General features: G+C 44.0%; 3 protein-coding genes across 3 annotated transcripts; 2 read left to right on the top strand and 1 right to left on the bottom strand.

The window, feature by feature from the left end:
* Positions 1-25,181: 25,181 nt before the first annotated feature.
* Positions 25,182-31,385, top strand: LOC123456480 (basic salivary proline-rich protein 3-like). The gene is made up of 4 exons (XM_045139790.1): positions 25,182-25,228; positions 26,781-26,902; positions 27,750-28,556; positions 31,251-31,385. The coding sequence occupies exons 1-3, from the start codon at positions 25,182-25,184 to the stop codon at positions 28,550-28,552; spliced, it is 972 nt and encodes a 323-aa protein (XP_044995725.1). The 3' UTR covers positions 28,553-28,556; positions 31,251-31,385.
* Positions 31,386-37,564: 6,179 nt separating this feature from the next.
* Positions 37,565-41,702, bottom strand: LOC123456479. The gene is made up of 4 exons (XM_045139789.1): positions 41,639-41,702; positions 40,697-40,794; positions 38,948-39,963; positions 37,565-37,784 (listed from the first exon to the last, which is right to left on the bottom strand). Exons 1-4 carry the CDS (start codon positions 41,700-41,702, stop codon positions 37,565-37,567), a joined length of 1,398 nt encoding a protein of 465 aa, XP_044995724.1.
* A 7,447-nt stretch (positions 41,703-49,149) lies between these two features.
* On the top strand, positions 49,150-53,225 carry LOC123456478. The gene is made up of 3 exons (XM_045139788.1): positions 49,150-49,283; positions 50,307-51,722; positions 53,091-53,225. Exons 2-3 carry the CDS (start codon positions 50,382-50,384, stop codon positions 53,223-53,225), a joined length of 1,476 nt encoding a protein of 491 aa, XP_044995723.1. The 5' UTR covers positions 49,150-49,283; positions 50,307-50,381.
* Positions 53,226-61,727: the final 8,502 nt, after the last annotated feature.

Here is a 61,727-nt window from a genome sequence, read left to right as displayed (position 1 = left end):
CTCGTGGCCAACGAGAGACCCTGCCTCAAAAAGAGGTTGTCCTCTGGCCTCCATGTGCTGTGCACCCAAGTGCACGTGCACTCACAACAAGATACGTGCCCCCCACATATACACTAGGCATAAGCACCTGCATGTACACCACACCCATATACACATGCAAAACAACGCATATAACAGATTATTCACCATGAGTGACATGGCTTTCTGTCAGAGATGCTGAGGTGATTCATATATATAAAACAAGACTGCGTCATTATAATTATACTCAAGGACAAATATCACATTATCCTCTCAACAGATGCAGAAAGAATTTAAGACAAAAATCTAACGCCCATTTATAATAAAGTCCTGAGAAAACTAAGAATACAGAGAACATATTTTATCATAATAAAGTCTGTGTACAATAAGCCCACAGTCAATATTATACTAAATGAGAAAAGACAGCATTTGCTCTAAGATCAGGAACAAAACAAGGGTGTCATTTTCTCCATTGCTTCATTATCTTGCATAGAAAGATTACTATTGAATCCAGGTATATGGTCCTACTCACACTAAGAAATACTGAGCACCATGTCTTCAGACACCCCTTTCCTTATGCAAGACTGTCTGAGCCAAAGGAAGAAATCAGGCAGGACAGGACTGGAGTGACCAGATGAGTGTCATCTGAAGGACAGTAACTCTCTCACATGTAAAATGGGAGCTGAACATTGTTATGTGTAACGTAAGTGTTATGTGCCGGAACCTGCTGGCTGAAAGGTTCGAGCCTGATGGGCAGTGAGGATTAAAGAAAGACAGGAGAAATAATGAAAGCAAGGACTCCAGTCCAGGACTGAAGCACTGTTTATTTCTCAACAGTCCTTTTAAATATCTTCTTGCAAACAGTTTGCCCATGGACAAAAATTCCATGACCTTCACACAAGTTTCTATCAAAACAACTTTCTGTTACAGAGTTATGCACCTCAACCACTTCTCAGTGCAAAAGATGATTCCTGGGTGAGAGAGAAACAAACCCTCTGTTCCCAGCATGACAAGCATAAATGTTCAAAGAACGATCAGCTCTTGCCAGTAACAATGAATGTATATAATCTTGCTTACTTCCAGGCGCAAAAGTCTTGTTACCAAACAGCCCAATGCTACAGATTCAAGGCCAGCCCAATGACCTCCAAAAGCTCCCCATTTTAAAAAATTTTTTATGAACCAGGCCCTTCTGGACCTTGGTGCAGAAAGACTGTGCCTGACTTAGGTCGTCCTCTATGATATTTAGGCCTTACCTGTCCTTGGTACATGAATTCCATCATTCATGCCCTATCTTAGGTTGACCTAACTCGAGAGAATCTTGTCCGTCTTTGACTACCAGCCTCTGCAGGGGCTTTAAGATAATGCCTCGGGAAGTCGGGGTCGGTCTGTAGCTGTATCCCATGTATTTCTGCATGGATGTCCATAAGGGATCTCAAAAGGCATTTAACAAGTGTGGGCAGCAGACACAGAATGAGCAAAAGACAAACACCTGTAGCAGCAAAGTTTCCTATCCAAGAAGTGAGAGAATTCCATCCAGGCAAGGCAGACTTAAAAGCAGATATTAAGTCATCAGCAGCTTTAGCTGCATCAAATGTAAGATGATTATTTTGCAAAGTCAAAATCTCTGAATGCAACTGAATCGGATCTAACGAAATATTATCATCATGCCAAATACCTCTTAAATGCAATTTTATCTTTTCCCAATGCTGTTGACTGTCATTATATTTTTTAGAAGTAACACAAATCCATTGAAAATCTGCATGACATTCCAAACGAGTTCTAACTTTCAGCCCTAGTACCTCTTCACCCAAATACATAACCACATCATACAAAGCATCTATTTTTTTGTTCCAATTTTCTATTTATATCTACTTGAGTTCCTAGAGAAATAGAAACATTTTTGGATAAATCATTAACAAAATGTGCAGTTCGAACTTCTTGTGACAAAGCAGCAGCTGCAGTGGTAGCAGTAGCTAACAATGTAATGAAAGCTAGGATGCCTGCGATTACTAATCCTGTCACTCTGTTTGGTCTACTTAAAGCATTCTTTACTTCCTGTAACACCTGTATTCCCTTGTCAGAATACCAAGGCCTCACTACATTAACAGGAATCATAACAAATGCTGGTTGCTTAAAAACCATAACTCGACTATCAGAGAACAATTCTGAAACACAATTAGATCAAGTTCAATTATTATATAACATTGAACATTTCCTCAGTCCATGTAATATTTATGTCTCCCATTAGCATAGCATAGGGTGGAGTAACACAAGCCATGACCCTCCCCTTTGGGATGGAAGAACTGTCATTCCTAGGGGAGGTGACGCTCACTCCTTCCATGGCCACAAAAACTTTCCATAGGTAAATCTGTTGGAAGCCCTCACCAGACCACCAAAGTCTAGCCAAGAGTCCACCAGTCCAGTCATTGTTCCATTTACCACTCCCTTCTGCTCCAGAATTTCCTGACCAGTCCTTAACATGCCATTCAGCTCCAGAGATGTTACACATGATCTAAGCAGTCCCAACATACCAAGACTATAATTTCTCTACTTTCCCAAGTTGCTGGGTGTAAGATGGGTGGGTCAGAAACATAAGCCCAATACAGCTCACTGTGGATCATGGGAGTTGAATCCACATCAGCAGCAGCAGAGGCATCATTCTTCTGATGTTCAATCCCCATGAAATGGACCAGCCTCTCTGGAAGCCACCTGGCATTGTCAGCGTCCTGTGGGAAAACACAAATATGCCCTTGTTCCCATATTAATACCAGGTCAGGGCCATGCCATTGTCCATCAATGGGGTCCTTCCATCTAACCTGATCATAAGTGTCCAGTGTTCTAGGATGCCATAATCTGTCTGCGGCAGAAGGACCAGATGCATCCACATTTTAAAAATTTAAAATAAAGAGCACATGGCTTAAAGTATTCTGTGGTGACCAAGGATATAACTCCCCCTTTTTTATTTTTTGTATTTGGTTTTTTAAAGCTCCATGAACATGTTCAACAATTCCTTGTATGCCTGTTTTATGAACAATTGATAATTGAGCACAAAAGTGCTGAAAAGATTGACTAGTGTAACCTGTACCATTATCTGTCTTTATAATTAATGGTATACCTGCTACAGCAAAACATTTGATGCAATGTGCTATGACATGTTTAGTAGCTTCCCCAGTCTGTGCTGCAGCCATCAGAAATTCTGAGTAAGTATCAGTGGATACATGAACATATTTTAATTTTCTAAATTCAGGAATATGAGTTACATCCATCTGCCCCAGATGATTTGGTTTCAATCTTCTAGGGTTTACTCCATACTGAGGAATTGAGTGATATTCAGGACAGGAATTACACTGTCACACAATTTGTCTGGAAACTTCTCTAATAATTTGAAACTGTTTTCTTAAACTTTGGCTATTTTGATGACGTAAATTATGAGATCCTTGAGCTAATTCCAACTGAGATATGCCTATGATCTGTGTGGCTTTATCTGCCATATCATTTCCCAATGCTAAAGAACCTGGCGACAGACACACAGAAAGAGACAGATAGAGAGTGAGAGAGAATGGGCGCACCAGAGCCTCCAGCCACTGCAAATGAACTCCAGACCCCATGTGCCCCCTTGTGTATCTGGCTAATGTGGATCCTGGAGAATCGAGCCTCGAACCAGGGTCCTTAGGCTTCACAGGCCAGCGCTTAACCACTAAGCCATCTCTCCAGGTCCATTGTTTTACAAGTAGAAGCCCTGATTCTGAATCTCCCAGCAATCTGCTAGCAGCTTCTAATAATCTGCCCACAACAATTTGATATAACTCATCAGGTCCTTGTCTAATTTTTGACAAATCTTCAGTCCTTCTCCCGGTAGACAGAAGTTCATATCAAGCCCTCCTTGCTGCGGCATTAACTTGAGCACAAATGGCGATCAAAGTCTAGTTGCTGCCTCGTTTCTTGATATTGTGCCTGTCCTGCCAGAGTGGCTTGCAGGGGGAGACAGAAGGCCGAATCAAAGCTAGAGGATGCAGCTCACACCCAGGTTTCAACACTACCGCCATGACGGGAGCTTTCATTACAGCAGGAGGACCGGGAGTGACTGGATTTCCTGGAGCACACTTTCCCTGAAATTGCTGCGCTTGTAAAGACAGTGATTCAACCACGTTTTGCAAACGTTGCACCTCCTCTGAATATTTTTCTTTCTCTTCACTCTCTGATTTTGTAAAGACTATAAAAAATGGAAAGCCCTCCTCTTGCTGATCTTTTGCCACCTCCTCCTCTAATTCTGCTTCCTCATCTGAATCTCTAAATGATCAAGACAACATTCTTCTTCTCTAAATAAAAGCTGAAATCTGGACTCCAGCTCCTCAGGGGGAGTGGAAGGCTTACTTTCATGTGCCGAGAAGCAGTCCTTTTGGCTTTAACTGTGTTTGATTGAACCTTATCTCTTTCATGTCTAGGATCTAAACTATCTCTAACTAAAGCCCATAAGCTAAAAGTTTCTATTAGCACTTTACCCGGCCCATGGGCATCAGAATAATCTTGAAGCTTAGTCCCTAGCCTTTGCCAGGCTTGTAAATGGATAGTTCCTCCTTCTGGGAACCAAGGACAGATTTTTTTCTATAAATTCAAAGAAATTACTAAGTTGCTGTTGACGAACTTTGGCTCCCTGAGCACGCAACATAGTTTTCAGCATATGCACAAAAAGCAGACGACCATTACCTTGTCCCGTTTCTCCTTATATTACTCACCACTCCGTTCTTCCTTTCCTGAGCGCTCCTTTCCAATCCAGTGGTGTCCTTCACTTTGGATCCCCATCTTCAGGCCCCACATTTGGGCACCACTTGCCAGAACCTGCCTGGCAAGAGAAGGTTCGAGCCTGAGGGGAAGGGAGGATTAAAGAAAGACAGGAGAAATAATGAAAGCAAGGACACCTGTCAAGGACTGAAGCACCGTTTATTTCTCAGCAGTCCTTTTTAATACCTTCTTGCAAACAGTTTGCCCATGGACAAAAATTCCATGACCTTTACTGAAGTTTCTATCAAAACAACTTCTTTCTGTTACAGAGTTACGCACCTCGACCCCTTCTCAGTACAAAAGATTATTCCAAGGTTGGGAGAGACACAAACCCTCTGTCCCCAGCAATACAAGCATAAAGGCTCAAGGAATGATCAGCTCTTGCTGGTAACACTGAATGGACATAATCGTGCTCACTTGCAGGTGCAAAAGTCTTGTTGCCAAACAGCCCAATGCTATGGATTCAAGGTCTGCCCAATGGCCCCTGGCAGTTATGTGTAAACAATGAGAGCTGGCATTTCTCTGGGCAGGCCAAGCCAGCTACTGTTGGAGTGCTGTCACGCAAAGTGACGTAGTTACCTGTGCATTGGTGGGGCAAAACATCCAGTCGAAAACAGTTGACGTGAGGATAGAGGATTGCAGCTCACTGCATGAACAGGGACTTCCATCATGGTGGGGAAGGGGCGATAGGGCAGAAGTTGGGCCTCAGGAATTTGCACAGCAAGTGGAAGATAGCAACACGCCTCTTCTATCGAGGCTCCGTCTCCTAAACTGGGGACAAAGCATTCAGAACACATGAGGCTATGGGGAGGCATCTGATTACAATCACCACACGAGGGAACATGGCAAAATAACTTATGTCATTTTATCGGAACACCATCTTCTCATGAGACTGAGCTCAGAGCACTACCCATCTAACCCCTAGGTCATCTCCTCTGCATCCCAATATTTTCACCAACCACTTGGAACCCTTCTCTCTTGGCCTAGTACTATAAGGCTGTGGGAAGAACACCGAAACTGGGGACAATGGTGTCTCTCTCTTCATAGTCTCTTATGCATGGGGGGGATTTTTCTGGAAGAAACATGTGCAACATCTCTAGATTTTCTTTTCATTTTGCATAGGTATGTTGTGTGTGGGGGTGTGCATGGCTTCTGTGTTTGTACATGAGTGTATATGTGAGGGGGTGAACACGTGTGCAAGTACACTTGTACAGGCCAGAAGATGAGTGTCTTTATCAGACACACCCCAACATATGTATAGGTGCATGTATATGTATGTGTGCCTGAAGATGCACTCACACAGGGTCCACATGTGTGGAGGCCAGCGGAGAACACAGCGTGTCCTTGTCTGTTGCTCATTAGCATATTTCTTTGAGGGCAAGTCTCCCTCTGAACCAGGACCTCTGTTTTGTGTGAACTCCAGTTAGCCTCTGGACTCTGCTTCCCCATGGACTGGGGTTACCAGCATGTCAAGCTGTTTATGTAGGTACTGGGGGATTGCTAAGAAAGTCTTGGGTCCTCTAAAGCCCTCACGCTTGCATAGGAAGTATGCTTACCTACTAAGCCATCTCCCAGGCCCTCGTCAGCCAGTTAGGTCTGTGCCTCTCCACAGACTTGCAAGATTGTGTGTGCCAAGGACATTACCCACTGAGCCAAAAAAGAATTTTTTTTTTTTTTTTGGCTTTTTGAGGTAGGGTCTTACTCTTGCCAAGGCTGACCTGGAATTCACTCTGTAGTCTCTCAGGGCGGCCTTGAACTCATGGCAACCCTCCTACCTCTGCCTCCTGAATGCTGGGATTAAAGGCGTGCACCACCACTCCCGGCATAAAAAGAATTTCTTTTTAAAATATTTATTGCCTTAGAGTATGGGCTTAACAGGTATGCTTGCCAGTGCAACTTCAGATACATGTGCCACTTTATGCATCTGACTTTACATGGATGCTGGGGAATTGAACCTGGGCCAGCTGGTTCTGCAAACAAGTACCTTTAACCACTAAGCCATCTCCCTAGCCAAAACATGGAATGGTTGTCCTCCTTGTTAGGGAATCAAACCAGTTGCCCCTCCTGACAGGCAGGGATATTCAACAGGATGCTCATAAGAAGCGGCTCATAGTCTCTTGACCAGCATTTTCTTATGCTCTGTCCTTGTGCACAAATTTCAATTATAACCACACCCAGGAAGAGAGAGGGCAAAGGCAAATTGAATGTGATTTATTATATTGCTACACTGCAGATACAGACGACATTGTTCTTTAGCACACCTTCCTAAAGGCTCTTATCTCTGGTGCAGCTTCTGAAACAAAGAAAACAGACGACAGGGGTGAGGATGTGAACTACATTTTCAGTGTTTTGGGAGATGGTCGCCCAACACCTTAGATTTCTAGACACGGGAGAAGCAATGCCTTTCCAAGGAAGCAAACTTAAATCAGACCAGCAAGAGGATTCCAGAGCACTGGGACATTTTTAAGTTGGACAGGTGGTAGTGGTCTATTTCCTTGCAAAGTTGATGATGATCATCAGGGACTATCAGAATGACATGGGGAGCATACTTCTGATTACCTTGGGGTCACACCAGTTGGTTACCAGAATGAACTCCCAAGGCGATTTTGCTGCTGCGGGCCTCCCTGCTGGGGTGGGCCTTGCTGGTTTCCAGGACGAAGGGGTTGGGGTCCCTGCTGCTGGCCTCCCTGCTGGGGTGGGCCTTGTTGGTTTCCTGGGCGAGGGGGTCGGGGTCCCTGCTGCGGGCCTCCCTGCTGGGGTGGGCCTTGGTGGTTTCCTGGGCGAGGGGGTCGGGGTCCCTGCTGCGGGCCTCCCTGCTGGGGTGGGCCTTGGTGGTTTCCTGGGCGAGGGGGTCGGGGTCCCTGCTGCGGGCCTCCCTGGTGGGGTGGGCCTTGGTGGTTTCCAGGACGAGGGGGTCGCGGTGCCTGCTGCGGGCCTCCGTGCTGGGGTGGGCCTTGCTGGTTTCCAGGACGAAGGGGTCGAGGTCCCTGCTGCGGGCCTCCCTGCTGCGGTGGGCCTTGAGGATGCTGGTTGCCTCCTTGCTGTGGTGGTCTCTCATGGGAATTTTCATCACCCTCATCATCATCATCATCTTCATCAGAAGCAGATTGTCTGGGGGGGAGTCCTCCAGGAGGGGGTCGCTGAGGATGATGACCCGGCCTGTGGTTCGGTTCCTCAGCTTGTGTGTGGGTACAGACCAGAACAAATGAGTTCATGTTTTTCTCCTCCCAGAACACTCCCTCTGCATTGCTACCTCACTTTAAGGCCACTGATCGCTCCTAAGATAATTCACTTACCACATGCGCTCATCAACTATCTTATACCAAGCATCTGCTCTAGTGGTTTTTATTAAATTTGGAGACTGGTGGTACCCAGAATTCCTTATCATTCCAAGTTAATGATTCCAACGACACTTATTTTCTCCATCCCCATAATATTGCCTGTTAGAAAGTCCATTTGGCTCTACTTTCAAGACATATTCCAAACAGAAAAGGAAAAGTCCTTTTCATATCAGTTATGATTCCTTTATTTTGCACAATTATGTCCTATTTATAGATTTTGCTCAGGGCCGTAGGTCAATGTTGGGAACAAGAAAGAAATGGAATTGGGAGAAAGACCAGTGACTCACTAAGGGTTCGTCTGACACTTTTGGAAATAATTATCAGCTGCATATACACAGCTCAGTCAGACAAGCAAGATAATGGCAACAGGTAATAATTCCATGCACTTCACATAGAGCCATATAGATCTGTAAGTGGTCTCTGGGGATGGAGGGATGTTCTTGACAGCTCAACGCGCCACAAAGAGTCACCATGAGGACACAAGCAGCATCTGAAGCCAAGGGAAAGAGAAACTGGCCCTGTGTCCCAGACGCATGGCCTGCCTGCTGTGGTAGAAGGCAGTCCAACCAAGGACCACAGGTCAATTTGGAGGAAGATTTCTATATTTCTGTATTATGTAAATTCCATAAGATAAAAAAAAATACCATGATGACAATGAGAATTTACAAAACTGAACAAAGAAATCCCAAGACAAGGAATAAGAGAAGGCTCATGTGGGATGGACCTGGATTTACCTAGCAGCTGCCAGGGAGGGTCTTCATAGGTAATATCTGCGAAGTGAAGCAGAAAATGGAAGGCAAAGTAAGTTTTAGAATTTTCAGGCCACACACGTTGATCACAGGAAAGAGAAACTCCCAACCAGAACCCGAACATCTAAGTAGATTTGGCTGTGGGCTCCTGCTGAAAATGTAGTGATACTGAAGTACATGTAACCACAGCACTTGTTCAGTGAAAAATTCCATTCTCTTCCTGCCTAGAATTCATCAGACCTCCCTGCTCATATTTGTTGAGTATTCTGTGAACTCCAATGCCACATGTTAGTATCCTCTTACTCTCTTTTGGAATTCCTTTGTTTATATTCCAAGTCTTTCCAGAGAGAAAGCCGGATATGAACATTGATTTGTATATCATTCAAAATCCCATTAAATATTAAATATGTATTATTAAAAATGAATCTCAGGGCTGGAGAGTTAGCTTAGCAGTTCAAGGCTTGATTCACCAGGACCCACATGAGCCAGGGGCACAAGATGACGCATGCATCTGGGGTTCATTTGCAGTAGCTGGGGGCCCTGGCCCGCCCATTCTCTATCTATCTATCTATCTATCTATCTATCTATCTATCTATCTATCTAATCTGCCTCTTTCTCTCCCTGTCACTCTCAAATAAATAAATAAAAATAAACAAAAAATGGTTCTCAAATGGTTTTAGCTCACTAATAACATACAGATTCAAATGCATTGTCTTATTCTATTTCTCTGAGCTCTCACTGGTCTGTCCTATACTCGTTGTAGGCCCAGGCTGGCATGACTCACTGTCTGTCCTGCTTAGGGTCTTGTCTTTACAACTGGGCTTCCCTCTGTCACGTTTGCCTCTTTCCCACGTACCATCTCAGGCATGGGCAGATCCTTCTCAAAATGAACACTTATTACTTTACTGCAAATTATTTTACCATGTTCTCATTGCACTACAATTGAATTCTAAATCATTGAGATAAATGAGCACCTAACTGCTTTTATATTCATCATAATCTTTTCTTAGATCAGTCCTTTTGCTCATCTTCCATCCCTCCCAGTACTGGTTTTCAGCCGTTCACCTATGCCCCAAGAGTCACAGTGTCTCCTCCTCTCACGTTCTATACCTTCACGTGGGCTCCAGGCGGAGCTCAGGGCCAGCAAGGCCGCTGCAAGCAGGACCACCAGCATCTTGGCGGAGGCTCTGGAGTCTCTCCCAAGTCTGTGCCGGGGAAAGCAAGGCCGCTGCCTTTATAAGGAGGAGCAGAAGAATGGCGCCTTTGAGCTCCTTAATGGTCGACCTCACGCCTGACACATCAGGATGCCCTGCTTCCCTGACTCTTCTTTGGGACATTAGCCCAGCAGGGTGGAGTCAGGAGGAGAGAGTCACTGTGTCATTTCTAAAGGGCAGAACCTGTAATTTTGGCAGGAATACTGAAGGAACACTGTTGAAGTAATTATCTTAATAATTATTTGAGCTTTATTGGGTGAAGAAACGATGATCTGAACCTGTGTGCTGCGTTGAGAGAAGTTCTACGCGTGTGTTCATTTTTATGTCAGCATGTTTGCTATCTCTGAGAATAAAGATGGCAGTATCTGTGCTCGTACGACCCAAACTTCTACTGTCATGGTGAGTGTGACACCAGGGAGATCAAGCAACCTTCACTGAACCAACCTTTAATTAAGGGAAAGCGGTGTGCTATAGAGCTAGAATGCCTCCAACAATCTGTTCCACTTCCTGTCCTTATGTGCAAGGCACGAAAACGCGGCCTCATGGAGCCCATGTTAAGTCAGGGCAATATTAGTACATACAGGAGCCGCAAAATGACACGTTCATCGGAGCACGTGGCTGTGGTCCCACAGTACTCCACCACACTTGTCATTTCCATGGGATTACTGGGAAAGGAACTCAGGCCTCCTTTCCTGTGCAGCCAGCATTTGACCAACCGAGCTATCTCTCCAATCCCACGGGAAGAATCTCAGTCACAAACACGGATGGCAGATTGGTCGGAAACACGCATGAGGCGAGCGATATCACAGCAAGGTCTCGTGCTCCGACACTCAGGCATGTTTTCTGGGCATTCACAGACTTGAAGAGAGTGAGTTTTGTAAGCACAGTGTTCCCGCAGGCATCTCCTCTGTTCTCCTAAACCTGAGCGGTTGATGCTCGTATACCCATCCCAATGCTCATCTTCCTGCACATTCCGTTTGCACTTTGGAGCATCCCCTTTGGCTTAACTTTCAACAAATACGGATTTTATCCTTTCACTTTGTTTATGACAGATCCTCAGTATGTTGCCAGCCTTGGCCTCAAACTTCTCGTCATCTCCCATGTGTTGAGATGAAAGATGTGACGTGCCACACCCACCTCTCTTCAGTTCATCACTGTTGTGTTTTACTTATTTAAGTCCATCTTTGGTATCAAGGTATTGTGTTTGCAGCAGGTCTTCATGAATAAGTGTAGACTGTCTTTTCAGGCCTGACCATGTGTACTTGCTCAAATATCCTGTAGGACTGGTGGAAATGTGAGGATCGTTTGGATAGGGGTTAAACATGTGACTGTAAATCCTAAGATAGACTCCATTATCAATGGGGACAACATGCCCTATGCTATATACACACATGTAGTCATATTACGCTGTGAGAAAGGCTAAAGAAGATTACAGGATATCACTTAATCAATAGGTTCTGCTAACGTGAACATCACACGCTCTCTTATAAGGCAGCCCATAGCTTTTTCTCAGGAGATCAAGGGTATATTCCGAAGGGGAAGTGTGTTAGTACTTGGGAAGCCTTCTTTGGTTGTGTGAATATCAGAACAATTCTCTTGTGACTCAAGGCTTCATCAAGACAAAGACAGATTTTAATTTTTGGTCCTGGCAGGTCCAGCTATCCATTGTCATGATGGTTTCTGTAAAATGCAGGCACTCTATTGGAAGGGAACCTAGAAGAGAGCAGTGCCCAATAGGTGGCTTTTGGTAGACTTTAGGTGGAAATGGAAAATCAGAGAGGATAAGCAGAGCAGAGAGACAGGTGGACTTATCTATCTATGGGAGGCTGAGGAAGCCATGGTGATATGTCAGCCTTGTCCTACACGTGGTGGGTCCCGGAAGAGAGCGACACGTCTTCCAAATATCATACCTTGTCCCTTTTCTTTGACCTTCTCCAAGTGTCTTCGATGTGTGAAAGAGATTATTGTGTGATGGAAGAAAAATGTCACCCAGGAACTTAACAGACAAAAGTCAAAACACGTTATGGAACATGTGCCTGGTCAGTCTGCCTGCATTAGTGGGGTTAAGGAATGAGCAGCCCACAGCAGGGTTTTAGGGGCCATCAGGGTTTGATGCCCTTAGGTAACCTGCATGCTTGGAATATCCAGTTTACTTAGTAGACCCCATGGGGTTCATGACTTCCACATTCTATTTCTTTCTTTCTTCATATTAGTTTTCTATAACTTTCATAGAAAAAACAGCAAGAAAAGCCATAGATGTTTGGAATGGGAATAAACAACAGAAATGTATTTTCATATAGAATTGATTGTATAATTTTAAGATTTATGTGATGTCGGGGTACTTCCTTCAGAGGACTCTCCTTGGCTTCCTGAAGGTGGTGAGCTCCCATAACACTGCCTGTTAGCAAATCTATTTGACACCACCTTCAAAACATATCTCAAACATAACCACTTGCATAGTCTCCGTTTTAAGGCCCTGACCAGTATATGTTCCTCCATTTCTTGTACACTGGTCAAGGCAGAATATAATAAGAAACATATATGCAGAATGTTGCAGTCAGGTTCACATTGGTGACAGAAATCAACTGACCAAAAACAGCTTTTGGGAAGAAAAAAAGGGTTTATTTTGGCTTACAGGCTTGAGGGGAAGCTCTATGATGACAGGGGGAAACAATGGCATGAGCAATCACCCCCTGGCCAACATAAGATGGACAAAGCAACAGGAGACTATGCAAACACTGACAAGGGGACACTGGCTATAACACCCACAAGCCCACCCCCAACAATACACTACCTCAGGGAGGCGTTAATTTCCAAATCTCCATCAGCTGGGTACCTAGCATTCAGAACACCTAAGTTTATGGGGGACACCTGACTCAAACCACCACATTCTGCCCCTAGCCTCCATAAGCTGATATCCATACATGATATAAAATAAAATGCTTTCAGTCCAACTTTAGAAGTCCCCATAGATTTTATCAATGATGTTCAAACATCCACATAATACAAGGTCTTTTAACTGAGCCATAATACCAAAATAAATAAATAAATAAATAATAGGACAGAATAAACAATCACACTGCAAAAGATAGCATTGAGCATAACAAAGAAATATTCAACCAATATAAGATTTAAACAGGACAGATATTAATCTCTGCAGCTACAAGACCAACAACTCTAATCAGTAACAAGTGTCCAAGTCCAGTAACTCTAACCAGCAACAACTCTCCTCAGTTCCAATTCTGCCCCTCCAGCTAGGCTCATCTCAGTCCTGCAACATTTCATTAGGGGCAGCAGCTCTCCTTAGCCATCTTGCCATCTCATGGTCATGGCATCTCCACTGGGTTTCCACTGCAACCCACAGTTCGTCTAATGAGCCTCTCTTTCTTGCATTTCTCATACTCCATAATGCCAGTTAGGATGCCAACTTTTTAATCCAGGGGGCAATAAACCAGACTTTGACTCTCCTTGAACATTCAGACCCCTTCAAAAGAGTCTACATTCTTCCTGTTGTCCCAGTGCAGGTCAGCTGGCCCAATCTCAAAGGCTGTAATCTCTCATATAGTTGCAGCTGAAAGGGAGAAGTTTCAGCTCAAAGATTTCATTTCTGTGCCATATTCCTCTGCCCACACCACTCCATTTCTATGCAATGCAGCCCTACCCAATGTCTCAGGACACAGGCATATCAGCAAGCCTCTCTCACAAACTTCTTCTGGCCCAGACAGGTTCACATTGCTGGCATAAATCACCCGACCAAGAGCAGATTTGGGGGAAAAAATGGTTTATTTTGGCTTACAGATTCAAGGGGAAGCTCCATGGTGGCAGGGGAAAAGGATGGCATAATCAGAGAGTAGACATCAGTCCCTGGCCAACATGAAGTGGACAATACAAACAAGAGGATGTTCCAAACACTGGCAAGGGGAAACTGGCTATAACACTCATAAGCCCACCCCCAACAACACACTGCCTCCAAAAGGTTGTCAATTCCCAAATCTGCATCAGCTGGGAGCCTGGCATTCAGAACACCTAAGTTTATGGGGGACACCTGACTCAAACCACCACAGAGAATTTATTACATGTCATTTCATCCTCATAATCCTGTAGGGCCTTTGTCATTGCTGCTTTCTTCCTTGGCACAGACCACGACTGAGGCTCGTGCAGAGAAAACAGGTGGAGAACTGGGTGGCAAGCCCCTGCTGCTGAAGACACTATAGGATCCAGTTGAAGGACTCTGACAAACCAATGGGAACCGAGATGGGAACCTCTTCCTTGTGCTTCTTGAGCCTCTGGGACTGAAAAGTCGACATTTGTACCTACGGTAGACCCAACAAGCTATACAGCCAACAAGTCAGGCAAGTCCTTTCCATTGGTGCAAAGCGATGTGGCAGTTACAGGGGCAATAACTGCTCTCTGGTTGAAATTGGAAACTGGCCCATGGGGGAGGGGAATTCACATCTGGTATTGAAAGTCTAGTCACTAGCCTATGGCGTCCTTCACTTCCTAGGAAGCAAGCTCTTACTTTTGTTTGGCTAAATTAATATGTTGTGCCTATCAAATTTCCCATTAACCATTTATGTTCATGCCATAGCTTAGAGAAGCTGTGCTTTGCGAATTGGTGGTGACTACTCGGAAGAAACAAAACTTATGAAAGTGCTGAGAATAAGTGACTACCAAGTGCTCAACACAAAATAAGACATCTCTACCACCCACTCCAAGGCTCAGGGCACATTGAAGAAGACGGAATAGAAAGAATGTAAGAGACACAGGGAACGAGTGTTTCATGTTTTCCAGTCATGAAGCAGCCATTGTGTTCATGACCTCGCAGGGACCGTAGTTGTCTACCCAAGACCTACCAAGTACTGGACCACACAACCTGTCATTATGGATGGTGACAGGGAGGAGCAAGTTGAAGAGGAGCCATGTGAAAAGAAGAAGGGCTCAGCACTAGGGGGAAGAAGAGAGAGGATCAGAGAGGTTCATGTGAAGTAAGTATGACGACAATGTCTGCATGTATGGAAATTGGCAGTAAAAAGTTAAGTTGGGTTGGAGTGGTAGTACACACCTTTAATTCCAGCACTCAGGAAGCAGAGGTAGGAGGCTCATGATCCTGCGCCATTATTATTTTAACCTTTTTCTTTCTTTTTCTTCCTCCCTACCTGCTTCTCCCCCCTCATCCTCTCTCCTTCACTCCCACCTTTCTGGCTGACTCTCTTGTGTGTGAGTTGTATGCATGCATGTTCATATAGGTATGAACACATGTTTGTTGGGATACTTAAGCATGTGTGTGCACACACATGTAGAGGTCATCGGTTAACATTAAATGTCCTCCTCAGTCGCTCTGCACCTCATTATTTGACATATGGTTTTTCATTGAGCCTAGAGCTCACCTGTTCAGGTTACACTAGCTTATCAGCAGGCTCTATTTGGTCCACATTGCCAACCCTGGCATTACAGGTAGGTACCACCATGCCTAGAATTTTAGATGGGTGTTAGCTTGCATGACTATCATTGTACAGACAGCTATCTTGCCAGCCCCTTCTCTATCTTCTAATCACTTTCACTTCATCCTGTGTTTTTCTTCACCTCTGTCTTTTTTATTTTCCTCCAGGTTTGAACATTTGTGTTGCCACTGGGCCTCTTTTCTGCACATTCCTCTCATGGGGGCTCCCTTTTCCCACATCTCCTGACCAATTTTTATTTCTTTCTCTCATACTCTGTTCTAGTCATGAGTAGCATAATTGGTTTCATCAAGATTTCTATGTAAGGAAGGGATACATTGTCCTTTCTAAGTCAGTGATCTTCCTTGTTCACAGACATCTCTATAGTTATAATATGACAAGTAAATTCTTCCTAATAATTCTGAGGCATTTTCATATGTTTTCTGTTGGCTAACTTAAATTGTGTTTAGATTTCTCTGCTCCCATGCCATTGTTTCATCCCTCCAGGAGGCACATTTAAAAAAAAATTCATAGAATATTTTTATTTATTTGCAAGCACACACACACACACACACACACACACACACACACACAGAGTGAGCAAGAGAGAGAGAATGAATGAATGAACCAGGGCCTCTTGCCACTGCAAACGACTTCAGAAGCTTGTGCCACTTTGTGCACCTGGTTTTCCATGGGTACTAGTGAATCAAATCTGGGCTATCAGGCTTTGCAAGCAAGTGCCATTCAACCACTGAGGCATCTCAACAGTCCAAGAAGGTACGGCCTTTAACGAACCAGTGACGCCATCACTCCCCTCATCAGTTTGCTCTAGTCCACTAGGCTATACTAATGAAAAAGACCCATAGGACTGCGAGTTCCAGTGGGATTTATTTGGTATTGATGCCTCACCTCCTCACTGCATTTGTTTAGCACTGCTTATCTCTGGTACATAGTTACAAGGATACTTAAAACCACTTGACCACCTACCCAAGTGGGATAGTGGTTAGAACAAATAGGGATACATTAATTCTAGCCACATATGAAATATTAGACTTTTACTCCAATAAGTATCACCCATTGTTGATTGTAGTTATTTTAGCCCAGACAACGATCTATTTTTTTTTTTTTTTTTTTTTGGTAGGGGCTACGGTTCCAAAATATAGCCAGGTATATCATGAAGAAAGGGTGTGTCTACTGATCAAGCCAATGTCTTGGTTGCTAAGCTATGCTTTTTTAAAATTTTTTATTTATTTGTTTGAGAGAAACAGAAAGAGAGAGAGAGAGAGAGAATGGGCGAGCCAGGGCCTTCAGTCACTGCAAATGAACTCCAGATGCATGCGCCGCTTGTGCATCTGGTTTATGTGGGTCCTGGGGAATCGAGCCTTGAACCGGGGTCCTTAGGCAAGCGCTTAACCACTAAGCCATCTCTCCATCCCACTAAGCTATTCTTGTTTGTCTCATCTCTGTATGTGACCCAACATCCCAGTGGCAAGAACTCTGGTACCAAAAGAACCAAAAAAACTTACCTTAGGTAACCCCCCCTATAAACCAATGAAATATCTCAAATTTTCTTTCAAAAGGCACCCAATCAGGTTATGATAATTAGTCAGGATACCCTGAGGTATACTCTGTTCTTGGCTGTATTTCTTTTAGACATACTCCTTATACTCGATTTATTCATGAAAACTTACTTCTTTCCTGGAATTTCTTTGTATGACAAGACTTACCTTATGTGAGCCTTCCCCTGCCATTTAATGTCATCGGGACCCTAAAAATTCACCAAGGAGATGCAGGGAGGGAAAATAAAGCATTACTGTAATAAAGGAGGGGATGAGAAGTGTAGACTCCAAAATGAGGACCAAGATAAAGATTTTGCAGCCTGTGAAAGTTCTTTACATATATTCTGCATTCCTTCTTTATGATTGTAAGAACAGTCTTAAGTATTCTGGGGAAAAAAAAAAAACTTAAAGAATGTGTTTGTTGATTGAACCAAAGTGCTTGATCCTCGGGAAAGATCCAAGGGCGTTAGAGAAGGAAAACCCTGTCCACGAGAAAGCTCTTTGCATCTGCAAGCCCCTGGCCACGTGGGGGGACAACGTCTGCAGTTCTGGGCGGGATGCCTGGATGTCGCCTAGCTGCAGCGTCCCGACTCCTTCACATGCGATGTGGGAACTGAGCTCGCGAGCAGGACTTGCAGCGTAAGAGCCTGTGCTTCTCGGTGTACACCAAGCCAGCCATTTCCTGAAATGCACGGCCTACGGGGAACAGGACAAGCTGACAGCCTTACGATTACATCGGGGAGGAAGCCACGCTCCCACAGTGGCTCCCACAGTGGCCGCGCGTGAAGCACTCCTGCCCCGAGCTACCAGCGGGTCCATGTCTGGTAGGCTGCCTCTCGGCATTTTCATCTGTCTCACAACAACCATGACTGTCCTCGCGCATCAAGACCGTATAGAGCACCAGGTAGGACTGTACCCCGTGAGATTCTCTCTCTTGACAGCTGGCTTGTGCATAAAAGGGGTGTATAGGGGACCTTTTTATCATGTTGTGTCCAGTTCCCTCAAGTTCCAGCCTTTTCCCTCCCCCCGACACAGAAGCAAACAGCAATTGCATGTAGGTTGTTTTATTGGCATACTGAAGGCTCAGATGTGAGGGCGTTGTTTTGATGCCACAACTTCTTGAACGCTCTATCTTCTCGTTCATTCTCTGAAACAAACAAATGACGGAGTCCCAGGGAGGATGCGACATGTAGTTCTAACAGGTAGAAATATATTTTGACAATTTGGACTTCTACAAGTGTCAGCAGCAATGCCATTTCCTGCAGAGTGAACTTAAACCATTCATGTCCACCCTGTCCAGAATTCTGGAGTTTAGGAGTACATTCAGGGGCCTATTTCCTTAGGGAGATGCTGGTGCTCGCTGGAGGCTTACAGGAATATGTTGCAGAGTATGTTTCTGATGATGGTGTCATTGAGATTGCCTTTCTTTGTTACCAGGATGAAGTTCACAACCAACTGTGCTATTGCGGGCCTCCCTGCTGGGGTGGACCTTGCTGGTTTCCAGGACGAGGAGGTTGGGGTCCCTGCTGCGGGCCCCCCTGCTGGGGTGGACCTTGCTGGTTTCCAGGGCGAGGGCCTTGGGGTCCCTGCTGTGGGCCTCCCTGCTGGGGTGGACCTTGCTGGTTTCCAGGACGAGGAGGTTGGGGTCCCTGCTGCGGGCCTCCCTGCTGGGGTGGGCCTTGCTGGTTTCCAGGGCGAGGGCCTTGGGGTCCCTGCTGTGGGCCTCCCTGCTGGGGTGGGCCTTGCTGGTTTCCAGGACGAGGAGGTTGGGGTCCCTGCTGCGGGCCTCCCTGCTGGGGTGGGCCTTGCTGGTTTCCAGGGCGAGGGCCTTGGGGTCCCTGCTGCGGGCCTCCCTGCTGGGGTGGGCCTTGCTGGTTTCCAGGGCGAGGGCCTTGGGGTCCCTGCTGCGGGCCTCCCTGCTGGGGTGGGCCTTGCTGGTTTCCAGGGCGAGGGCCTTGGGGTCCCTGCTGCGGGCCTCCCTGCTGGGGTGGGCCTTGCTGGTTTCCAGGACGAGGAGGTCGAGGTCCCTGCTGCGGGCCTCCCTGCTGGGGTGGGCCTTGCTGGTTTCCAGGACGAGGAGGTTGGGGTCCCTGCTGAGGGCCTCCCTGCTGGGGTGGACCTTGCTGGTTTCCAGGACGCGGAGGTTGGGGTCCCAGCTGCGGTGGGCGTTGAGGATGCTGGTTGCCTCCTTGCTGTGGTGGTCTCTCATGGGAATTTTCATCACCCTCGTCAGCATCATCATCATCTTCATCAGAAGCAGATTGTCTGGGGGGGAGTCCTTCAGGAGGGGGTCGCTGAGGATGATGACCTGGCCTGTGGTTCTGTTCCTCAGCTTTTGTGTGGGTACAGAATGGAACAAATGAGTTCATATTCTTCTCCCAGAACCTCCCTTTCAATTGCCAACACACTGTCACCCCACTGATTCCCCACGAAGCACTGTGTTTAACTCATGCACTCATCCTATTGACTATTTTATATCAAGGTTTTGGGAATTGGTATCTGTCATTCAATTTGATCAATAAGTTGGTCTTGTGTAGACACTATCATTCCCAGTAGATAATTCCCAAAACAAAAGGAAAGGAAAGAAAAATATTTACTTGCAAAGTGCAACTTTAAGTTATCACATAGACCTAGGGCCAGTGACCCATATACAGAACATGCAGGAGGCAGGGAGAGAGAAAATGTGATCCATACTGCGATTTTCTAACGTCTGTGCCAATTGTAACTGTGCACACAAAGCTGGAACAGGAAGCAGAAGCAAACGTGGTCAAAACTAACTCCTCTATATATTTCTTATGGTCATATACTTCTAAAACAAAGGGCTGGGAACGAATCATTCTTTGTGAAATTCACAGTGCCATAGAAAGTCAACACATGTTGACTCATGTTCACAACCTCCACAGATGTGTCACCAGCATCTGCCAATTCTACCTGTGGGAGGAGAAAATAGTTCTGCTTCCATAGAGCCCAGGCTTCCTGCTGTCCTAGAGTGTAGCTCTTCCCATGCCCCCTGAAATCAGTTTAGCTGAAGATTCCTACACATCTGTAGTTGAACAACCCACTCCCTAATTCCATGAAACCGAAACTGATGATGATGAGATATTAAAGAACTGAAAAATTCTTGAGGTAATGAAAGTGGGGAAGGCCCAAACAAGATGAATCTAGCCTTACCTAATAAGTGCCAGGTATGATCTTCATTGATGAACCCTGAGAAATAAAGCACAGGATGGGTGGAATGTGCAGTTAGTGATGGCATTTTCAAGTTACACGTGTTCTACAGGAAGCTGTGACCTCCAAGTACACCTTGTACATCCACTATGGTGACATTGCCGTCTGTGGTTAAGCTGCTGTAAATGCAGTCAGGTGGTGGCTTAGTTGTAGCAACTGCTCAAAATAACGACACTGTTTTGATCCTGCCTAACTTTCTCCTAATATGTGCAAAGGGTTCTGGTCCTTTCAATGTCACAGGCTACTATTCTTTCACCCTTGCTACATGAAAACTTTTGTTTATTTTCCTAGCCTACCTTAAAGGGAAAACTGAATATTTACACCATGTCACATAGTGGTCAGAATACATTAGATATTGGGTGTATATCATTCAAATGAGAAATTGCTCTGGCATATATATATATACATATATATATATATATATATACACACACACACATATATATATATATATATATATATATGTATATATACATACACACACACACACACACACACACATATATATATTTCATTGACTCATTCTATTTCTCTGAGGTATTGCCAACGTTCATTTATCTTTCATTTGTCCAGTATCTATTGTATCCCACAGCTGATATCAACCCCTTTGATAAGGATAGTGTCTTAACAATTGAGCTTCCTTCTGCCAGACTTTCTATTTCCCCATACTTTAACTCTAGTAGCAAAGATCTTTCTAAAAGTGAACAGTAGCTTTTCCACTGTAATAATTATTTGCAGCGTTCTAAGTGTACTGTAAGTCAACTCTAAGACCTTCATGTACAACAAGGACATGCATGTTCTTACACCTGTCCCAGACTTTAGTGTTTCCCAGGAGCCCCTAATAATTATTCCATCTCCTCCCTGATTTAATACCTTCACGTGGGCTCCAGGCGGAGCTCAGGGCCAGCAAGGCCGCTGCGAGCAGGACCACCAGCATCTTGGCGGAGGCTCTGGAGTCGCTCCCGAGTCTGTGCTGGGGAAAGCAAGGCCGCTGCCTTTATAAGGAGGAACAGAAGAATGGCGCCTTTGAGCTCCTTAATGGTCGACCTCATCCCGACACACCAGGATGCCCTGCTTCCCTGACTCTTCTCTGGGAAGTTAGCCCAACAGGGAGGTTGTCACTGTGTCATTTCTAAATGGTACAGCATCTACCTTGTATGTCACTGTGAAGGAACACGGTCTGTGTCCTAGTGATGAGCCTATATAATGTAGTTGATGTTCCATCCTTATTTGAGCTTGCAGCTGGTTAACACTATGATGATCTGACCATGTTTAGGGAGGTCTTGTTACCACACACACATGCATATTGTGTCAGCAATTTTCTTATTACCAAGAATAAAGATAGCCACTCCCTGTGCTATTGTGTCCCAGACTCCATCAAACATGTCACCTTGTGTGTAACATTCACCTGAATGTGTTGCTCAATTCTATAATGAGAAAGAACAGCTCACTTGGATGCATAATAAATAACAATGAAGCTTGGCCTGCTCAGCCCAGAAAGGTTGTGTAGAATTCATGTGATCTCACTCTAACTAGCAAAACTGTGCTACTAAAACATCCTTTCCTTGGGCTGGAGAGTTGGCTCAGTGGTTAAGGCACTTGCCTGCAAAACTGAATGATTCAAGTTAGATTCCCCAGGACCCACATACCAGAAGCACAAAGTGGTAAATGTATCTAGAGTTTGCAGTGGCTGGAGGCCCTTGCACGCCCATTCTGCCTCTCTCTCTCTCTCTCTCTCTCTCTCTCTCTCTCTCTCTGCTTGCAAACAAATAAAAACTTACTTATAAAATCTTTTCTTATCCCTGTCCTCTTGTGTTATTAAGCAAAATCTGCTCTAGTAAGTCCCTGTGTTAATTTAATCACACCAGAATGAAGGCTAGATTCTTTTTTAAAAAAATATTTTTTGTTCATTATTTATTTATTTATTTGAGAGTGACAAACACAGAGAGAAAGACAGATAGAGGGAGAGAGAGAGAAGGGGCACGCCAGGGACTCTGGCCACTGCAAACAAACTCCAGACATGTGCACCCCCTTGTGCATCTGGCTAACGTGGGACCTGGGGAACCGAGCCTCGAACCGGGGTCCTTAGGCTTCACAGGCAAGAGCTTAACTGCTAAGCCATCTCTCCAGCCCTGAAGGCTAGATTCTTAAACGAACCATAGAATGCTGGGCTTTTAAGAGTAATCCTGGATTTACCACTTGACTGGAGCATTAAATTAGACTGTGTTTGGGAACAATTTCTTCTCGGAATCATTTTCAACCCCTCATGCATGGTTGATTGGCTGCAGACATGCAGAAGGGTGGGGTGCCTTCACCTTTGATGTCTCAGATATTCTGCCTTCATGGTGTGACTCACGTGCACATTCCATGTAGATTTCATCTTCAACAAAGTGCACATGGCAGCATTCTCATGGGTCATCTCCCCAGCCCACACGCTCATTGTCATTCTGTGCCCTAAACCAAGTCCCCCCGGGCTTCCTTATCATCCTAAATCTGCCCCTTTCAGTTTCCTCTATGTTTTCAAGCAGGGTCCTCTTTATGTAGACATGCCTAACTGAATTTGTGATCCTCTCGCCTCATTTCCTCATTGTGATTACAGTACTGAGCCACAACACACAACTCTGTTCTTCCCTGTCATTGTTTAATTCTTATATTGAAATTTTGTAGCGAGGTCCTGTCTTCTCAACAGTCTTCCTGTGGTAAGTGTACTGCCTGCTTTCTGTTCTCTTGCTCTTTATTCTGGTGCATATAGGAGTTAACTAATCCATCATCCCGCGGGAAGCCTAAACAAGCACGCTGGAGCCACTGTCTTCCTTCTAGAACTGTGTGGGGCTCTGTGATCTCTCAGTTTGTATGAGGCTTGGGAAATTCGAGGAGAATTTGGATAGAGGTAAAGGAGGGAGTGTCACGTGATTGTGAATCTTAAGATCAAGCCTTGTTCGGTGTGGTCCTGTCTGCATGATCACGAAGACTATTACAGCCAAGTCTCCTCACAGTGAGCTTTGCCACAGTTTCTCTGACAGGGCGGGATGACCAGGCCGATGGTGTATGCCCGGGAGGCCACGGGTATATTCCGAAGGGGGAATACGTTAGCGCTTTGCTATTCTTCCCTGTTCAACTAACAAACAGAGTCGTTGTCTCTGTGCTTATTGTCCTTAATGGTACTTGGTCCTAGTGTTACGGAAAAGGGAGGCTCAGAGAACTGACACCAGAGACTGCATGCAGAAATAAGATGAAAGTGTATCTTCACATCATAATAGGCCCCAGGAACTCTCTTCCAAAGCTTGGACCCTGATTCTGAGGGGTGCATAGCTTATAGACCTTATCTTGGATTACCCTCAATATTGTGAAGTCTCAGAGTCCTGCCCTCATGCCCACGACTCTGAATACGAGATAGGCAAGTTTTACAAAAATGGGAAAACGGTCAGTTAGCGGACAGGTGCCTGCAGCTGTGCTATGGAGATAAAAAGAAGCACAAGATTTACAGCACAGTGCAGGATACAAAATGCAACACAAACCATGACCATAAAATAATTAAAGAAATGGAATTGGACATAACCAACACAAACGACTGTACAGTACTGAGCAAGACCAGCACAAAAGTCCATTCAGTGCAGAACAGAACTCTGCAACGGTGGCTCCTAAGTCTCCTTACCCCAATTTCCGTCTCACCAGCAGGTTTGCTCTGTTTATTATTATGGCTATTTTTGACTTCTAGAGACACTGTGTAGTAACGAAACTGGGAATGGGTGCTCCCAGGTGCTTGTGGTAGACTTTCAGAGGGAAAATGAAAGTCACGGATAAAGAGCAGAGGGGGGAACCCAGACATTATGTGGAGTCTGAGAAAGCTGCAGACCACAAGGAAATTAGACTTGTCCTTGGCACTTTATGGGTTCCAGAACAGATTCTGCCAAGTCTCTCATGCCTTGATTCTTTCCTTGACCTTCTCCATGTGCAATGTGTGGGAAAGAAATTTATTTTCATAAAGGGGAGCAGAAGAATGCACCTTTGAGCTCCTTGATGGTTGATCTCACTCCTGACACACCAGGATCCCCTGCATCCCTTGTTCCTCTTTGGGATGCTAGCCCAGTACGATGGGATGGGGAGGAGGTTGTCACTGTGCAATTTATAAGTGTTACATCATGTAACTTGTACATCAGCATGAAGGAACATGGTACAGTACAGATCATGCCTGGAAACAATTTTTAAAAATCTACAGTATTAGATATAGCCAGCACAAGCAACTGTACAGTACAGGGCATGAACAATACAAAAGTCTATTCCATATAGGACAGAAATTTGGGACAATAGCTTCTAAATCTCCTTATCTCAATTTCCATCTCACCAGCGGGTTCCTCCTGTTTATAATTATGGATATTTTTGATTTCTGAAGATGCTACATAGTAAGGAAACTGGAAATGTGTGCTGCCCAGGTAGCTTGTGGTAGACTTTCAGAGGGAAAATGAAAGTCATGGATGAGGTTCAGAGGGGGGAGACAGACACTGTAAGGTCACCGTAAAGCTGCACAGCACAAGGAAGGCAGCCCTGTCCTTTGCTTGGTGGGTTCCAGAAGAGATCCTGCCAAATCTTTCGTGTCTTGAATCTTTCCTTGACCTTCTCCCTCATCAACAAAGCATGAAAAAGAAAATTTCACCTAGGAACCCACAACACAATCACGAGTTAAGAAAGAGCTGATAAGGAAGTGTGTCATGGAGGGAGGCATTAAGCAAGGAAAAGCCGGGAGCAAGCAGCCCAGGTTTCCATGGTGAAGGCAGCCCTCAGGACACTTGCCCATTGCTGGTAGCAGGGCAGGAGTTTAGGCTACTCAGACGTGGGCTTTTTAAGTGTCGCAATGGGACAGAATTCCTGGCTTGTAAAACTTCGAAAGCTTCTTGATTTGTGAGGAGAGATGGTTCAGTAAAGTGCTTGCCATTCATGTATGAATAGCTGAGTTTGGATTCCAAAATCTGCTGTTAATATCTGATGCTGCGGTGCTTGTGTCTGTGATCCCAGTGCAGCTAGGGTGGGATGGGAACCAGACCCTGGAGAACGGCCAGGAGGCTTGTGAGCCAGCAAGCCTAACAAACACAGCCATGAGCAGCAAGAGACCCCGCCTCACCCAAGTCACACACAAGCAAATCTAACACACACACACATCACATACACACACATCCAAGTCACATGCACACACACCCAAATTGCACACACACCCAAATTGCACACACACACACACAAATCATATCCCCTAAATCTCTCTCTCCCTCTCTCTCTCTCTCTTTCTTTCTTACACACACACACATATCCTTCACATTAAAACAAAGCTTCTTGATTTTTTAATCCTCAGCATATTAGCTAAATTGATGGAAGTCTAGTGGTTTATAAGTAAGTAGCAAATCACATACACTCTCTCCAAATCTAAGCACATCAGAAGTAACAGTTTCTGCTTAAAAGATGGAGGAAGAATTAGCCCAAGCCCTTGACTTAATAAGCAACAGGCCTGCCTCTGTGAAAGCCTCTTGCTGATCAGTCCTCAACCCAGTGCCTTCCATGTGAGCTGCTGGAATCGCCTTAGTGAGGTGGTTCAGAGGCATCTGCCACCACTCCTCACCACGTTGGGAAGCAAAGTTGGCATGAAGACTCTCTCTCTGACTAGAAAATGAGGTACAAATGTCCAGGACTTTTCATTAGAGTTCAAGGTCAGGCCCCACTTTGGTAAGAGAATTAGTAGTGACAAATCTCATTTAGGAGAACAAAAGAAAATAACTCCTTTCCCATGTGAAGGGCCTGGGAAAAAAAAAATCAAAACTATTGAAAGAAAAAGAGAAAAGAAAGTTCAAGAAGCTTCTGCCATGTGGGTAGTGGAGGAGATAAAGGAACCCAGAGGAAATTAAGGTCTAGCGGGCCCTCCCACCTGGGCTTGGGCCTTGGCCAACCCAGCCCAGGCCTAGTCAAGGGAAAAACTCACTCACAGCTGGAAATTCCAAGTGGTCAGAGAGCCTGCCCTCCCCTTGCAAAGGTATTTCAGGAAGAGGCTAGCCCTGGACCCACCACATTCCTGGGGCTGAACCTGATGGACCACAATGTTTCCTGTGACAGACCTCCCTCCCAGGTGGACATCTGTTTGTGGTGAAATAGGTCTAGGGAACTAGGCAAGAGATAAGAAGTCAGATGATCTTTCACTTCTAGCAAGTGCAAACTTCCCTGCCTTTGTTACCTTCAGAAGTCCAATCACCCTGAATGTGTCCCCCAACAGCAATTTCTTAACGTTATTCCTTGAACACTGCTGAACAAGGCACACATTTCACCCCTTACAAATCACGCAGTGACAACCAGCCTGTCTTGCTGGGCTAAGTACCAAGAGAAATAAAGGATGCAAGGTATCCCTTTGGCCAGAGGTGACACCATCCAGCAGGAGCTCAATGGCACCATTGTTAAGCTCCTCTTTAAAAAGGGAGCTGCTTCCTATCCTCGATCCCAGTCTTGAGAGCAACTCCGGAGCCTCCTGCAAGATGCTGGTGGTCCTGCTGGCAGCGGCCTTGCTGGCCGTGAGCTCAGCTCACTACTCAGGCAATGGTATAAACCAAGCCTGGGGATGGGGAGAGGGCTGGTGCTTGGAGCCTAGGGGACCATAGTGCAGAGCAGCGTGGGAGAAGGGAGGGAATGGGATGAGAAGAAAGGTAAAGTTTCAGAGTTATGAGGACAAAGATAGGTCCTTGAAGAACTGCACAGCTCTGAGGGAAGACTTGGCCTCTTAGGCAGCATGTCATTACTTTGTCCCACTCTGCGTCTCTTCTGTCCTTTTAATTTATGTATTTGAAAGAGAGTGTGTGAGAAAGAAAACAGCAGATAGAGAGAATGCGTGTGCCAGAGCCTCTAGCCACTGCAAACAAACTTCGGATTCATGTACCACCTTGTGCATCTGGTTTTACATGGGTACTGGAGAACTGAACTTGGGTCCTTTGGCTTTGCAGGCAAGCACCTTAACTGCTGAGCCATCTTTCCAGCTCCTTTCCATCTGTTTTTATTGAGAAATTTAGTATACGAACATATTTTGTGATTTGATCATATTTCCATTTCATTATCCTCTTTTCTTCCTCTCTTCCCCTGCTCTCCTTCTTTTGAGAACCTTCCTTTTCAATAGCCCTTCGTCTGCCTTTAAAGGCAGACATTCTTTGGAAACTGTAAGTCATCTAAGCTCTCCTTTATTGACAAACTAAAGGAACAACACTCATTCCAAGAGCTTAAAGAGGAGGAATTCCACATCATCCGTATAGAGTAAGAGTTTCCCATGAACAGAAGGTGGGCATGCCTGAGGCCAGCAGCTGAAAGGTAGTTCTGAGAGAAGAGGAATACGGTAAGGTCAGAGAGGTGAAAAGGGAAAAGCCCAGGGTGCTCACGTCTTCTATGCCGTACTCAACAGAGGCTGAGGATTCCAGTGAAACCTTCATTCAGCAATTTCAGAGACCACCTCTTGGGGGACACCCACCCAGACCCCCTTTGGGTAATGAAACTGAAGAGGGTTTTCCTACAAGACCACCACAAGCAGAAAACAACCAGACACAGTCTCGTCCTCCTCGCCCTGACCACCAGCAAAGACCACCACATCATGGAGGCAACCAGACACAGTCTCGTCCTCCTCGCCCCGACCACCAGCAAAGACCACCACATCAAGGAGGCAACCAGACACAGTCTCGTCCTCCTCGCCCCGACCACCAGCAAAGACCACCACATCAAGGAGGCAACCAGACACAGTCTCGTCCTCCTCGCCCCGACCACCAGCAAAGACCACCACATCAAGGAGGCAACCAGACACAGTCTCGTCCTCCTCGCCCCGACCACCAGCAAAGACCACCACATCATGGAGGGAACCAGACACAGTCTCGTCCTCCTCGCCCCGACCACCAGCAAAGACCACCACATCATGGAGGGAACCAGACACAGTCTCGTCCTCCTCGCCCCGACCACCAGCAAAGACCACCACATCAAGGAGGCAACCAGACACAGTCTCGTCCTCCTCGCCCCGACCACCAGCAAAGACCACCACATCAAGGAGGGAACCAGACACAGTCTCGTCCTCCTCACCCCGACCACCAGCAAAGACCACCACATCAAGGAGGGAACCAGACACAGTCTCGTCCTCCTCACCCCGACCACCAGCAAAGACCACCACATCAAGGAGGCAACCAGACACAGTCTCGTCCTCCTCGCCCCAAACCCCAATAAAGAGGTAATGAGACACAAGCTTTCTAATTCCATGCTGTGTGGTCCCTGGGACCCCTTCCATTTTCGTAAGGGGTATACCATAAAAGCCTCTACAAGGCCAAATTTCCCAGTAAATTCAATTCAGGGACAAGTAGGGTTAGGGTTCACATTTTAGCACAAGTTCTTTTCCTGCTTCTTTTTTGTTGTTGTTGTTTTTCGAATTAGGGTCTTGCTCTAGCTCAGGCTAATGTGGAATTCACTATGTAATCTCAGGGTGGCCTCGAGCACATGGCAATCATCCTTCCTCTGCCTCCTGAGTTCTGGGATAAAAGGTGTGCACCACCACATCTGGTTTGCATAAGTTCTAATTCTTATACTTACCTAAAGTTTAAAGTGCCCAAAACTGAACTATGTACAATGTCACGGAATGCATTTCTAAGCACTTTATTCATCTGTTATGGGGTTGGAAATAAGAAACTTTTTTTTCTTTTCTTTTTTTTCTCTAGGTAGGGTTTAGTCTAGCCCAGGCTGACCTGGAATTTACTATATAATCTCAGGGTGGCCTCTAGCTCATGGTGATCCTCCTTCCTCTGCCTCCCTAGTGCTGGGATTAAAGGTGTGTGCCACCACACCTGACAAGACACTTTAAGAAGCTTTCCAAGGTAGTCTCTCTTTTAATGTGATGTCATTATCTTTTTCTCCAATTATGAAGGTCTTGTGTAGTTATTGCTAGGCACTGTGAGGTCTTGGATATCGAGGCCAAATTCTGTCTGGACAGTTGTATGTAAGGAGTGATACCCTTCCTTTGGCTCTGACATTCTTTCTGCCACCGCTTCTGCAATGGACCCTGAGCCTTGGAGGGTGTGAGATGCTTCAGGGCTGGACACTCCTCCATCCCTTCTTCCAGCTCTGTGTTGCCTTTTGGGTCACCCCAGTGGTCATCAGCATCTGAAAAGAGAAGCTTCTCTAACCAGAAGTGAGAGTAGCATTAATAGATGAGTATGAACATTAAGTGAAGTGCTTTCAGAGCCATTTGGTGAGAGTAATATATATGCATTTATCCAGAAAAGAGCAGGCTTTATACCCTTAAGACTCATGACTTCCCCTGACATAGGCTTTTGATTATGTTTTCAGTGCCAGGCATGTATTCCCTTCCATAGAGTGGGCCTCCAGTCCAATTAGAGAGTAGTTGGTTTCCCCCAGAGCAGACATGTCACTGTTGCACTTGTTCAGTCATGTATCCACACCCACTGTTCCGAGGTGTGCTTTCAGAGGACTGTGTTTCCGTGTCTCACTTGCACTGGCCTGTGGGACCTGTGCCTCTCTGTGTCCTCGGCATCCTTGATCAGACTGAGTGACTCCCCACTTCACAATCTCCCTCACTGCTCTCAGGCCAGTTTTGTCCTACACTCCGGCTCAATGTCCTTGCTAAATGATCTTCCTGTCTGACATTCATCTAGCTTTGTGAAATACATACTTGCTCAAATTAACAAATGATCTGGCAGAAAAGAATGATGTGAGGCTAAATCAGAAAGGCGTATTTCATCACCCCTCCATAGTCTCTGAAACCCCTGTTGGGATGACTCAGCATCATCTTGGAAACATTGCCAACATCATCATTTTTATCATATTGCATTGATACAATGATTTACATGAGCACCTTTTGTTCTTATTTTTAAGTAACATTTTTTTATAAACTTATTTATTTATTTATTTATTTGACAGAGAAAGAGGGGTAGAGAGAGAGAAAGAGAAAGAGAGAGAGAATGGGTACCCCAGGGCCTCCAGCCACTGCAAACGAACTCCAGATGTGTGTGCCCCCTTGTGCATCTGGCTAATGTGGATCCTGGTGAATTGAACCTGGGTCCTTAGGCTTTGCAGGCAAACACCTTAACCACTAAGCCATCCCTTCAGCCCTCATGTACCTTTTTTTTTTTAGAAAATTTCTACCTAAGCTCAGAAAGATTTAAAGTTCTTGCCTGGGAATTTTATCTTCTTTTCTTCCTTCTTCTATCTATGATTTCCTAATTTTTCTGCCTGATTATTCATTACCACTGATTTCTCCATTTGTTGTATTCTTCTTTTTCTTGTATAAAACTTTGCAATCAGACACGCTACCACTGCAACAGGAGGTCCAATAGACACCGTGTAGTGTTCTGTCAAGGAAACGTTCCGTAATTTCTATAATCAACTCCTGGTGTCATTAGTATACTTTGCAATGACCTTTATTTTTTGTTTTGTTTTTTTTGTTTTTTGCTTTTTTTTTTTTTTTTTTTTTTTTTTGAGGTAGAGTTTCACTCTGGTTCAGGCTGACCTGGAATTCACTATGTAGTCTGAGGGTGGCCTCAAACTCACGGCAGTCCTCCTACCTCTGCCTCCTGAGTGCTGGGATTAAAGGCATGCACCACCATGCCCAGCCTGAAATGACCTCTTTTGGAATTATTGTGCAATGATCTTTATCAATTTCAATAGCAACTAAAATATCAACCACCTAAAAACAATCATTTCCTCTTAATACATATCATAGTTTGGAGCATATGCTATGCAGGTGCCTAACAGGAGTGAACAGAGCAACTTTAGGAAGGAAGATGGGCTCAAGAGAAGAAGTTGGCAGCCAAGTTGGGCCCTCACGCGACTCATGTTAGTGATACAGCAGGGAGGTTGAGAAACCTTCTACCACTCACCTCTATAACGTTCCTTGCTTTTTTGTCTTGGACAGAAAATGTGAAGGCAGTATCCTTCAGAAGAGCCTGTCGTTGGATCTGGCATGATGGTGATTCTCTGTGATGTCAGCCCTTGAGAGGCTGCGGCAGAAGGCTCACGAATGCGGTGTACCTGAGGCTGCCTAATGAACCCCTGCCTCAAAATATGGATCAAAGGGTATTATCCTATTGCAACAATGCAGTCAGAACAGTATGCTCGGCATCACAATAAAGCATGCAGCTGCAGTTTCTTACTGTTGTCTTCTTTGTTGGTGGTCAGGGGAGAATTTGAGGGCCACAGGCACAACATAAAAACATCCAAGACACTACACACAAATGCTTTTAGCAAGCTTCATCCCCTCTTCACACACAACCCAGCCATCATATGAAAGACTTATTTCCATTTTTTCTGAGTTTTACAGAGTAAAGGAGATTAATGCAATTAATTTATAAATATTTAATTTTTTTAATTTTTAGAGATATAAGGACTATATGCATGCAAAGAAATGATCCTTAAAATTTCTAAAGCAATTAGCCCTCTTCCTGAGGTATGAATTTCACTACCTGTAGCTTCTCCTATGAACCTGGGTCCTTTGGCTTTTCAGGAAAACACCTTTACCTCTAGGCCATCTATCCAGCCCTAATCCTGTTTTGTTCTTGGTTTGTCGTGTGAAGAAATCCACTCAAAGTCCTTCCACAAAGGAAAAATGAAAAGCCTTTTGGCCGCGGCTATGTGCCAGCTCAGACTCATCAAAATAAACAGCAGGGAGTGTACTCGGAATAAGAATCAGCTTCCTAACTGATAAGACAGCAGCACTGGAAACGTGGAAATGTGTCTTCTCTAGTGCAAAAACAAAAGTTCCTGATAGTTGGCACAGTGAGAAATAATCTCCTGACAGGCAATGGTACAGACAGATGGGCCTCAGTGGGCTATTGGAAGTGTCAGCATGGGTTTGGGCCACGTGGCTGCTTCTTTTTTTTATGATTACATTTTAAACTTTTTATTGACAACTTCCATAAATATAAGCAATACACCATTATCACAATCAGCTCCCACCACCTTCCCTTATGCCTTCCTAAATCCTTCTTCCACTGAATCCCTTTTTCTTTCCAACCATATATATATATATATATGTATATATATATATATATATACATATATAATACATATATATGTATATATGTATATATGTGTATATATATGTATATACTATATATATACATATATAATACATATATGTGTGTGCATATATATGTACACATATATAATACATATATATATATATATATATATATATATATATATATATATATACACACACATATATATAATTTGAGACCGAGAGAGAGAGAGGAAGAGAGATAAAGAGAGAGGGGGAGGGAGGGAGGGAGAGAGAGAGAATAGGTTTGCCAGGGCCTGCAGCCACTGCAAATGAAATCCAGCTCATGTGCCACCTTGTACATCTGGCTTTCATGGGACCTGGAGAATCAAACCTGGGTCCTTAGGCTTCACAAGCAAGTGCCTTAGTCGCTAAGCCATCTCTCCATGGCTGCTTCCTGAATTTATCACATATTATGAAAATTTAATAAATTCTCTTCTATACCTAGACATGCATTCTACTGATGTGTCCCTCTAAAGAACCCTCATTCAAACACCTCCATCCACTTAGAATAGAACTGAAATACAGTTTCTTATTATCTATAAATGTAAGGTGTAGATTACTTGGAAAATTGTTTTGTAAGTAAAGGTTAGGATTCAGTTTAAGCATATATTCTAGAAAATTCTCAAAACAAGTTTACTTGTGGGGCACAAGATATGGAAATCTTATGATCTCATGAACAAGCAAAATACACAAAATGAGAAGAGTTTCCAATCTCTGAGCGGAAACAAGGGTTACTATGACAGTTATTCATGGAGTGTCTAAAGTCCTCTTCCTTCTCAGTCTATGCCATTTCTCTGAAAGATCTTAGGACAAGATGGACCTTGCAACCTAAGCTTAAGTAATTTCACAGAAAATTCAAGACAATAAGTAGTGGAATTAGTCGATAGCAGCATCTTTGTATGAAGGGCAGGCAAAAAATGATACCAGGAGCCTTTGTATGGGAAATAGAAACTTTGTATGGACACATCACGTGTTAGTACAATCGTTTCCCTCCTCTCTGCCCTCTTTCCACTGTGGGCCATCCTCAGTGGGGTGGCTGGTACTCCCCCTAGGGTTGTGGTTTATGAGATATGAGAGTATAAGCCAGTCATTGTAAAGTGTATGGGGGAGGGCAGTGTCTCTGGACATTTCCTTCCACTCTGTGGCTCTTACAATCTTTGCACCACCTCTTCAGGAGTCTCCATATTGATTTCTGTAGTGTCTGTACAAGTTTGCACTCTCACCCACAGTGAAAAGGATCCTCCTTCTCTATATCCTGGCCAACATTTATTCACATTTGATTTTTTAATAATTTCCAACCTGAGTGGAGTAAAGTGGAATGTCATAGTTCTTTAATCTGCATTTCCAGGCTGGAGAGACGGTTTAGTAGTTAAGGCATTTGCCTGTGAAGCCAAAGGATCCAGGTTCACCTCCCCAGGACCTTTGTAGCCCAGATGCACAAGGTGGCACATGCATCTGGAGTTCATTTGCAGTGTCTACAGGCCCTGGCGTGCCCCTTCTCTCTTTTCTCTTTCTCTCTCTTTGCAAATTAATGAATAAAATAATAATATAAAAACAAATCTGCATTTCCCTGATGGTTAAGTACGTTGAACATTTCCTTAAGTGATTATTAAGCATTTGTATTTCTTCCATTGAGAATTCCCTATTCAGTTCTAGGTACCATTTTAGAGTTGAATGTTTGATTTTTTTTTTTAATTGTTTAGTTTCCAGAGCTCTTTGTAGATTTTACATATTAGGCCTTTGTCAGGGATATACCTGGTGAAGATTTTCTCCCATTCTGTTGACTCTGTTTATTGTAGGCTTGTCTTTTCAAAAGCTTTTAAGCTTCATGAGATCCCTCAGGTTGAGTGATTGTGTACTTTTTGGGGCGCTGAGTGTGTGTTTCTTAGTATACACAGTCCTAGCCAGTATGTGTTTGTATAATATTAATAATTCAAGAGAAAGAGAGAGATAGAAATAGATAGAGAGAGAGAGAAACATGTCCTGCCTCAGGCTCTAGGATAGAGATCAGGAATATGGTCATATCTAAGATATATTTTTCACGATTGACCCAGATGGACTCGCTAGTGGGCTGTGCTTATGGGAGTTAGAAAACAAACTTGCTACTTTTATGTTTTGAACAATGGCATGAAATGACTATCATTAACCAAGTATTGGGAGATGCTAGGAGCTGTATATTGTCCTCAACTTCTGAGTTTTATATCTTGAAGTCCTAGCCCACATTAGCTCAGAATATGTCTTTAGTGACTGGATCCTGAGGAAGATTTTTAAGATAAAATGGCAGGAGCAATTGAGTCTGCCTGTGGTCGTCACAGGGAGAGATCTTTGTGTCACAGAGTAACATGGGGACTCAAGTGAACCGAGGACTCTGGCAGGGGCTCACACTCTGTAAGCCAGGGAGACAGGCTTTCTAGGAAGTTCTTCCTTCTGCCACCTGCATCTGCATAAAATACATTTTGCTAGCAACTTTACCCTTCTGTGAACTTATTTTGCCATTTCTAGTAGACTAAGGAATAGTGAACAGGAAGTGGAATGTGGAATTCATGAAATGTATCCATGGAATTAAATGCAAGGTCCACATTCCAGGAGTTAAATGACTATAGAGAGGAGGGGAAGAGAGGGAAGGAGAGGCACCTACTGGTGCCCAAGGGCCTGCTTCAGTCTGAGTAATTGTGCCATCTTGCCCTTTGTCGCTGGTGATCATCGGGTCTTTCAGTTCTTCCACACCCTGTTTGGGTGGCGTCCTGTAAGTTCACAGGCGACCTCTTTGCTTTCAGGATGCACTAATCTCTTTCACACGTTGCTGACACCAGAGAAGGTCACAGAAAGAGCATTACTTAAGTGATATTTAGCGGATCATGTACTCTGTTTCAGGACCCACCAAGCCAAATATGAGGCTGACTTCCACCTGGACTGTCGTATGGGTCTATACAATGTCACCAAGTCTTTCTGATTCTCTCCTCTGCTCCTTCACTATGACCTTTCTTTACCACCTGAGGGTCTCTACCATGACAAGCCACCTAGCCAGGACTACACATTCCCAGGTCCCCTTTTCCAGAATGCCATGGCAGTAAACAGAGGGATCTGGGGGGAAATGCACCTACCATCTGCCTCCTACGAAGACTATAAACCCACGGAGAACTGTGCCATTTTTATATTGCTAGTTAATGATGGCCTAGTGCTTATACATTCCCTTTTCATAATATATCTGTAATTATGGCATGGGAAAAACCACCAGGCTAGTCATCCTTTAAAGTGCACACAATCTGTAACATTACTTAGCAGACCGTCCTACAATATTCTCTGCACCTCTTCTGGAAAGAGTAGGGACAACACTCATGTGCAAAGCATAGGTCCCCATCATCCACTGTCGACAACGAGACTATCTTTAGGATTTTAGGTCACATGACCCTCCCTGCCACACACCAATGTACTTTTAAATTTTTATTTATATTTATTTATTTATCAGAGTGAGAGAAAGAGATAGAGGGAGAGATTAAGAGAGAATGAATGGAAGAGCCAGGGCCTCTAGCCACTGCAAATGAATTCCAGATGCATGCACCACTTTGTGCATCTGGCATACATATGAACTATGGAGTTGAACCCAGGGCCTTAGACTTCACAGACAATTTCCTTAACCACAAAGCCATCTCTCCAGCACTGAAATTTCTTTTATAAATTGTCGCAAAACCTACACTGCAAAGAGTAACCACACAAGCCCTCTATGGGGCTTGAAATGATAAGAAAGGGAGAGCTCAGATGGCTAACCTTACACATTTCAATCTTCCATTAAAGGAAGGAGCAGATGAGTCCTATGTATAACAACATAAATCATAGAAAGAAAGCACTTCAGGTATCCTATGGAAACCTGGAAATGCAATGTTTCTAAATTTTGAAATGAAAATGAAAAAGAAAACATGTAAATCACAGAACCATACAATTGTTTGAAAAAAATTTTAAGTGAATTTTCCCAAATAAAGTTGGAAAACCCAGATATAAGTGGTGAATAAACCTAAGAGGATGTATCTGAGTTTTTGAAATAGAAATAAAAGTTTAAAAACTTTTTTTTTTCAGATTCAACATTTAAATTTTTTTCCCCCTTCCTTCCTTAGCTTGGACCTCTGCTAGTTTAAGGTAGTCAGCATATTTAGCAAGTTGGCAGCTGTTCACCTGGGCAAGCTAGTAATCTATATTAGAAAATGTTTTTGATTCAAACCTTTCTGAGGCTGGCTGTTCCATCTCCCAAGTCTGCATGTGACCACATGCCTGCTTTGGTCCAAGGTACAGGCTGTTTCTATCGGTTTTCCTTTTTATGACATTAATTTTTTTTTCAAGGTAGGGTCTCACTCTATCCCAGGCTGACCTGGAATTCACTATGTAGTCTCAGGGTGGCCTCGAACTCCCAACGATCTTCTTACCTCTGCCTCCCGAATTCTGGGATTAAAGGCATGTGCCACCATGCCCAGCTTTTTATAACATTATTTTAAATTGATTCTGAACATTACTGTGTAAACAAAACAAGTGTTGATCACTTTTCCCTCATGTTATCCTTTTACATTCCCTTTTCCCAGCCCCTTTCCACTGAGGGACTTCCTGAGAGAGGGTTAGTGATATTTCCCATGGGATTGTGATTGAATCAGTCATTCTCTGTGGCCAGGAGTGGGGGATGATGCTTTAGCATACTTTTTACCCTATGGTTCTTACAATCATTATGCACCCTTTTCAGGAATGTTCCCTGAGTTTGGCAGGTATGTTGTGAGCGTACATTATTGCAGAGTTCTCTACAAACTTTGGATTTCTGCTTTCATGAGTTATGATTGTCCTTAGTATCTATCGCTATTTCCCTGGAGATGTTGTCAGAGTAAAATAACTCATTTAAAAAAATGCAGTGGTGTTACTGAGTTCAATGAAGACCAGGAATAAATATAACACTTTTAACTGGGACAAGGCAAGTGGATAAAGGAGGAGGTAAACTTGCTGGAAACATCCATGAAAATGATTCCTGATATTTTTACGTTATTTCTAAATCCCTGAAATTTCATTCACGCACACTGGGAAGGAAGCGCAACGACCAGCACTTGCGTGGGATTGACTTTATTGAAAGAGGTGGAGATACAGTTGTGACCACATCATTCCAGTGGCCTGACTTTCTGAGGGAAGTTATCTTCTTATGTATTTTCTGAAATAAACAAATAACAAAGGTTAAAAGGATGAGCAGCCAGGGCAGGGGTTTCAAATCCCTTGTAACCACTGAGGTGAGGCATCGAGTAGCTCCTCTCTCCTCCCTTTCCTCTCCTCCCGTCTTCTTTCTGCTCACTCCCCGCTGTGATACTCTGCCCTGGACCTGTGCTGCTACTTGAGCTGGATCTTGCAAAACTCTGAGGATTTCTGAAGGCCAGATTTGAAGTAGGATATAAGATTGTTGCCAGTGGTCACAAAGCAATTTCTCACTTCATTGCAAGCCCATTTGCACACTGAGTGTGCACACCCACCCAGCACGATGGCTCTTCACAATGGCTATGTCAAGAACCATAGGACCCATAAAAAAAGTGAAAAGAATGGCAAACAAATGACTGGAAAAAAGTCACCCTCTGTCCATTCTCAGAAAACACCTTAAACACTTCTTTCTTTTGCTCTTTTTTTTTTTTTTTTTTCCTCCAGGTAGGGTCGCACTCTAACCCAGGCTAGAGTAGTCTGTAGTCTTAGGGTGGCCTCGAACTCACGGCGATCCTCCTAAATCTTGCCCCCCAAGTGCTGGGATTAAAGGCATGCGCCACCGCACCCGGCTCATTTCTTCCTTTTGCTATCGTATCTCTCCCGCTGATATCTTTTACTCTCCATTTATGACCTCCAATCCTAACCAGGGGAATGGCTGAAATGAGAGCCTTTCTCCTGTCTTCTGTTCTTTCTTCTCTCACTCACTGCTCAATACTAGCTAGTTCATCTTTATTACTTCCATGATTGAGGAGAGGGAAAAAAAATGCCCATTTGGTGTCAAAATTGGCTAGAGATTCTTGTGAAAGGTAATGTGGTCTAAATGGTGGCTAATAAGATGAATGACATAGTGATTTCTTTTTGTTTGGGGAGCTGGAGATCGAATCCATTACCTTCAGGCTTGCTAACAAACACTCTGCCTCTATGCCACCTACCAGCACTAAAAGTTGCAAGTAAAAATGTACAAGGATATGGAGACGGTTATGGAAACATGCCCTGTGATAATGAAAAACTGATAAAGCTTAATTGTCCAGGTGTTGCTTAGAGAAGTCATAGCAGAGCCATACAGTGGAATCATGGACAATCACAATCTAAAGAAAACACACAAACAATAAAAATAAAATTTGGAGGCAGTGTTGCTCAATGCAGAATTACTTTGGAGAGTTATAAAACCACCTGGGCAAATAAAATTTCCTACACAACTCTATGATATCTGAGAGAAAGGATTGAAATGGGGGCCCACCATTTCAACATGGTTCCAGTTGATTCACTGGACTATCATCATTGGAGAGTTGTAGGAGATAGGAATATTTATGAGAAATAAATTTGAATCAAACCTGTCATTGTGTCGGAGATTACTGAGGAGTTTGCCCTTGTGGAGGTCCCTGCTGCGGGCCTCCCTGCTGGGGTGGGCCTTGCTGGTTTCCAGGACGAGGAGGTTGGGGTCCCTGCTGCGGGCCTCCCTGCTGGGGTGGGCCTTGCTGGTTTCCAGGACGAGGAGGTTGGAGTCCCTGCTGCGGGCCTCCCTGCTGGGGTGGGCCTTGCTGGTTTCCAGGACGAGGAGGTTGGGGTCCCTGCTGCGGGCCTCCCTGCTGGGGTGGGCCTTGCTGGTTTCCAGGACGAGGAGGTTGGGGTCCCTGCTGCGGGCCTCCCTGCTGGGGTGGGCCTTGCTGGTTTCCAGGACGAGGAGGTTGGGGTCCCTGCTGCGGGCCTCCCTGCTGGGGTGGGCCTTGCTGGTTTCCAGGACGAGGAGGTTGGGGTCCCTGCTGCGGACCTCCCTGCTGGGGTGGGCCTTGCTGGTTTCCAGGACGAGGAGGTTGGGGTCCCTGCTGCGGGCCTCCCTGCTGGGGTGGGCCTTGCTGGTTTCCAGGACGAGGAGGTTGGGGTCCCTGCTGCGGGCCTCCCTGCTGGGGTGGGCCTTGCTGGTTTCCAGGACGAGGAGGTTGGGGTCTCTGCTGCGGGCCTCCGTGCTGGGGTGGACCTTGCTGGTTTCCAGGACGAGGAGGTTGGGGTCTCTGCTGTGGGCCTCCTTGCTGGGGTGGACCTTGCTGGTTTCCAGGACGAGGAGGTTGGGGTCTCTGCTGTGGGCCTCCGTGCTGGGGAGGGCCTTGCTGGTTTCCAGGACGAGGAGGTTGGGGTCCCTGTTGCGGGCCTCCCTGCTGGGGTGGGCCTTGCTGGTTTCCAGGATGAGGAGGTTGGGGGCCTCCCTGCTGAGGGCCTCCCTGCTGGGGTGGGCCTTGCTGGTTTCCAGGACGAGGAGGTTGGGGTCCTTGCTGCTGGCCTCCCTGCTGGGGTGGGCCTTGGTGAGGGCCATTACCTGGGTTCCCATGATGAGGTGGTCTTTGTGGGAATCCTGAAATGGGTGGTCTCTGATTTAGGTCTTGGAATGTGCTTTCAAATTCTGTGTGGAGTGAAATAATGGTATATGAGCTCAGTGATAATAGACTATCTTTCCCTTGAAACTCAATAAACTTATTATACACTGCCTTTTCCTGGATCCTGTCATTTGCCTACAACCTCCCCCATTTCCTCAATGAGACCTCCTTTGAAGAGCCGTTCTTCACCCACCAACTCCTGATGATGTCAGAGATCACATGTATCAACTCTCAGGGCAAACCTTTGAAGTCTTTGAAACTCAGAATACACCGAATATATTTTCTTATATTAAATGACACGAAAAATTGAATTGCAAATGTCAGTTATGCTGTCAGTTATCCTTTGGCACACCATCAGTTTTCTGAGTCCAAATCGAGACCCCCCATGCTATGTTGAAACAGAAGCAACCTGCTCCTTCCCTGGGCCTAGTTTAAGAGTATTAACCAGGAAAGAATAGACAAAAGAGGTCGTTCCAGTAAGATTCACTGAATAAATGTGACAGGTCTTTATAAGTTATGGGATCTCTTCTGAGGACATGGTTACAGAGAAAAGGGACAGTGATGCATCGGTGCCTTTTACACATGCTGGTTCTGTTGAGGGATTCTCAGCACCACACAGGGTCAGCGTTGGGAAGCTGCATTCTCACATTCTCTCAGCAGTCACTTCTATATGGTGGAGCTGGCAAACTACTTTTCTCAGTGAAGCCAGACCTCTTGGTTGTTCACACTGTTAGTCCTCCCCTGCTTAACGTACCCAGTATTAAGGATGGGAATGTTTGTAACTTTAGGGCACCTGACACAATTAAATGCTAAAAATAGGAAAAAATGACTTTAAGACATTATAGAGCTCAAAGTAAAAAAAAAAAAAAAAAAAATCCCGACTAAAGGAAATTGAGGATGAGGCAATGTTTAAGTGACCTTACAGATTGTATTTATAGATGACTGTGTTTTGGCTAGTACCTCAAAATCTAAATGCCTTTTGTTCTCCCTCCATTCCCTGTATTTGCACTACTAATGGGTCCTAAGTCCTCTACAATTTCAGTATAACATTTACATGTTCTTCTGCCTCCCCTATTTGCTGAATTCTTTTCTATATTTCCATGCCTCCCCAGAGAAAGAAAACAGGGATACACATTTGCATTAAATGTTACTTGTGTCCCTGATAACACACTGGGATTTTGAATGAGGGTAAGAGACAAATGTGAAAATTGATGTCTCCAGGTAGAGAGTTTCAAATTAATGATCACATTTGCCATCACTGAATTGGCCTTGCTGTGTTTTTCTCTCCATCTTCCCTGCATCCACTGAGCAGCAACGTGACACATCCCGTCCACCTACTCTAATGTCTTCAAAACTGGACGCCTCTCTGACCACCTCCCATAAGCATGCATCATCCTTCACAGTGCAGAAAGATGCACCTACAAATGGAGTTCTTGCGTTTTGCCTCTTGTAGTCGAAGTTCTTTATTAAAACTCAGACCGAATATTCAAAAGTCTAGCCTTGATATGGAATGATGGCACAGCTGCCTCACCCTTGTCTTCAAACTTTGAAGCCCCTTCGTTTCTCATCCTTCCCTTCTTCCCCTATGCGCATCTGCGGTGTGGTGTCCCAGTCTCAAGCAGGGGAAGGGTGCTCATTCCTATGTTCTCATACCTTCACGTGGGCTCCAGGCGGAGCTCAGGGCCAGCAAGGCCGCTGCGAGCAGGACCACCAGCATCTTGGCGGAGGCTCTGGAGTCGCTCCCGAGTCTGTGCCGGGGAAAGCAAGGCAGCTGCCTTTATAAGGAGGAGCAGAAGAATGGGCGCCTTTGAGCTTCTCAGTGTGATCTCACACTCGACAAAGCAGGATATCTTGCATCCCTGACTTCTTTCTGGGATGTCTGCCCAGCAGGATAGGGTAGAGAAGAAGTGGTCAATGTTACCTTTCTGAACATGACAGCATGTGACTTGGACAAAATTTGAAAGGAACAAGATGCAAGGCGTCAGCTTGGATATCCAAGTACAGTCATCTCTCTGAAGCCTTGTGCGTGGAGGGAGGTGTGTGCATGATGTGTGCACACATGTGTTTGTGTTGATCAGCAGTGGCCTACAGACAAAACTGAACATGGCGAATACCTCTAATCACTGTTACATTTCAACTTTGATCACTCCTGTGTGTCCCAATGTGTATGATATTTAGCCAAGAATAATGGGATTGAGGTTACTTCTGTTCAAGTCTTGGAACCCCTCACCTGTTTGGATATAACAAAAAAGAGAATGGCTTTCTGCTGGTACAACTTTCTCTTGATTTTTCCCACTAACAGATGCATGGCTTCTTAGGACCACAGGCCCTAAGTCACAACAATTACTACCCTGCTAGAAGTGGCCACAGCAACCGCCATGGGACAGCCACACATCTGCAACTTAAGTGCGTGATTCTTTGCTAAGTATGCTGTTTTATGTCTTTAGACTTCTTGTAGGAATTTTCCCTTTTGTAGAATGTCCTATGCCTATAAAAATGGATCTGGTCCCCATTTCCTTAGAAAACACACACACAAACACACACTTGCACACATATATTGGTTTTACAAGGTAGAGTTTCATTCTAGCCCAGGATGACCTGGAATTCACTATGTAGTCTCAGGGTAGCCTCAAATTCATGATAATCCTCCTACCTCTGCCTCCTTAGTTCTGGGACTGAAGGCCTATGGCAGATTGCCTAGACAACATTTTTACTCACTGCCACTGAAGGCTGATGGGCCACAGCTGTGGAGATGAACAAGGCGATCTGCTCTTCCTTTCAACAGGTCACGTCCATTGACATCTTACTCCCTTTTGAAGTGAAGGGACATCCTGAGCAGCAGGATTTATTTGCAAGGAGAGAGAGGAGAAGAGAGAAGAGAGAGAGCGAGAAAATTGGTCCACCAGGGCATGTAGCTACTGCAAAAGAACTCCAGACACATGTGCCACCTTGTGCATCTGGCTTTGCGTGGGTCCTGGGGAACTGAACCTGGCCCCTTTGGTTTTGCAGGCAAGCACTTCAACCATTAAACCATCTCTCCATCCCAGTCCTTGAATGTTTTAAGGAGAGCTTAATGCATCAGTCTTGAGGGAGCTTAGAAAGGAAGAATGCTGAGAGAAATATAAGCAATGAAAATCTGGTTCATGATGTTTCCAAGAGGAACAAGGACTTACCAAATATTTGGCGAGAACCAATTTGTATGATATTACAGCCCAGGGTCTGACTACATTCTTGCCCTTCCCTGAGGATGCCAATGCCTTTGAAAGAAAAAGAACCTGAACTCAGGATGCTGTTGAGGGGGATTCCCTGCTCAAAATCAATAGTCTTAGGTAAAAACAACTGTATCTTCAGTTGACGGGGCCAGGATGCTTCCCCACTGGTCCACAGAACTTGGAAGCATCCCCCAGGAGGTACTGGTTTTGCAGGCGTGAAAGACACAAGGTAAGGGTGGGGTGTGGTGAAGAACGCTTGTGCCATGGTTCCAGAGAGCTGCTGATACCAGGCACTTTCTGTCAAGGTCAGGGTCCCTGTAAGACAACCCTGTGAGGTCACTGAATGATTCCATGAATATGAAGGTACATTTCACTGAAGATCCTAGGATACTGGAAATGCCAGAACCATACAATGTCTGTGATGAAAGTCGCAGGTTCAGAGTGGAGCTGCCGCAAGAAAAGTTCTGCGTGCTGCAGGAAGCAGAGGTAGGACAATCTATTCAAGGGTCTTGGAACTCACGAAATTGAGCTATAGGATGTGGGCTTGCCTGCAGGGCGTCGGTCTTGTGGTATAATCTGTCCTGGCCCTATGCAGACCTTCATGAAACAGTCTCTCTAAACCTACAGATGGAAAAGAAGAGACTCTGAGTTGCTTATGACAAGACCAAGCAATCCACACTCAAAAAGGAAGCTGACCTTGAAACACAAAGGAGCTGGGAAGTTTCCTTGGCTAGGAGGATCAGGAGTTCAGGGTTAGCCTCAGCTAATCAGTTCAAGGCCAACCTAAGCTGCATGCAACCCTGCTTCCAGAAAAATAAAGATAGGAAGGAAAAAAGAAAAAAAGGAACAAAGAAAGGAAGGAAGGAAGGAAGGAAGGAAGGAAGGAAGGAAGGAAGGAAGGAAGGGAAATTTAAATAACCAAGTTTCCTTCAGTGACTGAACTTCTATCTCATATTTTTATGTTTATATATTTCATATCCTACCAATAAATATTTAATTTATTCTTTGAGTAGTGTTAGACATTTAGATGGATTTGTTACACTTTTCAGGTGAGGGAATCAATGACTAACATGGCACAGTGTCTTACTCAAAGTCACACCCTTTATCACTGGAGTTAGGATTTACTTTAGAAAAGGAGAGCGATAGGAAGACAGAGGAAACATGAAGAATGAGAAAATGGACTATCCATGAGAGCATTTTAGAATTCATATTACCTAATTATTTTCAAAGACAGATTAATTTGTTTCTAATTCTAAGAAAAGTTCTGATTTTCTCAGAAGTTTTGGAACACTTTCTAAACTGTGTACATTTTCTATAAAATAGATATGAGGGCTGGAGAGATTGCTTAGTGATTAAGGCGCTTGCCTGCAAAGCCTAATAACCCTGGTTTGATTTCCCAGTGCCCATGTAAAGGCAGATGCAGCTGGAATTCGTTTGCAGTGGCTGCATGCCCTGGCGTGCTCATTCTCTCTAGATCTCTCTGTCTGAATATCTCCCTCTTGCAAATGAAAAAAAAATATTTAAAAATAGATATGAATTTATGTAAATATTATTGGTTATTTTTACAGGGACTATGGGAAAACTCAACAAATTCTTACATGCCTTGAATCGATACTCAGTAATGCTATCCTATTTGAAGCATTAATATAAGCTAATATATACGATGGTCAAAGCTTATTACATCTGGGGATTTTCACACCAATTGTCCGCCACATGTGCCTATTCAGTCATGCTTTCTTACAGTGAAAATTACTAGAGATCTATAGTATTTGTTACAGGAAGAGTGATTTTCCTGACATTTTGCTTTATGAATGAGGACACATTCTCTCCTATTTGTATGAGTTTATTATTATTGTTGTGGATGCCACATGCAGGTCAGGAATGTCAGAGAAGGCAAAAAAAAAAAAATGAATCCAATCTGTGCATATTTCCTTTTTTGGTTAGTTGTTGGCATCATTTCTCTCTAGGACAATCTAAAGAGAATGAGAAAGAAGATGCGCTGCAGGTTCTCTGATCCACCCCACACCATTCACCTGGGAGAAGCAGCAGCGGAGGCTGCCTGGGGTGAGCTCTGCAGGCCGGCCGGGCAGGAAGTGTACAGCCTACAGTACTGCACATGGCATCAGCGGCAATAACCGTTTTTGGGCTGGACGTGAGACCCCCTCAGTGGGAGCCAACTCATACCTGGTACTGGGAACCAAACCAGAATCCCGTGGATAGGAAACTCACAGACTCCAGAGAGTGCTGCTCTTTGGCTAAAAAGAATGCATACACACATCAAAAAGTCTCTCGGAAAGCTATGCTTATCCCTTAACCCAAGCTGCTCTCACTTTTGGTTTGAGAATATGTTGAACTTTACAGAGCAGACATGTGCGCCCCCTTGTGCATCTGGCTAATGTGGGTCCTGAGGAATTGAGCCTTGAACCAGGGTCCTTAGGCTTCACAGGCAAGTGCTTGGAACCTCTAAGCCATCTCAACAGCCCCAAAGTTTACTTCTTGAGACAACTGTGTTAATTTGTTAGATGTGTGTCATCCAAAAATACTTGATTCAGTGAGCACAGAAATACTCCCAATTCATATGACCTCCTATTGATCACAAAAGCACCCAACACAATCCACTCATGCTGAGACCGCCCCCCCCACCTACCACGTGCATCTTTTCTTCACTGTACTGTTCCAAGTGAATGCATGCCCGAAGATATTCCTGCCACAGTAAATTAGACATCTTCACCTCGTCCAGACAGAAAAGAAAGCCAGAGGTGGTGGTGTGGTTCCAGGCCTCCTGAGGCCAAGACAGTGAGATGGCTACTTACATGCCAAACTGGTTCCCACTTTCAGTTTTTGGCCAGCTGGGTCTACCCAGCAAAGCCTGGTCCCAAATACTAAGAAGGAAAGAAAAGGGAAGAAAAAAGAGAGGGAGAGAGGCATGGGATGGCAAGACAAGACAATAAAGAAAGGACAAAAAGATGAAGGAGTTAGGAGAGGATGAGGGAAATGAGCCATTGTTTAAGTGACTGATATCTGGAATTATATAAGAAGAAGTACAAATTAGGAAACATCCGAGGACTTTCAGCAGCATAGTAATGTCATCTGCATTCTATTTTGTATTGGTCAGTAGACCCAGCCCTCTTGGGAAGCCTTGAAATTACTTCAGAAAACATAGAGGAGCACTGGCGGAAGAAGGGAACCCTTGCTCAAGTGTTGGAGTCACGGGTACACTCTGGACGCACAGGTGCCTACACTGAACATGCGCTCCGCCATCTTCAGGGCAACATGTAGTACACACTGACTCCTAAGCCACACCCAACAGGATGGCATGGGAGTCATCTCCGAAAATACCATACAAAGGATCTCGCTGGATATTCAAGCTAAATTCCTTATAGTCCTATATGAAACTCCCAACTCATCAGACCTCAGAATATGACTTGATTTTGATGTAAGTCCATTAAAGATGTAATTAAATCACAACAAGGCTGTTATTCCCATCCCTAAATCCATTCACCTTGTGTTCTTATAAGGAAAAGGCATAAGAACATTCTGGGAGACCCCAGGGAAACGTGAGCAGAGATTCTTCCCTGTGAGGACATGGCCAGGGGAGCGTGCCCAGAAGCCAGGGAGACGGGCCTCATACTGCTGGTCCTTTAAACTTGGACGTGTAGCCTCTAGGTCTGGTGGAATGCAGACTAGTGTGTCTACGATTTCAGAAGCTACGGTGAGCAAATACAGGGAAGAGTGGGTTTTAGTATATAGAAATAAAAAATTCTACTGGTGCATGCTAAGTGTTCGGCAGGTGGTACTGGACTAGGAGTCCCTGTCGGGCTTTAACACACTTGAGCCCTTACTAAGGAACCTGCTACAGCCTTCCTCGGTGCTTCCTTCTCCTCCTTCCCAAAGGACACATGTGTCTGTCAGCCTCTCCACAGCTCTGTTTTGGTTGACGCTGGTGAGTTCACAGGTGATATTTTGTTCACGATGCACTAATCCCTTTCACACTTTGTTAGCACGGGAGAAGGTCAGGAAAGGGCTTGAACTGAATGGCATTTAGCAGGAGCAGCTGCTCCGTTCCAAGACCCACTGAGACAAGGGCAAAGTTGCCTTCATTCAACACTGTGACACCCACACGCACCACGTGTGAGCGAGTCAGCCTGCTTTCCCCTCTGCTCCTTGTCTCTGGCCCTCCGTCCCGTATGAAGGCCAATGCTAAGCCATCTGGGCAGAACCCTTCTTCTCAAGGAATCGCTCTAATAGGGGATTTTCTGAAACAAGGGGGAGATAACACAGGGGGCCCTCCAGAATCAAACAGGAGCATCCACCTTCATGAGGCCCACACGTCCAAGGGTAGCCATCCCGCATCACACCGCAGGGAAGCTTCCCTGAATCCTCATGTGTCATCGCCTAGAGAGTCACTTCATAATTACTCTGTGAAAGGAGCCATCACCTTGGTCACACACCCAGGGTCCTGTTATCTGTAGGAAAATCCCTCTTAAGGAGACTCTCCTGAAAATTTTCAGCGCCCTTGAAGAAGGGGACAGAAAATATATTCTTATGCATAGTGGAGGACCTCAAAAAAAATGCAGTGAACTTTAACTTCCAGAAACAAGGCTCTTGCTGCATAACCTCCCACAAAACTATCTACAGATTTAAAAACACACACACACACACACACACACACACACAATAAAAACACGAAAATGACAGATTACACAAAGGTTTATACAAGGGGTGAAATGAGAAAAGTTGTTAATATAGGATGATTAGAAATATATATGGCATAACAAAATAAAAGAAATGTAACTCAGAATAATCATAAATAATCACAGATAACTGGTTAGAACTGCCATATGTTGCTGCTAAATTTTGAAACAAAAAGAATGCAAGATAATGATGAACAGAATTTGTTAATTTGAAAAGTCAAATATGTTCTCTTAAAATGCACAAGAAAACCGATTGTATAATACAAAATTAGTGCAGGCAGAAATGAATCAAAACCTAAATGACAAATCAGCTTAAGAAAGAGGGTGGGAATAAGGAGTATCACAATACTGTATACTAAATTCTTTCCACCAAGCACATTTCTGAGAAAACAGAATAGCCCAGGCTGTAAATGGAACATAAGTACAACTCAACTGAAATTCCCCATGGGATAGCATCACTTCCATAACTGTATCCAGCCATTGTTGTCTTGTTGTGATTTAAAACATTTCTGATAAGGAATAAGGCAAAAATCCCAAGTGTAGAGAACTTTCTGGAAAAGGAATGTGCCTGGAAAAACTTTCATAAGTCTGCAAAATAAAAATCTCCAAAGTCTGCAGAGGAAATGTGTATTCACGTGAAAATCCCATGGTGAATTCATGTTCTAGTAAAGTCCAAGGATTTTAATAAGAACGTAATATTGTATGGAATCTGCTTCTGTGACACTACATCTTCTGTACTGAAAACAGATCAGAGAATCCTGGGCGATATTTCTGGGCCTCAGTAAATTGAAGTTCTAGAGGTTATACTTTACATCTGATCGAGGGAATAAGAAATGACCTCTGTATCATGAAATTCAGCTATCACAAATACAGGTACTTCCAGCATGGCTGAAGGATCAGAGGAGGAAGTGATAGCATAATATATGAACTATCTTCATTTTACGTCAAAGACTCAATGACAAGAAACCTAAGCAATATGTATACAGAATTCACCCAAAGAAGTACGTCTTCAGTGGAAGGACAGGCTCACAGTCTTATTAACTACATTGAAATTACCACAGTGATGGTAAAAGTCTAAAATCTGGCTCCTTCCTACATACCCTGCTTGGCAGAATTCCCGAAGGGCAGTCAAGGATGCAGGGCATCCTGCTTTGACAAGTGGGAGGCATTCCCGAAGGGCAGTCAAGGATGCAGGGCATCCTGCTTTGACAAGTGGGAGGCCACTCAGGATGGAGCTCAAAGGCACCATTCTCCTACTGCGGCTTTAAAAGGCAGCCACCCCACTCGTCCCAGAATACACAGGGAGCGACTCCAGAGCCTCCTCCAAGATGCTGGGGGTCCTGCTCACAGCGGCCTTGCTGGCCCTGAGCTCCGCTCAGAGCTTCAGGGAAGGTAAGGGAACATGGCTGTGGCTGGTGTGCCTCTGCTGGTGAATGGCGAAGCACTTCACAGGAAGGGAATGTGCTGGAAGAGACGCTGATGAGAAGGCAGGATGATGGCATTGTGAGGACAATTGGAAGACCACTGGGCTTCTCCTCCCACACCCAAGGGCTTAAGCTTTTTCCATGTGTAAATAAGGCATGGCTTAATATTTGACCTGAGTAATATCAGGGTATGGTATGGATTTGTAGAACCAACTCTGTGTGCTGAAGCAGGTATAGGGATGCCCGAGAAGACTCTCGGAGGGAATTCCATCTGTGATCATATTATAGAAAAGTGGGCAGAGTAGAACACCAGTCCTTTAGCACTGGATTAAGACAAAAGGAGAGAAACAGGGTCTTTTCTGGGTAGCCAGATAATTTGAACCTCTTAGATCTTTGCTTTTCTAGTCTATGGGAACATTGCCTGGAACTTCTGTTTCCAGTGACCTCAAAACCTAATCACAAGTGTTGAGATTTAAATAAAAAAAAAAAAAAAAAAAAAGGAAAAGAGACTCCAGAATGCATCAAAGCAGAAAGTCAGAGGCTGTGGAGAGCTAAGCACTTAGAGGACCTACTGTGCGCCCTCAGTCTCAGGGAGCAGTTTAAAAGACTGAGGCAAAAGGATGGTAAAGATAGAGGGTAAAAAGGAGTTTCCTGAGGGATTGTCCCCCAAACAGAGACTGAAGACTAGTGCATTTATGACCCCGTGGTGAATACCCACACTATCAGGGGGGATGGGCACCAGGGGGAAAGAACACCTGGGGGGGGGGGGTTATGGCCAATATGAAATATAGTCGTACAGTAAACTTCACATATCATAAAAATGGAAGATTTTCAATATAGTGATAAAGAGAAAAATTCCATTAGGAATTGAAGGGAGGAGCCCGAGGGTGGTTGGCATCTGAATGAGGAGGAACTACCATACTTACTGAGCATAAAGTGCAGATCATGTGCTATCAGAAAGGTTATCTGTTCATGTGCTTTATCAATACAGAACTTGAGGCTGCCTACCAGAACCCCAATCAGAGACCACCTGCTGCAGGATTCCCCGGAAGACCTTCTACTGGTGATGGTCCCCAACAAGGAGGCCTGCAACAGGGACCCCAACCTCCTCGTCCTGGAAACCAGCAAGGCCCACCCCAGCAGGGAGGCCCGCAGCAGGGACCCCAACCTCCTCGTCCTGGAAACCAGCAAGGTCCACCCCAGCAGGGAGGCCCACAGCAGGGACCCCAACCTCCTCGTCCTGGAAACCAGCAAGGCCCACCACAGCACGGAGGCCCACAGCAGGGACCCCGACCTCCTCGTCCTGGAAACCAGCAAGGTCCACCACAGCACGGAGGCCCGCAGCAGGGACCCCAACCTCCTCGTCCTGGAAACCAGCAAGGCCCACCCCAGCAGGGAGGCCCACAGCAGAGACCCCAACCTCCTCGTCCTGGAAACCAGCAAGGTCCACCCCAGCAGGGAGGCCCGCAGCAGGGACCCCGACCTCCTCGTCCTGGAAACCAGCAAGGCCCACCCCAGCAGGGAGGCCCACAGCAGGGACCCCAACCTCCTCGCCCTGGAAACCATCAAGGCCCACCCCAGCAGGGAGGCCCACAGCAGGGACCCCAACCTCCTCGCCCTGGAAACCATCAAGGCCCACCCCAGCAGGGAGGCCCACAGCAGGGACCCCAACCTCCTCGTCCTGGAAACCAGCAAGGCCCACCCCAGCAGGGAGGCCCGCAGCAGGGACCCCAACCTCCTCGTCCTGGAAACCAGCAAGGTCCACCCCAGCAGGGAGGCCCACAGCAGAGACCCCAACCTCCTCGTCCTGGAAACCAGCAAGGTCCACCCCAGCAGGGAGGCCCACAGCAGGGACCCCAACCTCCTCGTCCTGGAAACCAGCAAGGTCCACCCCAGCAGGGAGGCCCGCAGCAGGGACCCCAACCTCCTCGTCCTGGAAACCAGCAAGGTCCACCCCAGCAGGGAGGCCCACAGCAGAGACCCCAACCTCCTCGTCCTGGAAACCAGCAAGGTCCACCCCAGCAGGGAGGCCCACAGCAGGGACCCCAACCTCCTCGTCCTGGAAACCAGCAAGGTCCACCCCAGCAGGGAGGCCCGCAGCAGGGACCCCAACCTCCTCGTCCTGGAAACCAGCAAGGTCCACCCCAGCAGGGAGGCCCACAGCAGGGACCCCAACCTCCTCGTCCTGGAAACCAGCAAGGCCCACCCCAGCAGGGAGGCCCACAGCAGGGACCCCAACCTCCTCGTCCTGGAAACCAGCAAGGTCCACCCCAGCAGGGAGGTCCGCAGCAGGGACCCCAACCTCCGCGTCCCGGAAACCAGCAAGGCCCACCCCAGCAATCTTCTCTTGGAGGTAGACCATAGGGCACTCAACAAGGCCAGTCTCCTCAGTATCAAAAATGTCCAGGTATAATTTAATTTTTTTTTCTCTATGAAACATCTTAACTCCTACAGTTTTCTGTTGACTCAAACTTTGCAAAGAATAGTTGTACATTTGTCATCCTCAGAGTGTTGGTGTGTTTAGATTCTATTTCAGTATTACAACATAAATATTTTCAAGTAATACAGGAAAATGGTTTGTTTGGGAAACTCCTTCCAAGCTGTTTCTGGTTGTGGTGCTCAGCGCTCCTTTCCTGCACGAACGTCTGTGGTGTGTGGAAGAATCCAGGGTTCTAAGCGGCTCTGTCCTGGCTTAGATCAATAGTTTCCGACTGGGCATTCATACCTGATAACTGCATTTAGCTCTTGATAAGTAGAACCTTAACCTTAAAGTCTGTTTCTTCCTATCTCCAGATTCCCATCACCGCAGCCACCCTTGTTCATTCTGTAGGTGGACAAGTGAAATATACACTTACCAGAGTCACTTCTGTATGTTATAAATGTAACTATTTGAAGTAACCTTTTTCTTTACAAAGGTTCACAATAATTCATACATGCACGCAAGCACACACACATACACACACTGTTTTTTGTTGTTGTTGTTGTTAAGATTGAGCTTTGCTATTTTGCTTTTACAATTCTGTCCCATTCTACTGTCGGCCTGGGGCAACCCTGAGTCTGTGAACCTTTCGGCTGGTCTCGGTGTTCCCGTGTTACAGCATGTTTCCCAGGGTCATTTTTGCACATGTCGTGAATGTCTTCCTTTCCCCACCATTCCTTCTTCCCTTCTTCCTTCTTTCCTTTCTTTTCTTCTTTCTTTCCTTCCATTATTTTCTTCTTTCCTTCCTCCCAGGGGAAGGCCTTCCTTCTTCCCTTTTCTTTCCTTCCTCCTCCCTTACTTCATCTCCCCTCCTCTCTGTTCTCTCTTCTTTCCTCTCTCTCTCTCTCTCTTTCTCCCTTTCCTTCTACTTTCTCACTCTTCCTTCTCTCCTTCCTTCCTTCCTTCCTTCCTTCCTTCCTTCCTTCCTTCCTTCCTTCCTTCCTTCCTTCCTTTCTTTGTTTCCTCCTGTGGTATTTCATGTAGCTCTGGATGACTTCAAATTTGTGGAGTCAAGGAAAGACCTGGAACTGCTAACCTTCCTGACTCTGCTCTCCAAGTGCTGGGTGGTGAGATTATAGGCATCTTTTTTGTCCACAATGTTTTCAATCAGTGATATACAACCTATAAAATATGTTTTCTTCATTTTGTAAAAAACATGTGAGACCATAGTCTGTGCTGGTTGAATGGTGAGCAGGGACAAAAATAAATAGAACTGGAACCAGGGGATGAGCAGAGTATCACAAACTTCTTCATGTCACATGTCACTCTAACCATTCTTCTGTTTGTTACTTTCAGGAAGTAAGAAGACTCTGGCCTCAGAAGGTTTTTCCTCTGGAGCAATGTTATCTTACCTTTGTGTCCAAGCTATCAATAAAACAACAAGCATGTGATTTTGACTATTGTCTTTCTTTTTTGGTTTATGAATTTTGAGGGGCTTGGACACTGTATAAGAAGACTCAGGACCTCATTTCATGAATCTTCAAGCTTCTCCTCTTATCAATAAGTCTCCTTTGGTTGTAAACATTCCTTTGTACCCAAGACTGTCTGGTTCCTAAGATAAATGAAACTTTTAATATTTTTTAAAATCTTTTTTGTTTATTTTTTATTTATTTGAGAGCGATAGAGAGAAAGAGGCAGGTAGAGAGAGAGAGAGAGAGAGAGAGAATGGGCATGCCAGGGCCTCCAGCCACTGCAAACGAACTCCAGATGCGTGCACCCCCTTGTGCATCTGGCTAACGTGGGTCCTGGGGAACTGAACCTCGAACCGGGGTCCTTAGGCTTCACAGGCAAGCGCTTAAACGCTAAGCCCTCTCCCCAGCCTAAAACTTTTACTATTTTTATAAGTCTGCAATGGTTATAATTTTAGGGATCCAAGCATAGCACCTGAGAGTTACAAGATTTCAGGATACAGAGATGTTTTCTTTAAGTTGTCAATATTTCAAAATAATTGATTCTACTTCTCAGAATGTCAGTGTGTTTCTTCATGTCATTTCCCCAGAATTCACCTTACTCTTTTCCTCTTTCCTCATGCCTGCAGTATTTTCTCCTCTATTACATAACCAGTATTTTGAAAATAATAAATTTTGGTAAATTCCATAGAGTTTAAAGTACAAAACATTCTAAATCCTTCAGAAATAATATTAATATCTACTAATTTTCTTCCTGGCATAGGACTCACTGATATTAAGGCAGTAAGTTATAACCTTATATTCTGATAGACCAGCTTCTTGGGCATCTCCTATACTTTCTGAAGAAACTACTATTGGCTTAGATGCACATAACTCACAAATGGTTAAACAGCGTATCTTTTTAATTTAAGGAAATTTAAAGTTGTGGATAATCCTAATTGGTTTTATAGCTCTCCTTTGACATGGAGAGAAGAAATTTCTTTGTGAAATTTCAAGAGCATTAGAAAGTTCTCAATATTACTTTGAATGCCATAACATTTTAGATTCACTTAGGAAGTTAATATTATCAAAGTGTTAGAAAGATATATGTCCAAGAATGAAATATATGCAATAATAAAATTGTAGCCAAAGTTTTGAAATATTATAAGGAAAATGGGGCTGGAGAGATGGCTTATCAGTTAAGGTGCTTTCCAGCAAAGCCTAAGGACCTATGTTGGATCTCTCCAGATCCCATGTAAGCCAGATGCACAAAGGTGAGCCAAGTGCAAAGTTGCACATGCCCACTAGGTGGCTCAAGTGTCTGGAGTTTGATTTCAGTGGCTGAGGTCCTGGCACACCAATTTCTCTCTCTCTCTCTTTCTCTCAATCTCTCTCTCTCTTTCTTGTTCTCTTAAAAGAAAGAAAGAAGAAAGAAAGAAAGAAAGAAAGAAAGAAAGAAAGAAAGAAAGAAAGAAAGAAAGAAAAGAAAAGAAAAGAAAAGAAAAAAAGAAAGAAAGAAAGAAAGAAAGAAAGAAAGAAAGAAAGAAAGAAAGAAAGAAAGAAAGAAAGAAAGAGAGAAAGAAAGAAAGAAAACATGAACCGTAAGACAGTATCTGGATGAAACATAACATCTTGGCTTTCCACCTTAGGAAGACAAACAGAATCCTTTGTATCTTAACAAGATTCCAAGTAAAGTTTACCATTTTACCTCTACTTGTGTGCAACATGTGTGCTTTTTCCTTCTGGACCTGACCATAGCTGAAGGGACTAAGGAGCTAGAAGAGTAAGACTTAGTCCATCTTGCCCTTTACCTAGTGCCCTCAGACAGCTCAAGGGATTACTGTGTATCACCAAGAGTGGTATAGGTGGACCAAATGGTAGATCTATTTTCATCTTTTCCAAGTCTCCATACTGATTCCCATAGTGGTTGTACAAGCCTGTGTTCCTACCATCAGTAGGTAAAGGTCTGTCTTTCCCAAAAGCCTGGCCAGAATTTGTTGTCATTTGTTTATTTTGGTGAATGCTATCCTGGACTGGAGTGAGAATTTAATACATCTTTTAAAATCGCACAGCACCAATATTTTTTTAAATGAGAATTTCTTCAGGCCTCTTGCTGCTCACAACATCTGTTCATTACCAGTAACTCCTACTGTCCTTTTTGGAAATAATTTTCATACTTTTTCCTGCTGTTTTACTATTAAATTTGATCCATACATGTTATTGCTTAGTTTTGCATACAGCTGTTTTTTAAGAATATGGAACCATTTATTTTGAGTATGGTTGTATCTGACTAATTTTATTCAAAATTATATTTGTGTGAAATACTAATCTAAGTGATACTATAGAATGTTTATTTTGTAGTAATCAAAGTGCATTGTCACGCTTTATTGTCACGCTTTATTGGTCTATCTTATGTTGACGTAATCAGTGCTTCACAGCTTACTACCTGCCACTCATAGACATGCATTGTTGTTTTGCTTTTTTTAAAGATATAGTTTTAAACATTTTATTTATCTATTTTATTTATTTATTTAAGAGAGGGAAACAGGCAGAATGAGAGAGAGAGAGAGAGAAACAGACAGAATGGGCATGCCAGGGTTTCCAGCCACTGCAAACAAGCTGCAGATGCATGTGCCACCATGTGCATCTGGCTTATGTGGGACCTGGAGAATCGAACCTGGGCCCTCATGCTTTGCAGGCAAGCACCTTAATTCCTGAGCCACCCTTCCAGTTCTCAGGCATACTTTAATGTTAATGAAAACAGGCACAATGTCTCATCTTTATTAAAACAATCAATTTAATATTTTATAATATTAATTATGTACCTTTTATTATATGTAAGTATTAAATTTTATGCAAACATTAAATAATTTAAATGTTATCCATGATGTCAAATTTTGATGAGCCTTTATAAGCATAATTAAACTATTTTAATTTTTTGGAAGATCATTTTCAAATTGCATGTTGCTGATTAAATGAGCCTATTACATCTAGAGAGGCACCTTAGTGGTTAAGGCACTTGCCTGTGAAGTCTAAGTACCCAGGTTCAATTCCCAGTATGCAATAAGTCAGACGCACAAGGTGGCACATGTGTCTGGAGTTCATTTGCAGTGGCTAGAGGCCTTGCTGTGCCCATTCTCTCCCTCCTCTTTCTCTCCCTCTCTCTCTTCCTTCCTCTGCCTTCTCTCTCAAATAAAACAAATAAATAATAAAAATATTTTTTAAATGAGCCTGTTAAATTAAATGAGCATTACTTAAGTAATTAAATGAGGTATCTTAATATATGCAAGATTGTAAATGGGCTATGATGAATATATAGGATTGAAAAACTTGGCTAGGGAGATGGCTCAGCAGTTAAAGGCACTTACTTGCAAAGCCTGTCAATTCAATTTCCTAGTCAACTATGCAAAGCAGAATTTATTTGCAATGATAGGACATACAGATCCACAAATAAGACAATTAAAAAAAATATAAAGATGTAAACTTTTGTTTTGTGGAGAAATTTTATAGAAATTTGCAAATATGACATATTTGAATATTTTTAAATTCTCTTTAAATAAATGATTCTGAATGGAAGTAAACATAGATGGGCAAATAGGTTACAAGAAGCAAGGAGCCTTTAGTTTTAGAAATGTTTATTTGAAAGTAAGCATTAAACGTATTCCTTTTCATTTTTGTGCTGTGTGTTTTTGTGGGGGGCGGTGTGATCTTTTATCCTAAAACTTATTTTGTAGAAGAAATTTTAATATCATTAGACACAAATTTTAGCCATGGGCCTTTTGTTTTATTTTCTCCTCTGTCTTATAAAATCCACATTTTCCAAGTATTCATGTCGCTTGAAATACTAGTATTGTAGTTAATCTTTTTCATCTGGACCATTCTGGGTTGGATGGAAAATGACTGCATGGGCTCACGTGTTGGAACACTTGGGCCTCAAGTGGTGGTGGTAGTCAAGAAGGCTGGGTTCCCTTAAGAAGCGGGGCTTTGCTGGAAAAACAAAGTTTAACTGGGGGCGGGGCTTATGTGCCTGATGTCCATCTCCACTTCCTGTCCATCATTCGTTTCCTGTGCACACAGTGTGACCAGCCTGCCTTGAGTTCTCCACCATGATGGGCTGCACCCTCAGGAGCTATGAATGGGAATAAACTCTTTTCTTCCCTCAGTTGCTCCTGGTCAGGTAGTTGTTCACAGTACTGGGGAAATAACTGATATAATCATGAAGTCAGTATTGTCCGCGTTCAAAGCACATAAGACTTAAGAAGATTCAGAGGCTTGTTTTCTGCAAGGGGGGAGATACAGACTCTCCTTGTCTCTCTTTCAGCACTGGTCCCCTAGTCACAACAGACTCTGCACTCTGAGTGTATTCCCCAGAATAAGGGTGAGGAAGGGGTTTACAGGGAAGAAATGCAAACCAGGCATGAGACCCGCCTTGTGCTATAGTGCATCAGAGTCTCAATGCCAAAGTGACAAATAACAAGACAGAGAAAATCACAGTTAGCGAAGTTTCCTGATGGACCAATGTGTTGGAATTGTGGATGCTTTGTTATGAAGCCAAGTTATCCTAAAACATTTACACAGGAAACGGAATAATAGAAAGTTAAATCAGGGAAGCAAAGTCAAGGAATTGGAGTCTGAGAAAATTTACTCACATGCCAGAGACTAAATACAAATACCAGTTTGTTAGTATCCCTCAGAGCAAGTCAACTCTACAAACCAATGAGAAGGAAGAATTTGATCTTTGGACTGAATCAGTGCGGGCCTCAGAGGTAGGAAGACACTCGAAAACTTACAGAGATCGAGTCTGTCCCAGCTGGTATGGAATATGCTTGCTGTAAACTCGCTGCTTCTAGAAAATGAGGTGATAATGATTATAATAATATTGATATTAATAATAGTAAACAAAAGCATGCCTAATGTCACTCAGGTGTGCCTTTGATGTCCTAACATCCTATTGCATGGCCACATGGAACCTGGATGTGTAATGATGGTCTTGTTTTATTTTATTTATTTATGGTTTTCTTCTACATTCTGGGAGCAGGGTCAAGCAGAATATTGCACCACTGTTTGGTAAAGGGTGAATTTAGGATTGTTTTCATGGAGAGAAAAAAATATCATTATTCAGATGGTGGAATGAAAGCTGAAGTCTAAATTGCAAGAATGCAAAGTCATTTTCTCTTGCTTGTTTATGCAGTATTCTGTCTAACTGCTATGGGATCAGAATGATCAAGTATAGACGCTACCTAGTAAAATGCTAAAACAACAACCAAAAATTACTTAACATGGCAGACAGACCTTGGTCATGAGAAGTGACCTGAGGTTTCATATCAACAACATCTTTAGACCAGTATAGAAAAGTTAAAAAGAGAACAAAACAATTTGCAGACTTTTAATGATTTTACTATCAAAACACTCTCAATTTCCTTCAGTAAGACACTCTTTAAATTCATGTACTGATATGTACTTCTTACTCATCCCTTCTCACCAGCCACACATTACATTCAGACTCTAAAGAAATTATGAGGGGAAATAAGATATGAATTAGTATTCTGTAAATTTCAGAATGGAGAATGAATTTTGGAAGGTTTATTCTTACATTCAATTCTTTCTAAATGGGCTTCTCAGCCTATAACATTATCAAAGACGTTTCTCTTGATTAGGTCTTCTGGGGTTTTACATTAGACCTTTCTTAACAGTCAATTGTTTGTTGTTTAAGTAAAATATCCTGGAATTTTACATAGTTTTACAATTCCCTGTGACTGTAATTTGGTTTGGGAGATAAGAGGTGCCACCAGAAGCCACTTGTACCTATTGCAGAAGATGGTGTATATGTACATTTATTCAAATCCAATTATTTTATTTTATTTATTTTTGAAGCAGGGTCTCATGTAGGTCAGGCAGATCTCAAATTTGCTATATGTCTGAAGATGACCATAAACTGCTGATCCTCCTTCCTCCACCTCCCAAATGCTTGTATTATAGCCATGGGTTTGTGTTATCATCTTTTTAAAGTACTTTATTTATGAGAAGGAGAGAAAACATAGGAATGCCAGGGCCTCCTGCCACTGCAACAAACTCCAGACACATGTGCCACTTTGTGTGTCTGGTTTTATGCAGGTACTGTGGAGTCAAATCTGGGTTAGAAGACTTTACAAGCAAGTGCCTTTAAACACTGAAAAATCTCTCCAGTTCCTGTATCATCATCTCAGTAAATAGCCACACACACTTGATTTATTTATTTAGGGAAGCTTTATTCATAATTACTGGAAATAATGCAAACCACCTTAGTTGCCTAAAGGTAACACAAGCACACCATGAAAAGCTAGTCATCCATGAACAGCAATGGCATGCATCCACCTCCAGGAAGTGACAGTGCGTGGATAAGGGCAGAGCACAGGCGCATCTTACGAGATGGCATTCTGTAGCTTCTGTGACAGGCCATCTGCCGGAACAAAGAACAGAGGAGCATTTGTGGGAGTTGGGGTGAGGTTCGAGTTTGATTACAGAAATTTTGATTATGGGTTTTTTCTGGGTCCTGATGGTCATGGTGGGTATGTGAATTTATATGTGTCCTAAAATTCACAGAACTATCCAACAGTGGACATATTTAATACCAGCTTAAGAAGCATATATAAGAATTTGTGGGGGAGGGGACTGGAGAAATGGCTTAGCGGTTAAGCACTTGCCTGTGAAGCCTAAGGACCCAGGTTCGAGGCTCGGTTCTCCAGGTCCCACGTTAGCCAGAAGCACAAGGGAGGGCACACATCTGGAGTTCGTTTGCAGTGGCTGGAAGCCCTGGTGCGCCCTCTATCTGTCTTTCTCTCTGTGTCTGTCACTCTCAAATAAATAAATAAATAAATGAACAAAAAATATTTTTTAAAAAAAAGAATTCATGGGGCTGGAGAGATGGATTAGCTTTTAAGGTTGCTTGCCTGTGAAGCTGAAGAACTCCTTTTCGAATCTCCAGGTCCCACGCAGTCAGATGCAGTGACGCGTGCATACACACAAGGTATCTGGAGTTTGTTCACAGTGGCTGAAGGCCCTGGCTTACCCATTCTCTCCCTCCCTCCCTCTCTCTCTCTCTCTAAACAAATAATAATGATAATAAAGAATTCATGAGGAGAACTGTACCTGGAGATAATTTTGAAAGAATTTATCTCAAGGCAAAATTCAGCATTAGGTGAAATACTAGAAAACTCACCATTTACAAGACTCAAGATTTAATCACACTTACTTAACATTTTTAATGCTTGAACAATCTCATTTTGTATCTGATAGCAAAAAAATATGGTATTATATGCAGAATCCATGATTTTCTATCAGTGAAAAAATGTAAGATAAGCTCAAAACACAAAGCTCATATGATGGTAATAAAATCACTGGCTTCCATGTCAACAGAGAAACAAACCAAAATGAAAATGTAGTTTAAGCCAGGTTTACATGCAATAGAAACTTACATCTGGCTGGGCATGGGGGCGCACGCCTCTAATCCCAGAACTTGGGAAGCAAAGGTAGGAGGATCACTGTGAGTTCAAGGCCAGCCTGACACTACATAGTGAATTCAGGTCAGCTTGAGCTAAAGCAAAACCCTACCTCAAAAAAAAAAAAAAAAGAAAAGAAAAGAAAAGAGAAAATTACAACATCTAGTTAAGCAGAGAAGATGTGATCAGCTGAAGAGCTCTTCCTTCTCTTGATACAGTTTATGCAATTCACTAATACTAAGAATCCATTTCCAAAATTTCCCATTTGGAATTCCATGCTTAAAATGATGACAAATGTCTCCGTATGGCACCCACTCATTGTCCGTAAGAGAGTCTGCCAGGTCTGACATCACTGTTTGCCAAGGTCCAGTCTCAGCAGGGTTGTAGAACGAGGTGTGTGGAGTCGGCGTTGTGAGGAAATGATTTGCACAAGTGGTTCACGTGAAGCACACTGGACACAGACCAAAACTCTGCTTCTTTATTTATACTTTTACAATACATTATTATTTTTGCAAGCAAGACATAGCAACTTATTCTTGGAGCTTCTACTCTCTAAGAAATCTTGCACAATACTCCTCTTTTCCCTTGGTTTTACAGGATTTTGCTTAACTCACAAACTTCTTTCCCCATAGACATTCTAATAACATCTTAAACAAGAAAATCAAAAGATTGTAAGCTGGTTAATATCTTACCCAGACTCAGGGAAACTAGCCAAGAGTCCTGGCAGGCAGCTCTTGTGGTTTTAAGGTGTTATGCTCCTATATATGGTAAATGGTGATCTATCCAACCAATGTTTGGCATTGATGTCTTTCCTTTAGGAGCCGACCAAACTCTGTTGTTAATTTTGAAAGTTACATATTCTGTTTCACTTCCTGGTGTGGGCCCAACCAGATTAATTTGAAAGATGTTTACTTTTGCTCCCTAGCATTTCAGGCTTCTTTTCTAGTAAGTCATCTGTAGGTTCAGGAAATGTGTCCATTAATTCCTATAATCATAAGTAATGTTTCTTGGGAGCAATTGGTAAGGCATGTGGCATAGCATTGCGAGGAACATGACTCATTAGGTGA

The sequence above is a fragment of the Jaculus jaculus genome, chromosome 23 (assembly GCF_020740685.1).
Source record: "Jaculus jaculus isolate mJacJac1 chromosome 23, mJacJac1.mat.Y.cur, whole genome shotgun sequence".
Lineage (NCBI taxonomy): Eukaryota > Metazoa > Chordata > Mammalia > Rodentia > Dipodidae > Jaculus > Jaculus jaculus.
The sequence above is the reverse complement of the archived record's forward strand: the minus strand, read 5'-3'. Positions and strand labels throughout refer to the sequence as shown.

Coding starts and splice junctions, on each gene's coding strand:
- LOC123456480 (XM_045139790.1), top strand. CDS start 25,182: ATGGGACAGAATTCCTGGCTTGTAAAACTTCGAAAGCTTCTTGATTT. Junction 25,229..26,780: donor CTTCGAAAGCTTCTTGATTT/GTGAGGAGAGAT, acceptor CTCTTTAAAAAG/GGAGCTGCTTCCTATCCTCG. Junction 26,903..27,749: donor AGCTCACTACTCAGGCAATG/GTATAAACCAAG, acceptor CGTACTCAACAG/AGGCTGAGGATTCCAGTGAA.
- LOC123456479 (XM_045139789.1), bottom strand. CDS start 41,702: ATGCTGGTGGTCCTGCTCGCAGCGGCCTTGCTGGCCCTGAGCTCCGCC. Junction 39,964..40,696: donor ACAGTGTGAACAACCAAGAG/GTCTGGCTTCAC, acceptor CACCCATTTCAG/GATTCCCACAAAGACCACCT. Junction 37,785..38,947: donor AATCTCCGACACAATGACAG/GTTTGATTCAAA, acceptor TCTGGCCTTCAG/AAATCCTCAGAGTTTTGCAA.
- LOC123456478 (XM_045139788.1), top strand. CDS start 50,382: ATGGTCCCCAACAAGGAGGCCTGCAACAGGGACCCCAACCTCCTCGTC. Junction 51,723..53,090: donor TCAGTATCAAAAATGTCCAG/GTATAATTTAAT, acceptor TGTTACTTTCAG/GAAGTAAGAAGACTCTGGCC.